This window comes from Prunus avium, chromosome 7 (genome assembly GCF_965620075.1).
Source record: "Prunus avium chromosome 7, drPruAviu1.hap1.1, whole genome shotgun sequence".
NCBI classification, from domain to species: Eukaryota; Viridiplantae; Streptophyta; class Magnoliopsida; order Rosales; family Rosaceae; genus Prunus; species Prunus avium.
Window position 1 is genome coordinate 30,831,009 of NC_142290.1, and position 69,076 is coordinate 30,900,084.

Below are 69,076 nucleotides of genomic sequence, written 5' to 3' on the forward strand. Positions count from 1 at the left end.
CTCTTTGGAGCTTCATTCAAGATTTCAGACCAATTCAGAGGATCAAGGTAAAGTTTTAAGATGGTTTGATTTCTTGACATTTGTTTTCGAGTTGTTGGCCGAAGCCGGTTCTAAAGTGGGAGGACCAAAAGGCAATTTAAAATCAATATAAGCACCAAAGTGAAATTATTGAAATGTATGAGGACTGAAATGTAATTTGGACAAAGTATAAGAGCCAAAGTGAAAATATAGGAAAGTATAAGAACAAACATGAAGTTATTGACAAGTGTGAGGACTAATGTGCAATTAAAGATAGTTATAAGGACTAAATTGCAAATAAAGATTTTTAGTAAGATTTTGAAATGTTGGACTAGAAATCAGTTGCCCAAGCAAGGAAAATTTGTGTTTGAAAGTGCAGAAGGCAAGTCAGGCATCAGCTTTGGATTCTAAGTAAAGGGACTCATTTTCATACTTGTATTTTGTGTATGTATGACATAGTAAATATTGTTGTGCGGAAAAGCTGCATTGTTTATAATTGTCATATATGCTTGGTTTTGGATTTTCCAAAATTTGGAGGGCACTTGCCTGCGGGCAGTTTCATCGATGACCTGAGGGTGAAAGGGGCATATCGTCTTTTTTGGGTTTCGATCCCCTAAACCTTTGGAGGGGTTACATAGACAGACTTTACCTTGCGCATGAGGTTTAGTTGAGGCAGTTTAGTCGTTGATTGGACACTCTCGCTACCATAACAGATGAGTTGGATTTCATTATTATTTCTTGTAAGGGTAGTTGGTTTTGAATCCACCATAAATGGATACAGTTTGTGTTGTGCATATTTTTTCACTGTTTTCTATATCAAATCGAGATCTCATTATATTATTATTACTATATTCGTTATTTATTTTCAAACCTGGCATGGAGCCCTCTTGCTGGGCAAATGAACATATGTGATACTCACTCCTATTTTTGTTGTAGATTGCATTCGTGGGTGACATCTTGGTGTGACTTCGTCACTTTTTAGCATCTGAATCGTGTCTCACGTAATTTGACAAGTTGTGAACTCTATTCCTCACAACTGATCACATTATTACTTATTTTGTATAACTACGAATTTTGGATGGGTTGGTAAAGTTTTATTATTTGGTTTGCAAAATAATTTCTAAGGTTGTTGGTACTATACCATGACCTCTGGGGTTGGTTTAACTTTCAAATATATTTTGTATAATATTATACTTATTTTTCTATTGTAGTTAAAAACTCTTATTCAACCCGTTTTAATTTAAATAGAAGGACTCAACGTATTTTGGGAATGTATTTTGGGAATTCTTGGAGTATAACCTTGGAATCTAAGTGCTATATTTTTTAAATCCTCAAGGTACGTGCCGCTGTCACAACCAGATTTCAGGGCCTGAAAAAAGCAGTGATTGCACAAACGCTATACATATAAGTACGTACCATCTTGCACATAACCAGGGCCGGCCCTGGGGGTAGGCAAGAAGGGCCTTGGCCATGGGCCTCCAATTAAGGGGGCCCCAAAATATTTTTTTTGGTGAAAACCAAGGTATCCCCAGCGCGATTGCGGGGACTAACCCTCGAGGTACTGTCGGGCGCAAAGCAGGGACCTCTCCCAACAAAGTCTGCTCTATTCGCAAGCGCCTGGGAATTTTTTATATTATATATATATATATATATATATATATATATTTTATTGTCCAACTAAAAATTAAAAAAACAAAAACAAAAAGTCAGCGTTGTAATTGAACGAGGAAGGCTCTTCCTCTTCCCATTCAGAAACTCTTTGTTTCCTACGCCACACAGCCAGCCAAGAGCAACAGCCCCTTTCCTAATTATTTCTCCATGGAGCTCTATTTAATCCATCGATCTCTTAATAATCCACCATTATATTTTTCTCTGTTATTCCCATCTCCCTTCAATCCATTATCCATATCCTTTATTTTCAGTTTCTATCATCTTTCTCATATCAAATTCATATTATAACCCTAAGTTTCAATCTCACCCAAAAAGCTCACAAATTGTCTTTGAGATTGATGGTGACCAAGAGGGGAGGAGCATGAGAAACTGAAAAGGTAATCAAATTTATAATTTTTTCTTTATATTTGTTCCTACCCAGCAAACTATTGTTTCAATTCAATTTCCAATAGGAACAAAACACAGAGAGATACAGAGTGGTAATCAGATTATTGTTCAGATTTTATTCTTGTCTAACTTGTTTTTTGTCTCTACGAAACTCCGCAAAGGATAATTATAGATTCATACTGGCACTCTAATTTGACTTTTCTAGATATCAAGCCGCTAACTTACAGCATACAGCTAGCTCACTTAATTTGGATTTGTTTCTAAGGCTAAACATCCTCTGCCTGGTGGAGATAATCTCCCAAGTCTCCTTATATAAGTCGCTATAAAACTGCACAATGACATCTACTAAACTTATCTTAACAAAAGCTTGCATATATCTTATCATTGCAGATGTACATGAATCAGGTGGAGGTACGGAGTGGAGTTTCTCAAAGTGCTAGAAGATCAAGGATTTTTCAGTGTTTGATTGTACTTTTAATGTTACAGTTTTTACTTTTTTGATTGTAAATGGTGGAGAGGAAATCAAGCAGCTATTTGATAAAGGGAAAGCTTCAGATATTTGCACATTGTAATGGGATGGATCTCTTATTGGTTGCCTGTTTGGGAGGAAGAAGGCTACAGGAAGATTTTGTACCCATCCAAATTTGCTGCAACCATTTCATATGTTGTTTTTAAAGCTGATTTTGCTAATCTCATGTGATGAAGCTTGAAGCCAGAAGCTAATCTTAAGGGAAAGGGTTTAGTATTTTGTACAACACTTAGTTTTAATGTATCTTGACATGTTCCCATTATTGGTTGTTGGAATGTTGGTTTGTAAATTTTTAATTTCCTTCATGATATTAAATACGTAATCAGAATTTTTTTGTTTTATATGGAGATATGGCTACACTCTACATAAAATCATTTTATTTGTTGTTTTTTTTGCAATTTTATATATACTAAGGGAAGGGGCCTCATTTAGTTTATTGCCTAGGGCCACCGAAAAGTCAGGGCCGGCCCTGCACATAACCATCCATTTTAAAGAAGAATGTTATATTACTACCACCCACCATGGGCTCGGGACCACATTTCTCTCTTCTCTTGCCAAAGTTCCTTGATTTGTCCGACTCATCATATATTCTTATACAATTATATCACCTATATATATGTATACATTTTTTTTTTCTCATTACCTATATATACTTGTGTTTCTATATATGCATGGCCCAATTGCTCCAGTCAAAGCCAACATTAAAAGCTGGCCTTTTGTACCTTACACAATTGTCTTTGCTCATATTCCTATAGCTAGCTAGCTAGCTCTTCCTTCCTCTCCAACTTCTACAAACTTATCCAATAACTTTAGTGCATAGAGAGGGAAAGTTATGGAGGATGATGCTAGGAAGTTGGAAGAAGGTCGTTCTTATAACAAGGATCATTTCATCAGTGAGAAAGTAAATACAACATCTGATCACCATGGTGGTGGAAATGCCATTGACCATGATCATGAGGAGAAGAACAAAGCGGCGGTGGCAGCCACACCTCTGGAGGCGGAGCAAATCAAGGGGAGCGAGCAACTACTAGTGGTTAAGCAGAAGAGCAAGAGGGTTGCTACTTTGGATGCATTCAGAGGCCTCACCATAGTGGTATATATTCATCACCGACCGTTCCGTTTTTACAATCTAACAACGTAACATATTATACACAGTGCCTTTTCTTATGGTGTACGATTGCATTGATCTTGCTAATTTGTACATGCATGCATATTGTGACAAGTAAGAGATCATGTGTATATATGTGCATACAGGTGATGATATTGGTAGATGATGCTGGAGGATCATATGCACGTATTGACCATTCACCATGGAACGGATGTACATTGGCCGATTTTGTGATGCCCTTCTTCCTCTTCATTGTGGGGGTCGCCATAGCCCTTGCTCTCAAGGTTTATAATATATTAATCTACCACTTCTCCTATCAATGTTTCAATGTTTTTATCTGTTTGGGTTATGTAACGCACGACCTCTTAATCGGTTTATCCATAATTTAACAAAATTTTGTGTGTTGTTTTCTAAAATTTTGTGCCAATTTGATCACTGACTAAGCTTTTATGACCATTTTGATGTTGCAGAAAATTCCCAAGATCAATGATGCAATCAAGAAGATTATTTTAAGGACATTGAAGCTTATGTTTTGGGTAATCATTTTGCAAGGTGATAGTCCTGTGTTAAGGAAAATTATTTGCTTAAACAACAATACATTGACTTTGCTTAGCTAAAGAGAATTAATGTGCCAAATTCAAATCTTCTTCCCATTATATATGTTTTGCTCTGGTGCATGACCTCTCACTCTCCCATGATTTACTGCAGGAGGATACTCCCACGCGCCAGATGATCTCTCTTATGGAGTTGAGATGAAGCAAATTCGATGGTTTGGCATCCTTCAGGTGTTTCCCCAAACCCATGATTTTTTTAAAAATAAAATTATAATTTTATGTTCTTTCAAATTGATGAAACTCACAAGGACTCATCTGACATTGTTTTCTTTCTTGGTTTGTATGTGTTGGTAAATGGTAAACAGAGAATAGCATTGGTTTACTTTGTTGTTGCTCTAATAGAGACATTCACCTATCTATTTTCACTGTATATAAGTGGCAGTGGAAAGTAAAGAGTCTATGATCTTAAATTTCACTATCAAATAATGCAAACTTTAGCAAATTTATCCCAGTTTGAATCTTATAACTTTGTTCACATTATCTAATTGATTTTATTCTAATTTCCCATTCTTCAGGATTGGAGGGTTCGTCGCGTTCCTCGTCTACATGATTACAACCTTTTCATTGTATGTTCCGGATTGGAGTTTTGTGGTACACAACAAAGATCACGGATCGAAAGAATACTGGGTAGGTATATTTGTTTAATGACTAAGTGTAGGAAGTTTTCACTTTTCACCATGCCTTAAATTTGTTTTCTGCTTTTTTCAGGTTAAGTGTGGGATGAGAGGACATCTAGGACCTGCTTGCAATGCAGTTGGATATGTGGATCGACAGGTCTGGGGCATAAACCATATCTACACACAACCTGTTTGGAGACGCTTGAAGGTTTTAGCTCTTAATAGCTTAGCTATATAAATTTGATGCAGTTGTATAATCAGAAAAACTATTTGTACCCATCTCTGCACTACATTAGCTTTACTCATATTTCAATTGTCATGCATCTAATAAGCAAAAACAGACAAAAACACAGAGGAAGAATAATTTTTAAGTTTTTGTTGTGATTTTTGTGACAATTTTGTAGGCCTGCACCCTTAGCTCTCCTAGTGACGGTCCTCTTCGAGAGGGAACTCCAAGTTGGTGCACAGGACCATTTGAACCTGAAGGCTTGTTGAGGTATGTTAATTGAGTAACACAAGTGAATTACATGCTTACTTCATGAAGAACAAAGGTGGAACTTAATTACTTTTGGCTGCTCTTCTTTCTCAGTTCCATTTCAGCTATCCTTAGCGGCACCATTGGCATCCATTATGGGCACGTTTTGATCCATTTCAAGGTTACCCATTTCTCGAAACTCACAGATTAGTGCACTTTTTAGTTATATTTTTAAATTCATTTAGGATGGTGAAGTTGGATTCTCATGCATGCAGGGTCACTCTGAGAGGCTCAAACAATGGGTTTCAATGGGGTTTGTCTTGATTGTCATAGCCATCATTCTGCATTTTACAGATGGTGAGCTTCCTTCACCTTTTTGTGCCTAGTTCTTGGCTCTACTTTCTCTGCCTCAAACAATTCAACATGAAACAATCCATGTTCCAAAGTTAAACTTCTTAATTTGTCAACTTGCTTGCAGCTATTCCCATCAATAAGCAACTCTACAGCTTCAGCTACGTTTGTTTCACAGCTGGTGCAGCTGGACTGGTTTTTTCTGGATTTTATTTACTGGTAAACAAGTTGAAACCTATTCGAGCTATCGCTTCTAGTCCAATTGAAGATTAATCCAGGGACAACTAATGACTATCTTCTACATAAACAGATTGATGTTTGGGGCTACCGGACGCCCTTTTTGTTCCTAGAATGGATAGGAATGGATAGGAATGAATGCAATGCTAGTGTTTTGTTAGTTAAGACAAAGACAAGACATAGACAAGACCCTAAACCAAGGAAAGCTTGTCTACCATCTCTCATACTTTTCCATGTTTACATATCCATGTTTTAGGGATGTTTACATATCCATGTTTTAGGGATACCTTTCCAGGATTTGTGGTATTAGATGTAACTAATAATTAACCATGTACAATTGCATATAACTCTCCATGTGAGTAATACAATTTCAGATTAGCATTCTCTGCAAATCTTCTTCTCCATTTTCATCTCTATTCTCTCAATTACACTATTTTTGGCATGGTATCAGAGCAATCGATTTTGGTTGCCTCTGCATAACCTTGTTCTTGCCTAATCTCTACCTATCCTTGCCCATAATTTGCTGTTATATCATTCCTATCTCATACTTTGCCTTACCTTAAAATTGGTTGTGATCACAATCCTAATTTGTGCTCTTGTTTGCTGAAGTTCTAAGCTTGTTTGCTTAAACCCTCTACTTGACCTTGTCCCTGCATAATTCAAACTTGTGTTCCCCTAAACTTGTGTTCCTTTGATTACTTGGTTCTGTTGTACCCCTGTTGTGTTCTTGAAATCTTCCGCTGCATTTACGTATCCATACTTTCACACAAGACCCACAACATGGCACCCAAGACTGCTTATGTCATGACTACCGGTGAGTCTCCATCTCCTACCTTACTCTCCGACTCCAATCCCGACTCAGGTACACGCTCTACTACATGGATAATTGATACTGGTGCCACTGATCATATGACTTTTGACTCCACTATTTTTTCCACCTTATCTCCTAAATCTCATTATCCTTACATCACTAGTGCCAATGGGGCTCCTTCTAATGTTGCTCGAGAAGGGACTATATCACTTTTCCCTAAATTGTCCTTACCTCATACACTACTTGTCCCCTCTATTAAATGCAATTTGCTGTCTGTTGGGAAATTCCTTGACTCACATAATTGTTATGCCACATTCTATCCTTCTCATTGTAAGTTTCAGGACCTTACGACTCACGAGACGATTGGGCATGGTAAACGGAGAGGGGGGTTGTATACCTTGACGGTCTCATCACCACCACGAGCTGTCCATGTTCAAAACTCACGTGCTCAACAACAGATTTGGCTATGGCATCGTCGCTTAGGACATCCATCGTTTGGCTACCTTCGACGGTTGTTTCCATCTTTATTCCAAGGCTTAGTTGATTCTCAGTTTAAGTGTGAAACATGCGTGTTGGCCAAGAGCCATCGCACTGTATTTCCCTCAAGTGATAGTAAAACAGAATTTCCTTTTGAGTTGATTCACTCCGATGTTTGGGGCCCTGCTAAAGTCTCTTCTACTGGCAAGAGGTGGTTTGTTACATTTATAGATGACTGTACCCGCATGACATGAGTATATTTGCTCACCCATAAAAGTGATGTTACCACCACAATCCGCGAATTTCATGCTATGATCACCACTCAGTTCCAAGCATCCATCAAAGTGTTTCGGTCTGACAATGGTGGGGAGTATGTGAATGGTGCCTTGGCTCAATTCTTCAAGGACCAAGGTATCATCCATCAAACCTCCACACCCTTCACTCCACAACAAAATGGTGTCGCCGAACGAAAGAATCGCCAATTACTTGAAGTTGCCCGTGCCTATATGCTTGATAAATCTGTTCCTCATCACTTATGGGGTCATGCTCTTCTCTCTGCAGTCTATGTGATTAATCGGGTGCCTAGTAGCGTTCTAAATTTCCAAACTCCACTAGATACCTTGGCTCATCACATCTCTCTTCCTACCATTCTCAAGTTGCCTCCTCGTGTGTTCGGTTGCGTTGTTTATGCTCATGTTCCTTCTCATCTACGGAGTAAGCTGGATCCGTGTGCCCTCCGATGTGTGTTTATTGGATACGGCTTGAATCAAAAAGGATACAAGTGTTACCATCCTCCTACTCAAAAAATCTTTGTCACTATGGATACTATTTTTCATGAAGATTTGGCCTACTTTATGGTTTCCAAGACCCCTTCTCTTCAGGGGGAGAGGGGGAGTGAAGAGAAGGACTTGTCATTTGAAGAGAATATCGAAAAAAATGTTGAAGAAAACGGAGAAGTACCCCAGGCGACCGGTCGCCACCCTACTTGCGACCGGTCGTTTTTACACAGAGTTGAAGATTCTCATGAAGTGCCCCAGGCGACCGGTCGCGATCCATTGACGACCAGTCGCGAAGTGCCCCATGCGACCGGTCGAGACACATTTACGACCGGTCGTTTTTACACAGAGACGAATGCAACTCAAATTCCCCAGACGACCGGTCGTGAAGAACCAAGCGACCGGTCGCTTTTTCACAGAGTTGAAAATTCTGAAGAAAATTATGATCTGTCCAGTCCTGACCTCAGTGAAGACCTTGAGACTATGGAACCAGAAGGTGATCCAGATGCCCCTGATGATCAACTACAAAATACAACCCCTCCTGCCCTGCCATCGCATCATTCGTCTAGTGATGAAGAAGTACTTGAGGTAACCACTGAACCACCTAATGTTGCACCATATACACTTCCACCTAGATCCACTAGGGGAAAACCTAAACCTCAATATTGCCCTGACCTTAATGCTAAATCTAAATACCCCATCAATAACCATGTGTCCACTCATAGATTGTCAAAGTCATATGCATCATTTGTCAATCAATTATCTACTGTATGTGTTCCAAGTAAATGGCAGGATGCATTGACAGATTCTAGATGGACTGAAGCAATGGCAATTGAAATGGAAGCTTTGAAAAAGAATTCTACATGGGAAATGGTTCCTTTACCACATGGGAAGAAACCAGTTGGATGTCGATGGATATACACTGTTAAATACAAAGCTGATGGATCCATAGACCGATACAAAGCTCGATTAGTGGCCAAGGGATATACACAAACATATGGAATTGACTACCAGGAGACATTTGCACCAGTTGCCAAAATCAACACTGTACGTGTTCTCATATCCTTGGCTGCAAATCTTGACTGGCCACTACTGCAATATGATGTAAAAAATGCTTTTCTTCATGGGGACTTACAAGAAGAAATATATATGGATCCACCACCAGGGATTCCTATGACATCCGGTCCTAATACCGTATGCAAGCTGAGAAAATCTCTGTATGGGCTAAAGCAATCACCCCGAGCCTGGTTTGGGAGATTTACTGATTCCATGAAACGATTTGGGTACACTCCGAGTAGCTCAGATCACACATTGTTCTTAAAGCGTCGTGGTGGAAAGCTTACGGCCCTGATCATCTATGTAGATGATATGGTGGTTACCGGTAATGACAATGAAGAAATGCAGAATCTACAGAAGCTCCTTGGAAGTGAATTTGAGATGAAGGAACTGGGTGAGTTACAATATTTTCTTAGCATTGAAGTTGCTAGATCTAAACATGGCATATTTTTATCCCAAAGAAAGTATGTGTTAGATTTGTTGACAGAAACAGGAATGCTGGATTGCAAGCCAGCTGACACACCTATTGAACAAAATCACAAATTGGGAATGTATCCAGATCAAGCTCCTACTGATAAAGAAAGGTATCAAAGGTTAGTTGGGCGATTGATTTATCTATCCCACACACGCCCTGACATAGCTTATGCTGTGAGTGTGGTAAGCCAATTCATGCATCAACCGAGTGAAGCACACATGAATGGAGTAATACGGATAATGCGATACTTGAAGACTGCCCTTGGAAAAGGATTGATGTTCTCCAAACATACATGATCGGTTCATAATTGTATATTATTTCTTACCCTTCTAGCTTATGATTTGGTTATGTTTTTGAGTTAAACTTGTGCTTTTAATCCTTTTTGTGTTTATCTTTCAGTTAATTGAGCTTTAGGTAACAATGATGGCTTTGGAGAACATAATTCATGCAATTCAAGCATGTTAAGGCCTAATTTGGATGAATTGATGAAGAGCTTAAAGACAAATTCATTATGGCTACAGCCCCCTGCCAGTCCAGTTCCGTTGGTCATATTGCAAGCTTTGTTTCAGCAACCTACATAGCTCGGATGAGGCCACATTCTTCATGAAAGTTGCTCCAATTGGTGTGTACTATAACATATCCAAAATTCAGCCCCATTGGATAAATCTGGAGTCCGTTACCTAGCAAACACAGAACCATGCTCAGGATGGATCTTATCAGCGCGGAAAATGAGTTAGCAATTTGTTTCGGCCTTAACTTCTTCCTCCGACCTTGGATTGGCCCAAATAACATATGGCTGGAAAGAAGACATTCTGAACTTCAATTTAGAGTGCTTAAAGTCCTAATTTGATTAAGAGAAGCCCAAGTTGTAAGCCCTTGAAGTTGCTGGTCATGCTGACCTCAGCATGTGCTGGTTGGATGCTTGGTCATGGTGAGCTAGGTATGAGCTATCATTTCTGGTTGGAAGCTTGGTCATGGTGACATGAAGATGAGCTAGGGCTGCTGGTGGGATTTAGTGGTGAAGTGCATCAACCAATTCAAGATTTTCTAATACAAGTGCATCACCCATTTCAGATTTTCTAATACAAGTGCATCAACCATTTCAGATTTTATAATTCAAGTGTTGTATGCATTAGTCTTATTGAATTCTGATTTTCACTTCCCCTAGGCCTATAAATAGGGATGTTCTCTAAGCTTGTAATAACACCCCAAGGGGGGGAGCTCTCAAGCACTTCTCTAGAGCTCCCTTCCCTTCTCTCCCTCAAATTCTCTTAGTTTCCCTTTGTAGTTCTCAATTGTTGTAATAAGATCATTCTATTAAAATTTCTTTGTACTAAATATCAAACACTTTTCCTTTCTCTTCTTCTAAATTCTTCAAATACTCTCTTCTCCAAACACTTCCCAAACACTTCTCCCATTTCCTTCATCAAATTCTCTAAAGCTTTCAAACACATGTTCTTCCAAAATCCTCAAAGTTCTCAAACATCTCTCTACTTCCCTTCTCTTCCAAAAGTCTCCATGTCTCAAACACTTCACAAACACATTTCTCTTCCTTCCCTAAGTTCTCAAATTCTCCAAGTTCACAAACATCCTCCAAGTTCTCAACCACTCTCTTCCAAATTCTCAAAGTTCCTAAACACTCTCTTCCAAATTCCCCATGTCTTAAACACATTCCCTTCCAAAATCCTCAAAGCTCTCAAACACATGTTCTTCCAAAATTCTCTAAAGTTCCCAAACACTTTCTTCTCCCTCCTCAAAGTTCTCAAACACTTCCTTTCTTCCTCAAAGTTCTCTTAGTTTCCTTAATGTTTTCTTAGTTGTAATTTATTTTTCTTTGTTATGTAAATTCTTTTCTTAAGTTTTCAAGTTGAATTAGTTTCCAAGTTTCAATTATGGTTTTTGTTCTTATTCATTATGCTTATAAGTTAATATGCTAGTTTGAAAGATTGATCACCATTTAGGCTTGCATGTTAGCTATCTTGGTTTGAATTAAGAGTATACACCATGCTTTAATTCGAATTGAACTATGAATAGGAAGAGTATGTATGGACATTCGACAACAGGGATTAGATACATACTTGGTTGTTTAAAATGTTCTTCTATGCTTAATGGGTTCCTAATGCTTAATTTTAGGTTAGACAACAAATGATCAAATTAGGGAATTAGGAACACAAGGTTATGACCACACACCATGGCTTAATCATACTTTAGCTAGAATCAATCCATTAATCTAAATTGAACTTGGGAACTTATTTGCTTGAGTTACTTATTTCTTTCTTCCTTGTTTTATGTTCTTTGTTTTTGTTTCTATTTTGTGTAGGGAAACTAAATTTGATCATTCAATCACCAATCCCTGTGGAATCGACCTCGCACTTACATATGCTATACTACCAACGGTTCGTGCACTTGCGAGTATCACAAGTTGAGGATGCAGCTTAATCCATTTTGGTGGAGCTAAATCTACGCAACAATACACCTATGGATCTTGAAGGATACACTGATGCTGATTGGGCAGGGTGTATCACGGATAGACGCTCAACTTCTGGATATTTTACATTTGTGGGTGGCAATTTAGTTACTTGGAGGAGTAAGAAACAAAGAGTTGTAGCAAGATCCAGTGCTGAAGCTGAGTTTAGAGGAATGGCTCAAGGAGTATGTGAATTGCTTTGGTTGCGAAGATTGCTAAAGAATCTTGACATTAAACAAGTGAATGCCACAAACCTATATTGTGACAATAAAGCTGCCATCGAGATAGCACATAATCCAGTACAACACGACCGTACCAAACATGTGGAAGTCGACCGACACTTCATCAAAGAGAAACTAGAAAGTGGTATAATTAAGTTTCCGTTTGTAAACTCGGAAAACCAACTTGCCGACATTCTGACAAAGGCCGTATCAAGTAAAGTCTTTCATGACTCAGTTGACAAGTTGGGCATGCGTGATATCTTTGCACCAACTTGAGGGGGAGTGTTAGTTAAGACAAAGACAAGACATAGACAAGACCCTAAACCAAGGAAAGCTTGTCTACCATCTCTCATACTTTTCCATGTTTACATATCCATGTTTTAGGGATGTTTACATATCCATGTTTTAGGGATACCTTTCCAGGATTTGTGGTATTAGATGTAACTAATAATTAACCATGTACAATTGCATATAACTCTCCATGTGAGTAATACAATTTCAGATTAGCATTCTCTGCAAATCTTCTTCTCCATTTTCATCTCTATTCTCTCAATTACACTATCTTTGGCATGTTTGTGATGGCAGTTCAGGGCATCTTTGCAGCATTCGTAAATGGATGGTATTATAAATCTTCAGACAATTCACTTGTAAGTATAATCAATCCCCTTTGTCAAAATCATACTAAATTTTCTTGCTTTGATACAATTTGTCTGGAAATGTAATCTAATTTAATGAGGGAACCAAACTGTTAACAGGTGCATTGGATCCAGAAACATGTTTTCATCAATGTATGGCACTCAAAGAGGCTAGGAACCCTCTTATATGTCATATTTGCTGAGATCTTATTCTGGGTAGTAGTTGCTGGCATCTTGCACAAATTCAGAATATACTGGAAGCTGTGGAAGCAGAAAAACAGAAGGCAACAAAGTTTAAAAGAGGACCCAGAAATTGCTGTATTTGTGACATATCTACTATTGCCCTTCATGGGTTCTTTTCGCTGTGGATTTCTTTTGCTGTTTTTAAATTTTCTAGTGAATAGATTTTTCATGGGTTCTTTTGTTTTATTTGCTTATTATACAGAAAATAGTGTATATGTACACAATTAGTGTTTCAATCTTTCAAGCTGAACCTATCTGCACCAGTGAAAGTTGGGGAAACTTTGTGACCTTAGAGCCACCTTCTTTACCAGCAAAGACTTTTTACCTTTTCATAAAGAGCATGAGAAAAAAATACTAGTAAATTGAAAGAAACAGCCACAATAATAATGGCCACAACAAGACAACATGCATGAAATAAAACTTATAAGATCCAATGGTACTAGGAACCCTACCCTGTCTGTCCTGACCAAGATGTTCCAAATTTGATGGTGAAATATTTGAGTAAAAAGGGGTTAAAATCAGCCTAGAAAGGGACAAGTAAGCAATAGGGCAACCATGAAATATTGGAGCTATAAAAAAAAGCATCTAAAGGTAAAAAATCATAAATAAATAAAAGGCAATCTCAAAGTTCATGACAGAGACCTAATGTTACCAGCATTAACCTAATTAAGAAAGAACAATGATGATCTGGATTCTGGACCGTTGATATTTGTAGCAACAAGAAAATTACCTGTGTGATGATTGAAAGTCATTTTCAATCAGTACAGATTATTTGGAATGTTGGCTTCACCTTTGATTGACTTAAAGACCATGTAGAGAATATGTTTCCTGTGATGGAATACAATCTGCCGACAAAATAAATCTACTTATAATTTGATGCAAGCTGATTTTTTTATATATGCTGAGGCTAAAGGCTTTCTCAGCTCTGCATTAAAAAGGATGAGGACAGGACAGCTAAGAAAACTCATTCAATTCTTTTGAATAAAAATAAAGAACAATATTCTTGGGCACTCAAACTTGATCCAACTTGGGGTGCATCAAAAGAATCTGCTTTGAATCTCATTTTTTTTTATATCTGATCAAACTTGTGAGCACTCAAACTTGATCCAACTTGGGGTGCATCAAAAGAATCTGCTTTGAATCTCATTTTTTTTATATCTGATCAAACTTGAGAGAGTGAGTGCGAGAGAGAGAGAGAGAGAGAGAGAGAGAGAGAGAGAGAGAGAGAGAGAGAGTTTTGGCAATGACAAATAGTTATTCTTTATTTTCTATTATAATTCAACGTTCAGCCTACAGAGGTATGTACAACAAAAATATAAAAGATAGAGCCGCCTGGAAATGTTGAACTGCACAATTTGATCCAACTGACCAACCACATCCATCCATCACAAGAACGAACTTCTTCAACTATAATAGCACATGAAAGAAATGGCACCATATCTACCTTTTTACAACAATGAGCAAGTGCCATGAGAGCTGCACTCTCCGTTTCCATCTCCTCACTACTGATTTCTTCTCATTCTTACTATATAGAGTTAGTATGGACAAGCTGTAATATAGGATATGCAACCTGCTTCTCCTTTTAACGGCATATATCCCGTCAATTACATTTAGTGATGTGGTAATGGGGAGAATTCTGATGTACAGAACAACACAGGCATCCAAGAGGAACGGCATTTGCATTTGTTATCACTCCCAACCCATCAACATCTTCCAAACTTGTTCTTCAATCTTGTTCCTGGGAACTGACAAGCCATCCCCTTCATCAATCAAGACTCTATAAACTTCCCATTCCCTATCTCCAATTAGATGCCGTCCAATCTTAGCCTGAAAAAAACAATCAGGAGAGCAGAAGTTACTTAGCCAGCTAGAGAAAGGTAAACAAAGAAACAATTGATCAAGACAATAAATTCCATTAAGACGGTTCAAGATAGGAAAGCCTGTTTAGTAAGAACCATAAACCTTAGTTCCATTTGCTTATACATGTAACACATGAAGAAAACCAAATTGTAATAGAGCATACAATTTTGTCTCAAATATTAATGTCCTTGGATCATACAAGGGAAAGCCAAAATATGCCTGTTTGGAAGTACAAAGTGAAGATCAGGAAGTACCGAAAATACGCCAGTGTTCAGCATCTTGAAAGCAAGGGTGATATCATAAAAAACAAGAGGCCGGCCCTTGCCAGATAATTCCACAGGGTTTGCAACCAGCAGCTCTGTGTCTGGACCTCGATTAACAATAGCTACTCTGAGAGGACGAAGCAGTTCCAGCTGCAAGCGGGATCTCAATGCATTCTGCTTGCTAGGGTCAACTATCTTCTTTCCATCAGCTTGCACGATGAACAAGTCAATCTCACAGTGTCTTCTTTGTTTTATAGAGAAGCGCCCATAAGAGATCTGGTTCATCATAGCATTCAGATATCATCAGAAAATTAGATATTGTAACCCCAGAAGATTCTGTTAACCCTCTTAAAATTTGATCAAAATTTTCCATTACCAAATGTATGCATGCCAACCAAGCATGAAATGCTACAAACAATGAGCAAATATGTCCCTTGGCTACTGGTAACGCAAGAACTAACAACTCAGCCACACGGATACATAAACTAATCTTAACCCTCAAAAAAACCAAAGCAAGACTGAAACTTATTCTTTGTAATGGGCTTCCATGTCAAGAATGGAAAAGCATTCTAGAGAAAATTATAACTAAAAATCTTTTGAATGCATTTTAAATCTTCCGGAAAGAATGATGAGATCAGCAATTTTTCTTGAAAAAGAAAACAGCTCATTTTCCTATGATGTATAGAGTACATGACATCCACTGACCACTCTTGCTTTCTTAGAATATTTATTTGATGCAAATGTCACATTACTTATATATCTACCTGAATATTGTAATCCTTTAAAGTTCTCATTATATCATAAAGAAGACCCTTGTGGTCTTTGCAAATGATTTGGACCAGCGTGTGACCAGGACTCAGCGTGTTGTCCATAGTCACAGAAACACTTCTGGAGGTGAGTGATCCACTTGGGAGTTCAGCGGGCATTTCCAAATCAAACATGTCTTCGGTAATTGCAGATGGAAGAAACGAAGACCCCTGCGAACATGCAGTAATCTCAGGACCAACCATTTCAATTTCACAACTTATCATGGCATCTCCCGTGACTGCTTTTAAGTAGTCAGACACCTCCTCCTTTCTCTTATTTGTATGCAGAAGTTCCCTGATAAAGAAACAAATTCAGAGATTAAGTCACGTATAAAGAAGAATAAGTTTCCTAATAGAGCAACATGAGATGGTGCTGCTCCAATCTGCAAGTGCTGAAAGCATTGGAATGTTTGAATCATTCAATATTTTGTATTTTGTGTGTGCAAAATATGTCTATCAAACTTGTACTCATATATCGTTTTGCAGTCAATTGACTTGAAATTCAAATTGGGATTGTTTACAGCCGTAAGGACGCCATAGAAATTACAAGGAAAAAGAAAACAGGAAACCAGAAAATCACCCCATATTATGTTTAGGAGAATATATCAAGAAAATAGAACCTGGTGTCTGTGATGAAAAACAGGTCCATCACTTTCTCATCTGGCGTGGTGGATACCTTAACTTTCTTGATGGTCAGCTCGAGTTCACAGAGAACCCCTGTCACATCTGCACAAAAACCAAAAGTACGTAAGGCACCAATTAATAACCTTCAATTTGATGATCTTTTAGAAAGATTAGCAATAAAATGAAGAACAAAGCTCCTCATTCATATCAATTCCCAACAACTTAGAACATTTAAGAAACATGCAGATACAAAAACAGAAATTTACCATGTAAGAGCCCTCTTCGATCATAACAACAGAACTTGAGAAGGAACACATCAGGAGGCTTTGGTGGCTGCAAGTCAGACCGGTAAAAAGAAATCCCAGAAGCCGAGGAACAAGAAGGACAGGTCCCCACTAGCCTCTTCTTCAACAAACCCCATCTTGTCTCTGGATTCCCAATGACCCAAAACACTATGTAGCACCATTTCCCATCCGTTGATACATCTTCAAAACACAAACAGAAAACAAGCAAACACTTTCAGCTTCAAGTACACATTTTTCTGTTGGGTTCACAAAATCTTATCAAAACCCAAAACACCCGTAATTTGTTTCACAAATTCACTGGAAAATCTCATTTACCCATGTCTGGTTTAGCAAAATATAAGGCAATTCTCACATACCCATCAGTTGGTTTTAAGAAAATCTAAATAAATTTAAAACAAATTTGAGAAAGAGCCTAATCAAAACGGTTTGGTTGCTGAGGAAAGCAGAGGAAAGGAAAAAGGGACAAAAATTGAAACTTTTAGCTCAACCAAAGCATTCAAATTTCTCATCCTTTCTCTCTCTGCATATTCTCAGCAACAAAACAGAAGATGAATTAATTGTAATAAGCATGCAAAAGCAGTAACATCCCATTTTAGCTTACCTCCTCTGACAATGCTAAGACCAAAGAAGAGAATGATGCGGCACAAGTCACAACCCAAGCCAGTCTTGTCAGGACAATTTATTGTAATCACACTTGGGTCTCCCTCTTTCTCTGCCTGCGTTATGATCACTACATCATCATGTAGAATACCCATGTCTTCTTCTTCTTCTAGCTCTTCTTCCTGCTTTAGTTGTTGAATAAGAAGGAGATGTTTAATTTTTTGGAGCAATATTCTTTGCTTTTGTGAGAGGAGTTCACTTGTTTGTGAGCCTGTTGGTTTGAGCAAGGAGCACAGTGGAGACGCATAAAAAGTAGAAGATGAAGAGAGAGAGAGAGAGAGAGAGAGAGAGTTGAGGCTTTTCCTCTCACTTCTCACCTTCTGCTTCACTTGTTCTTCTTGTTGTCGTTGCTTTTTTGTCTTTGATTTTTTTTTTTTTTTTCTCTCATGTTTTTGTAGGTCTTGTGAATCTCACCACGAGATATACTGGTTTCCGGAGGAGGGTACTCATGGACGGGTTGGCGGGTTAGAAGCTCCACCCGTTGAGTTCATCTTTAACCTAATTTTTTTTATTTAAAAATATGCTCATATTTGTTTACATTTTTTTTTTTCTATTCAGTCTAAAATTAATTACTTTGGTTATTTGGGCTCTTTATATTGCCCGAAAATTATTGTTATTATTATTATTTTAGATATATAAGAGGGCTAAAGGTCCAAATAATTTAAAAAAAAATATTGCTAGGACAACTTCTAAGGTAAGTAGTACCATAACTATCTTTAACAATAAGAATATAGGAAAGCCCAACACAATCAAACTCAAATTCATTTTCACTTTACATCATTATAAAACACATTAATCAAAGATTTACTCAATACAACTTTAAGTCACATTAGTCTAATGATATTTAATTTTTATTTTATTTAAAGAGATATTAAATTTCAAATCTTATAAACTACGATCGCTTCTTTACTTGTTGTATGAAACTTATACACACTAACAAAATATATGTAACTCAAAAGAAATTTGAGAATAATAAAGAAAACAAAAATAATAGGGCCACTTAAGAATATAGCATGACTTTTGTAACATTTGGACAAGTAATTTCCAAGGAACAAAATTTTTGAATAATTGGAATACACTCAAATTTGCATGCCAACTCAAAAGATGAGGAATTGTTTCTTTTTCTTTTTTCCAACATTTAAAAAAATTGGAATTGCATTGCCAACTTGGTGCCACTGCAGCTTATCTGAAACGTAAGCAATCAACAGCAACATGACGTGTCATCGACACGGTTCAGTATCATTGGACCTTGTTAGACTGAAAAATGGTCGGCCTAGCCAACCTCAAACTCCATCAACTCATTTACGGAGAACGTGGAACAAATATCATCTCGCGTGGCGATAAATTGGCATGCAAGTAACAGTGTAACACCACCCACCGCTCGTGACATGTCTCGGGTAAAGTGCCGGTGCCACACGCGCACATACGGAGCGTAACCCGCCATCACGTGCCTTATTTTTAGTTGATGCGGTCCCCTCACGTGCTTATCTTAGCGGATGCTTCAAGAAAACTTCCTTTGTCAATTCTCGCTATCTTTCCCCACTTGCTAATTTTAATCAGTTCCACCTAATCACCTTCGTTTCTTAAAAAAAAGTGCTCTTTATCCGCCTCCAAGAATAAGGAGTTCATGTTTTTTGAGATGAGAAAATTGACTCCTAGTGTTTCTCTGTAATTAAATACTGCTTTTTTTGAAGTTTATTTTAAACTTTTAATTAATGTTAACTAATTTTTTTTAATTTTTTTATAATAGTGATGGACCAATTATATTAAGTTTTAAAAAATTCTAGTATTTATGACTCGCTAAACTAGAGAGTATGATTGGAGTTCAAATTTTATAGACAGTTCCTAAAATAATTTTTTTGTGTTTTTAACTAAAAAATAAATACCATTGTAAAATATTTAACAATAAAATGACTATTATATAGGGAGTTATTTACCCTAACATCCTCTGAGGTTTTCGAATTTTTCATAAAACTTCTTGAGGTTTTAGAAATTACACGAATACTCCCTAAAGTTTTAAATTATTTTAACAAAACTCCTCTTCATTGATTTTTATCCAAAGAATGATGATTTTATACCAAAAAAAAATTACAAATGACAAAGTTGGCCTTCAAGATTAGATTGCATATACTTCATTGTGGTTAATTTTGTCATTTGCTTAAGTTTTTTTTCAATAAAATCATCAATTTTTGGATAAACAATCAACAAAATGGAGTTTTGTGAAAACAAACTAAAACCTCAAGGGATATTCGTGTAATTGTTGAGACCTAAGAGAATTTTGTTAAAAACACAAAAAATCTCATGGAGTATTAGTGTAAATAAATCTTATATATGGACCACATCACTAGGCACCTTGTAGTTATTTAAGTAAGAAAATATATAAAAGTTTGAATTTTTTTTAATAATGAAAAGAGAAAAAATATTTTAATACTTTTTAAATAAAAAGTGAACTTTACATAGAAATGCTTTGAACTTGGAAAAGAAAATGGTGACTCCTCCTGAGGAAAGGAGTGATGTCAGGTGCACCATGTCATCAATCTTGGTAGATAATAATAATTTGATTAGTAAATAAATGGACGGCCAAGATGGGCTTGAATCTTTCTGAAGTGCTTGCACATTCAAAAATACCAAAAGAGCATTGTGAGGAATATCATACTATAACTATTGAGTTGCACAGAAATTGCATTGATATTGTAGTGCGCATATGGTAGGTATCGGAATCTTATTGCCATAGATGATTAATCTTATTCTAATTATTTTTTCCCCTTGGTAGGTAGAGTAATTTTATTAAGCCAACCCAACTCAAGATAACGCATCATCTACAAGGGCGGAACCAAGAATTTATCAACGAGTGGACTATCTAAATTTATTAGCTTAAAAATCTAATAATGATTTTCTTTTATACTTACAATTTTTATTGTCTTTCTAGAGATAAAAGTATAACCGTCAACCGTAACTAAATCTCCCCTCTAACTAAATCTCACATAAGTGAATAGCCGTCAACCGTAAATAATATGAATTTGCTTGCAAATATGTTGGAATGGTAGGAGATGAGAAGAGAGTTAGTTTAGCTATCATTACCAACACAACACACTAAATCCTGAAAAGATGGTTTTCTTACCCCACAATCCATTGAATTAAGCTTTGATGAACTATATCTTATCTATATATATATATATCTATATATATATCCACGTGAACATGGTTGAAAAGACTCCCTAACTTATACTCCCATGGAGATAGAGGTCTCTTCTAATACTCCAAAAACAGGCCTGTGTGTCGCAGATAGAGGCAACAAAGGGGACGGTGGCCAAATATCCCACGTTACATGCCTCAAACTGGACTATCTTGCATCGTACGTGGTCAATACAACCATCATTAGAATAATGTTTTCTTACAATAATTAACTAGCGCAGGAGATAAAGACTTAAAAGTCTTTAATCACGTGAAAGAGACTAGTAGTTTTTCCCTTGGCCTTGGTTTTTGGTTTTACGGTAAAGTCATTGTTGGTGTTGTTGATATCTAATTGGCACGTGTCCTCCTTAGGGGAGGAGATGGAGACAACCCAACCAGTGGTTCTGTGGGAGGTTGCTTTCTTCTGAGCAGTGAGCACTCACTTTTGGCTCAGTGATTCATAGGCTGCGTCATGATATTTTCCTATGTTGGCTAAGCATATCTAGGATCTTGAACTTCAGATATCTCCCCCACCCAATGTGTTTATGGCTAATTGGATCACAATCAAGTGATATGATTGCATCAGTGACTAGTTTCCATAACCCAGCGGCCGTTAAACGTAGTTGAAACTGTGAAAAATTATAGGTGATTTTCAGTTGTTAATGCATGAGTCGTTTATGGTTAATTTACAGTTGATTCACGAGTTCTCTATGCTAGCGTGGACGATTGCTCCAAACAATAAAAATCATTAAAGAGTTGCAATACGAATCAAACACTCGCGTGTGTGTCTCTCAACCATTGATGTATGAGTTGTTCACAATCACTCACTCAATAGTTGATGCATGAGTCACCTGTGTATGCGTTGATAATTTATACAAGTTGTAATATAGAATTAGTAGTGGGGCTTTGTTGTTGTGGTATGAACACACTTCACTTTCGGCAATTTAAGTGGGGTATTGCTTAAATTTGGAAAATTGAGGAAGTTATGTTTTATTCGAATATTAGGGTTTTATATTGATGATGGGGAAGATCCTGGTTGAAAAAATTGTCCAGTAGCCGGTTGCGTTGTCGGGCGGCATGTGTGGGTCCTGACCTAACCATATAGGTCATAGATAATGACTTGACAAGTTTGTATGCTCGGTGGCTAGCTTTAGCCTTTGGCAATCTAGTTTAGCCATCCAATTTTATTAATAGTATGAGGAAGCAGTTTCTATCAAAGTAAAGAGACCATAGGCGGATCTAGGATTTGGAAGTGGAGTAGGCAGAAAGTTGCATAGATACTGATACGGAAATTTTTTAAAAGCTAGGATATGTATATAGCACTGATACGATGTGTGCTCTAGTGTACAAGAAATTAGGCTTGGGTGAACAAAAAAATTGGGTGTCCAAATAATTTTACATAGTTCAAAATAATTATAAAGTTCAACACCACTCATATTTAATTACCTGACTCCCTACCACTTTTATCCTTCTCTCCTCTCTCTCTACCTATTTTTATTTTCTGACAATTTTGGAGTAGGCAGCTGCCTACCCAAAACATGGCTAGATCCAACCAGTGGTAAAGACATTAAATAAATTAAATAAAAAAAGGCATTCTAGATCACATATTTATTATAAATAAATCCATGTCCATTTTTGTTAGAGATCATATTTGATTGAAACTGCTATATAAGGAAGCATTTCTGCATACAAGTGATTTTGCTAGAACAGTTGGAAAACGCAATATTGAAGTTCTTATTAAAAATTCAAGTGCTATCTGACAAAGTATTTGGAAGTGTTTCCTGAAAACATTGTTATGACTCATAAGCACTTGTAAGTTTTTATGTCAAACCTTTTCAAAAAAGTTTTTCGTTATCAAAAGCTTTTAGCTCTTTTAAAAGCCATTCCAAATTTTTCCTAGTGTGTTTCTCAATGTAACACAAATTAAGCACAAACATATCATTTGTGTATAATTAGTGGTGTGGGAAAATAATGAAAAGCAAGTCGAGAAAGTTGAGTCAAATTGTGGATGTGAAGAGGTTAAGGCCTGACGTAATCAAAAGGGTAGAAAACTAGAAATAGGAGAACCTTAGAGATAGTGGGTGGAGGAGGATTCCTTAACAAGAAGATGCAATGAGATGCTGTAGGAGAGAAGAGAATAAAAGATTGGCGCTGCTGAGCCTGAGAGTATATGGCTTTTTATAATTGACATAATACTCTCCTTCCTTTTTTCTTTTTCTTTTTTTATAAAGAGAGAGGTTCATATTAGCTTGAAAAGCTATGCTTTACTTCCTTACTGTTACTACCTTATTGGACTTATTGGCTATAAATAATTATGAATCCGTTTGTTTCTTTTTTCCTTTTGTAGCCAGGGTAGTGCGTTCGCTCCCTTGAACCTAAGTTCGAGTTTCCCTCCCTATAGATTAAATCAACTTAGTCTAAACCGGCCAACTTGAGCTCAACTTGAGGTTGTTAATTATTTGGGATCAGAAACCGAACTTAATCGAATCAAGTTAAAAGATGCCCAACCGAAACCTGACATGTGATTTTTTAATTCAGATTAACATGCATGCTCAACATATTAGCACAAATAATTTAACATTTGTTTTTTGGTACAAACGAGAGCCATGTGGGAGATAATATAACTGTTTATGCATTTCCTTGCTGAACACATCCTATAAGGTCCATATCATGAACAGCACTTTGCCGTGGTTAAGTTTCTTTGCACATTGCTATAACATGTATCTTTCATATGACGCATCATTACCTGCTAATTCTCCACACATGGCTTTCTTCTTCCCTCTATTTCTTCTGGTCAAAGCTCTTCAATAAGTAAATGACATTCTTTTCCCTTCCCACAAGTAACCAAGTCAAGATTGACCTACTGAATAAAATAAACCCTCCCCACATTCAAAATTCACCATCAATACTGGGCCATAAATCTTTGGTTTTCCTTGTCAGGCAAGCAAGTAAGAAAGAATCACACCAAACCCAAGCAAAACCCTCAAGAATTTTTAACAGCTGTGGTTTGGGGCACACCCAGTGAACACCTAGGCTTCAACTGAACCATCCATGGATGCCATTGGCCAATGCTTGACTGTCCCTTAAACTACTTCACAGCAAAGTCATCTCCATTTTCTAACACACTCAGCTGCCCAGCTGCCCACCTACCCACCTACCCACTTAAATAAAAATATATTCCCAATTTCTCAATATTTTTTTATTTAATTTTATTTAATTTTTACAACAATGAAGCATGACCCATGAACCCCAACGGTGTTCCATGTCTGCTGGATCAAATCAAGAAGCTTATATAAGTTATTGTAATTAATCATTGTAAATGTCCATGTCGTTTTCAATCGGACGGTGGTCCTGATTCCTGCTGATCTGTCGTGCACCGGCTCTAAGGATCTCTGTAGATTCGTTGCTATAGATTCCTCAAGTCAATGGAGGGGAAAACAGGCACTTAAATTCGATGAAAAGTCCGCAAAATTTTTTATGTGATTAAAATGGGGGCAGAGCAGATAATATATGTTACTGAGTTTAATTAATTAGAATGCCCAAAGGTCGTGAATTTTCCTGTGTCTTTCAGCGACTATTCATATACTATTTTTAAGGTTGGAGAAGATTTTGGAGTTTATAATATTACATCGCTATCTCCAGTTTTCATTTGTTAATGCCATTTTGTCCAATATTTCTAAGTCGTACCAATAAAATACTGCATGAGCCCCAAAGCCCAAATAGGAGCCCAAGGCCCAAAATCCTAAATACAGTCGAGTCATTCCATAGTGAGCATTCTATAGTGAGCGCTTTATATATGGCCCTTAGGTAAGACTATCTCTTAACCGTTAGGTCATACTAACCAATTTAATTCATCGACTAACTATTTTGATCAAACGGTTAAGAGATAGGGCCTTTCATTAGGGTCATATATAAGGCCCTAACTATAGAATTCTTGAAATATGGTCCACGATTGAGAGATATGGCCTTTTTTTGGGCTATATAAGCATCCAAGAACAAAAAGGATTGAAAACAAATTCAGACAATTTATGAGTACTTCACCATTTCTCATTGTATAATCAAACTGAGGACAACAATTGCCAATGTATTTTTGACGGAAGTAAAGGTTCAAACAAGAAAGCTTCCACCTAGATTTTTAAGGACGTGGTTGAAACCAACTACATATTTTACAGCATCATATCTGTGTCACCCCAGCTGACGAAGGAAAATGTTTTTTGAATAAAAAGAAAATAGAGAGAGAGAGAGTGCGAGAGAGCCTTAAGCTTATGCATGTGTAAGGTTCATGCCTACAACGCCAGAAAAGTCGAGGGTCATTCTTGCTTCAAACCTACAGCTCCAACAAATTCGGGAACAGAGTCTGGTTGCGCAGGTTCAGCCTTTTCATTTACCTGAAATAAACGGAAATGAAAATTTAGCAACACTCAAAGCAGCCTTGAAAATATTAAAGCAATCATAGCAGCCAATGATGCAAGAAAAATATCAGCAGCAGCAGTACAGGGTCAATAATGGATGGTGTGCCTGTAATGAGGCCAGCTCCGCTGAACATAGTACACGTAATGATTGTACCAGCCAGCAATGAGCGGTTTCGGAGCAACAATTACATTTCAAAATGTTTAGTTTTCTTTTCTGTAAATTCCATAACTAAGAAGGAATCAAGCACAAAGAATAACCAGAAAAGAATAATGCATTCACAGATTAATAATGCAAGCAATCAAATCAAAATTAGTTAGATAATATGAGCTCTCATTAGGTTACATATATTCTAACACAGCTGGAAACAAGTAACTCCCTCTCAAAACGAAGAAGGCAAATGAATGTCTATAAATCAACATGCAACTGATTGAGATTTCAACAACTATATTCATTTCAGTGGTAAATGAGCAACTTCAAATTTCTTTTTCTGTTTAGCTGAGGGAGGGAATTTCTTTTCTTGAAATGTTAATTTTACCCATTATCCATCCCTCCCTTCACTCCCACTAACTCGCATTAAATTATAGCTCTTTTCTTTCAACTCGATAAAGATCTCACCATTACCTCAAATCCCCAAAAAACACATAGAAAACAAATACGAACTAAGATCTTAGTTCCTGAAGAGCTAGATACCATTTTCCTGCACAACTCATATACCAACCATCGATATATATATACTTAGTCTGACTAGAAGGGACAATAGGCAAAGTCAATTAATTATTGAATTCCTTGTCACAGAGAAACATAACCCAGCAGGTATAAATCCGATGTAATTAACACCCTAAATAATCTCAAAATTAAGCAAACTTCATTGTCACCAGTTCTCCACTACTTTTCCTGGTGCAACATTTATCCATAAAAAGATTAAGTTATTCATCACATATGGAGCTACCATTATCACGGTCCTTGTATTTATATGAGATGGCATTATGTGCTGAGTGATTGACTTACACAAACCAAGAAAAGGGTCAAAACAATGGATGAATAGGACCAAACCCAGTTTCAATCCACCTGAACTAATATAGTGGACTGCAACCAACGCAGCAGTTATGTTTGATATGGCATTTTATTTCTGTTTGTTTTTTCAAGTATAGGATGAAAGGCTGCTACAAGTGGATATCTCAAAATGTAAAAAATCACCATTAAACCATTCTACACAACAAAACAATAACATAAATTGCATATAACTAGAGTTCTAGAAATCCTGCATCCCATTCAGTACCACATCAATCCATTGAAGAAAACCCAACAAACATCCCAATTGAACAGATTATAACTGTGGGACAATCAAAGCAGATAAAAAGAATATAAACAGTTATACTTTTTCAACAACAAAAAAAAAAAAAGAGAATTGAAAATTCGTCTCACTTTGCTGTCCTGTTTAGCTACAGGCTTGTAAGGACATGCCGGAGGAGCTATTTCTGGCTTTCTGTACTCCCACCCGAGAAGCCTATAAATTTTTCCCTGAAAACGAACACAAAATTCAACTTCTGATTAAAAATCACCATAATTTGGACAATTCGATAGTGACCCAAATCAATTTCAATCCTGTTCGGTGACCTAAATTTCTCGGCAACCAAACAGGGCCTGATGAAATTACCACGATGTAGTAGAAGAGAAGGGGCAAAAAATTGACTATTGGGACGAGGAAAAGTGGTAAGAGACACGCCACGCAAACCTAATGAAAGAGGAAAACAGAATTAGAAGTGAAAAGTAATGGAATTTGGATGAGCATTTGAGAGAAATTTTACCATCTTCAAACGCGATTTTGATAGAACGGGTTCTTCTTCTTCTTGTGATTGATGTTCGTCGTTGTTTACAGAGTTGAAGGGGATTTCCAGCCAGCTATCGTTTAGTAATTTAGTAAATGAAATTTAAAAATTATTTTTTATTTGTTTTCTAAAATAAAAAAAGAAAATTTGGCCCATGCAGGTCTCGAACCTGCGACCTTCGCGTTATTAGCACGACGCTCTAACCAGCTGAGCTAATAGGCCTTGTTGTTTATTTTGGAGCGAATTTACTTATTTATACATCTAAGCCCAAAATAATTTCCTTCATTCCATCACTTTCACAGCACAAGTGAAGATTCACCCTCAAAATTTAGTAACCCTATTATACGTTCATTGAAATCTACTTAATCCACACAATGTTCAACCGATTGATTGCTCTCACTGGTTTAACTATGATGGCAAAGAGACATTGACATTCCATGTTTAACCATACGTATATTTTCCCTCGTTTTTGAGCCTGGCCTGGATAGCAGTGAATGCAATTTAAATTGAGAGATTTCATACAAGAAATTCATGTGGAAACAGGGAAACTAAGCAGGAGATAGGCCACACCCCTTTACTTGAACCGGATGCAACAGATGTCCATGCATCAATTTCAGAAAATCCCAACCACCATATGATCCATGAGGAGGACAAGAAGTGCATATAAGCTCAAGAATGAGTGTGTCTAACTCCAACCAACATCTCCAGCCATAGTCAAATCTAGTTAAGGTTAGGGCCATCTTTCTCTGTTACCATTTCCCGCCCGCCTTTCGACAAACTACATCTTAACAATTAAGCTTGCAATTAAGTGGTCAAATATGCTGTCCATTAATGGGTTTCCTTGTTCATCTTCAAAAACATTATGTAATAAAAGGGAGACTGAACAGAGCTGAAGCAGCAATGACAGCCGCATATCTTAATATATTAAGTCAATACAGTTGTCTATGTATGCTTTTTATAAGCAGATTGCCTGTAGCAATGGGGCAATGGGCAAACAACATGCTTCCTCCCCGACAGGTATGTCCTTTGATCAAGCATTACGCACTCCCAGTCTCACCCTTACAGGGGACGCTGGTGCAGTGACAAACAGGCCTGCCAGAAGATTCCCAGCCACTGAAGCCACGCTCCAAAATCAAAATGTCTTTGATTCCAGTGTCTTCCTTCACCTCCTCAAGATAATTGGCAAACTTTCGTGCACAAGATGGGCCACGGACCTACAAAACAATCACAACACTTGCAGCATTACATATATCTTTCTTCTTTTTTTGGTCGAAATTACATATATCTTTCAAGAACACCTTCAAGCATGATAGAGTGAGCATGAGAGAGAAATCAGTATCAAGAAAGCCCTTAACTCATTTCCTTAACCCAATAACAGAAAAGGGAAGTAGAAGCAGTCAAGACCTTCAATAAACTAAGTCTAAAGGGCAGACTTTAATTGTATGAAAGCAGTTCAGTCTTCTGAGGCTCTGTGGTATAAAAGGGAATCACACTGGCTTTTCTTAAATTCAAGAAACAGTCCTGATTCAGTAATTTATGAGATATATAGAATTAGAAAAATCTCAAACTTGGAAAAGACTAAATCTTTCTACTAGAACAATTAGCTGACTCCTCATCCAAGTACATACAGAGTTACAGGTACAAAATATATCAAACAAGGTTTCCACTTTCAAGAGCATAGCAAGTTGATCAGCAAGTTTCATATAGGACTTGCACTTTGCTGGTTTGAAGCGAAAATAGAATTGACCCAACAAATCCTTTTTCAAGATGCTTGGCTTCACTTTCAAAACAAGCCAAGAAATGCATGTTAAAAAGCATATTAGAGCTTGCTTTATGCCTTTAACACTCTGATCATGCAATTAAGAAATCAAAACTCCACAACATATATCAAATCAGTCTGTTTCTGGACAACCCAAGTGTACAATCTTCAGCATAAAATCAAAAGAAAAAAAAATTACAGAAACTTCAATTGGGTTATGCAATAATCTCACAGATGAAAAGTACAGATGAGATGAGATCAAAGAACCTGGCTAAGAACGCAGTGGAAAACGAGGGTGTCTTTGCCTTTGACATCTTGAACGAGATTGGAGATCTTGTCATAGAAATTGCCACTGGCGTAGTGCAAAGACCCTGCTATGTGCCCATCGTAACTCCTTTCGTCATCCCTTCAACAAATAAAACCAGAAAAAGAAAACCCATTAGCAATTTCAGCATACGACTTTCAAATAAACTCCATGGAAGAAGCACAGAGAGAGAACCAGAGAGAGCAAGTGAAAGACTTGTAAACCTGACATCTATGATGGCGATGTTTGGGCGGCGTTTGAGAGAGAGAAGCTGAGAGCCTGTTATGTAGGAGATACTCCGAGCCATGGATAAGCTAATTCTCTCTAAAGACGAATCTCTCTGCCCCCCTCTTCTTTCTTCCTTAATCTTGTAGATTACAAGATTTGAGTTAAAATTTCCGAGCTTTTGCACAGTGATTACCACGCTGAGTGACTTTGCCCTAACACCTGCTACCAAATTATTTATTGAATTACTAATTTACTCTAATATAAAATGACCAAAAAGGATATATTAAATTGTGAAACAAAGGAAAGTGAAAAACTCTAGTTCTTATTGCCCATCATGGTTTGATTTCGACATATGCTTTGGAGACTTTGGTGAAGTTACAAATGTTTAAATACCTTGTCAATGTGTGAATGGACCACATGAAAACGGTGTGAAGGTGGCATCCCCACCAATGTTCTTGGAAGATGACAATTCCCCAAATGGAATTGCTATTTTAGAATACCGTCTTATGGGAATGCAAAAGATCTTGCTATACCTCAAGATTTCAAGGTCTTGCAATTTCACATGATGCTCAAAATCTTCCTCTTCCAATGGCGAAGTGAGTATAGAACCTTTAGGTAAAGCCCATCATGCACCTCATATGTATTTCTCTTACTCATCAACTGGAAACGGGGACATTAGAAATGAAAATCAAGATCAGCAACTACAAGAAAGCTTTGGTTCGACTGATAATTGGGTTGGTAACTAGGATGGGAATCAGTTGGGTTGTAATCATGAGGTTTTGTCTTCTGTTGGATATAAGCACCATCTTTCACAGCTGATTTCTATTGTGGGTTCCTCTGAAGACTTCCATCCTCGTTATTCTGGTTATCTAATGTCAAGTAGTATTGCTAGAAGTTCGAAACCTTCCAACTCTTGGACAGATCTCGGTGGGGATCATGATAGTCACTTATATAGTCTAACTTATGGCTGTTGGTGCTACGACTATGAGCTAAATGCAGCAATTCCTCCCATGGTGGCACCTCCAGTGCATTCACAGTTTCAAAGCAAGAAGCCATGGGATGTAATTCGACAAATTTGGTGGTGTGATGTATTAGGGTGTATCAGGGGTGTATTAGGGGTATTTTGGTAGTTAAATAGGGTGTACTTAGTTAATTCTACATTTTAATTTAAATATTATGGTATACTTAGGCCTAGTTTGGGATTGCTGTCACTTTTAAAAAAAGTTGCTTCTGCTGTGCTTTGAAAATAATTAGCTGTAAAGTAAAGCAGCTTCATGTTTGGTAAACAATATTTTTAAAGTGCTGTTAGTACAAAAAGCAGTGTAAAAGCGTTTGGTAAATTTTAATATAAAATTGTTGTAACTGTGAATAATGACTAAAATAGACATGATGTTAAAAGTGTTATGTATTAATCATGTGGTGGTAGTTGTAGTGATGGAGTGGAGGTGGTGGTGGTGATGAAGGTGGAGTTGGTGGTGGTGGGGATGGCGGTTGTGGAGGTGGTGGTGGTGGTGGCAGTGGCAGCATGGTGGTAGTTGTAGTGATGGAGTGGAGGTGGTGGTGGTAATGAAGGTGGAGTTGGTGGTGGATGGGATGGTGGTTGTGGAGGTGGTGGAGGAGGAGGAGGAGGTGGTGGTGGCGGAGGATGAGGAGGAGGATGTGGTGGTGGTGGTGATGTTGGTTGTGGAGGTGGTGGTTGTGGAGGTGGAGGTGGAGGTGGAGGTGGAGGTGGAGGTGAAGGAGGAGGTGGTGGTGGAGGTTGTGGAGGTAGTGAATGTGGTGGTGCAAGTGGTGGAGTTGGATGTGAAAGTGGGGGTGGTGTCATTTTTTAAAATGAATGATGGTATTTTGGGAATTAAAAAAATTCATTAAATGTTCATATCTGCTTCTTTTGAAAGCAGCTTTGAAAAGCAACCCAGAGTCTGCTTTTAAAAGCTGCTGTCAAAAGGCCATTGCTTTTAAAATAATTGGGATATTTTCTTTTTACCAAACACCTTAAACTGCTTAACTTTAAAGTGAAGCAGGTTTTTGGCCAAAAAAAGCAATCCCAAACGGGGCCTTAGATCATAGGGTGTACTCAGTTAATTTTTGGGTTCGTTTAGTAACACTCTTTGGCAATTGATGGGAATCAATTTAATGGGTATCAATTGAGTGTGTGCTGACTTAAGTTTTTATATTCTTGTCACTTTTGCTCCTTTTTGTTAAAAAATAAAAAAGGTATCGATTTGACAATTGATGTGTATCGACTTGACAATTAATGTGTATCAACTTCTTGGCAATTGAACTTTAACATATTTTAATATTTAATAAACCTTTCTACCCCCAATACCGAGAAAAACTTCCCTGGCACGGGGATGCCAGGTCAGCCATCCACGTCAGTATCCCCGGCCAATTAACTCATGACAGCTGTCAAACACTTTTTACACTTCTAATTTTTTTTTTTCACGCCTACTCCATCGTTCTTGTTCCCCTCTGCAACTCAAAGACCTCTTCTTCTCTCTCATCTCTCCCTCTCTCTCTTCTAACCGAGTTTCCCTTTCATCTCAACCTCTCTTCCCTACAACTAAAATTACCTCTCTCTCTCTCTCTCTCACTCAAAATGTTTTTTTTTTTCACGCCTGCGCTCCATCCGTATTCCCTTTTGAACTTAAACCCCCTGCTTTTCTCTCATATGATCATATCTCTCTTTTCTTTATCTTTCCCAACTCTCTTTATCAGTATCACTCCCTATCTTTTTTTCTTGGTCGAATCTCTCCTTTGATTTCCAATACAAATTAAAAAATATATCAATTTTTATCAAGAATAATGCAAACCACCGATATATACAACCATAACCAAATTTTCGAGAAAGATATCACTTACCCATATATCACAGAAGAAATTCAAAGAATAATTTAACCAATTATCAGAAACCCATAATGCAATTCTAAGAATGAAGTGAAAGAAATTTTTTAACCCTCTTCAAAGAAAACAGTATTACACATGTAGCGAAATAAATATTTGAGGTGTGGCTCCAATATTGACGACGCGAAAAGAGAAAGAGAGAGCGTCAGTGAGATGAGAGAGAGAAATGGGATTTGAGTTCCAGGGGAATAGAGAAAGAGATGAAAAGAAAACGGATTTGAGTTCCAGGGGAAGAGAGGAAGAGATGAAAGGGAGACTCGCTAAGAACAGAGAGAAAGAAGGGGATTTGAGTTTCAGGGGAAGATAGGGAGAGATGAAAGGGAGGATCGGTTAGAAGAGAGAGAAAGAAAGGGAGAGATGAGAGAGAAAAGAGGGCTTTGAGTTGCAGAGGGGAACAGGGACGATGGTGCAGGCGTGAAAGAAAAATTTAGAAGTCTCAAAAGTATTTGACAGCTGTCAAGAGTTAATTGGCAGGGGATACTGACGTGGATGGCTGACGCTGGCATCCCCGTGCCAGGGAAGTTTTTCTCCCCAATACCAGGTTTCCCGGTTTTCCATACCAAGAGTGTAGATTAGTCCAAATCCCACTAATCTCAATCTAAGGGCCCATATCCTTTGGTGTACCCATTCACCAAAGGACTCAATTTCTTCCATATGTAAATTTCACATCACTCATGGTCTGAGTGGCTGGTCAATATCACTACCCTTGTGACACAATAGATCTCTATGATTGTCAAGTTACTGGCCCTATTCCAAAAATGGAATGGGGAAATCTTTACAGCTTGCAGAGTTTAGATATATCAAGCAATTCTGTGAGTGGGGAGATAAAGCAACTTCTTGATTCTTTGTCTAAGTGCGGTAATAGCAGCTTACATGGATTTAAGCGTGAAGGGAAGACAATACAAATATAGTGATCAATTAAATATGCTTAAACATGAACGGATTTGAGAGGAAATCACTTCACATGTTATTTTCCAATAGATGAGAAATGGAGATTCATTTCCCATTTTATTTCATTTCACATGTTTAGTTTGTGTAGGAATGTAAAACAAAATTTGTTTAATTTTTCAATTATACCCATATGAAATCAAATTAAAAAAAGAATGCATTTAATGCTATATTGTAATTCTAAATTTTTAATGGGGACAATATGATCATGAAAAATGTGCATTTAATGTTGGCTTATTTTCCAAAACTTTCCCAAAAGGAGGAAAACAAAACCCAATGGGGGAGAAGGGCTTCACTTTCCTCTCTATTTTCCCATATGCAAGGCAACGATTTCCCATGCTTGGACTTACCAAACATGGGAAAACAATTGATTTCTCATCCCCAAGCTTCCTTTCCTATGAACCAAACGAGGCCTATAGATGCTTCGAGCAATAATTTATGGGGAGAAATTCCGAAAGAGATAACAAATCTATCAAACTTGTTTGCCTTAAACCTGTCCCGGAACCAACTGATAGGAAGAATACCAGAGAGTATTGGAAGCTTGCAACGATTGGAATCTCTTGACCTATCAAGTAACCATCTTTCAGGTCCAATTCCTTTAAGCATGACCTCTATGACTTTGCTCAGCCAACCAATCCCACACCTTCCATGACCCGACCATATTTAAAGGAAACTCATAACTCTGCGGGCCTCCATTGCCAATCGAGTTTTAAACTTCCAATGACGGGGATGCACAAGTTAAACAAGACGGATTTGAAGATGACTATGGTTTTGACAAGATATGGTTCAATGTAAGCATGGGACTGGGATTCGTTATTGGATTTTGGGCTGTTTTTGGCAGTTTGGTGATAAAAAGGTCTTGGAGAAATGCCTATTTCCGGTTTCTTAACAAGATGAAAGAAAGGCTCATTCTCGTAATCACACTTGTTAACGGGTGTTTTAGCACGGGTAAAGGATATCCGGACAATCACACACATTACACAGATTTATAGTGGTTCACCCATGAATAGGGCTACGTCCACTGTAGAGCTTGGTATTTATTATAGATGAGTATTACAATATACATGGAGAGGCTTGAGAGCCGAAATACAGGAGGAAGAGAGGGAGAGCTTGGGCATCTCTGAATATGCTCATGGAGAGGAGGAATTCGAGAGTCCTTGCTGGAGAGGGGTCTCTTCCTTTATATAGGCAGGAGAGGAGGGCCACTTGCCGTTGTTTAATGGGCAAGTGGCAAAGGCATAGGTCAGCCTCAATGGAGAATGAGCTGGGCACGTGGGGAAGGCATGGGTCATCCTCAGTGGAGTATGGGCTGAGCACGTGGGGAAGGCATGGGCTGTCAGGAGACGGGGTAGTGGCCTGGTGAAATGTCAGGAGGCACGTGGTGATCTGTTATCAAAGGTGTGCGTGGTGGTCTGCACATGGCTGAGGCAGTAGGAGTTGGCTAGCACATATTGCTCGGGTATGACATATTGTTCGGGTATGACATTTCGGCTAGGCCATCTTGGTTTAGGCAATATTGAAACGGGTAGGACATTTCGGGTAAGCCATATTGGCTAGGCAATATTGAAATGGGTAAGACATTTCTGGTAGGCCATATTGGCTAGGCAATATCTGGTAAGCCATTCTTGGTGGGCTATTTCTGGTAGGACAGTTCTGGTAGGACATTTCTAGTACCAACCAGATATATATAACAACAAGCCCCCAAGTTCTTAGTTGAGAACGAGTTCTTGACTGGGAACTTTCAAGTAATCATGTAAGCCATATTGGCTAGGAAATATCTGGTAAGCCACTCCTGGTGGGCTATTTCTGGTAGGACAGTTCTGGTAGGACATTTCTAGTACCAACCAGATATGTATAACAACAAGCCCCCAAGTTCTTAGTTGAGAACTAGTTCTTGACTGGGAACTTTCAAGTCAATCTTTGTTTGGCTGAGTCGATGAGTCTGTTGTGAGTAATGAGCCTTAGCTGCAAATGGTTGGAGTTTAGGCAAGCTGTACACCTTTCGATGGCGAGTTCGTATAGGCCTTATGGCGAGGTAAATCATGGAGGATCAAGCCTTGGTAGGTCTTGGTGGCGAGGCGAGCCGTAATGGAGTTCACACATACAATTTTGCATTTATGACATAATGGAGATGTATGTAATGATGACGTGATGAGGATGTATGTGATGATGACGTGATGAGGATGTATGTGATGATGATATGATGTATGTGATGATCATGTGAAAATGATATATGTTACGTGACACGCTACATACTAATTTACGGATGATATACCCTTTTTCGTCTCACTTTAACCATGGCGGGACCTCGTCGTCTCTCTTTAAACCATGGTGGGACAAGTTGGCGGTGGTGGTGAGGCGAGCTGACATACAAGATGTCTCCCCAGCCCCCAAGTTCCTAGTAGAGAACTAGTTCGACTGGGACCTTTATGTAAGTTCCTTGTTGGCGGAGGCAATCAACCGGTATTTTGGAGAGGGGAAGCTTTTGTTCCTTGGAGAATTAACCTCGCAAGGTGATCCATATGCGACGTGGAGATTGAGCATACGAGGTGCTCGGGTCGGCTACGACATGGAGATTGACTATGAGGTGCTCGAGTTGGCTACGACGTGGAGATTTGAGCATGCATGGTGCTCGGGTAGACCATGCAACGTTGAGATTTGACATGCAACGTAGAGATTTGCCGTGGAAGCTACTCGGGTAGGTCATGCGACGTGTGTTCGACCCACCATGCGACTTGGAGATTGAGCATGCAACGTGCTCAGGTCGGCTACGTCGTGGAGATTGAGCATGCGAGGCTCTCGGGTCGGCTACGCCGTGGAGACTTGAGCATTCAAGGCTCTCGGGTCGGCTACGCCATGGAGACTTGAGCATGCAAGGCGCTCGGGTCGGCTACGCCGTGTAGACTTGAGCATGCAAGGCTCTCGGGTCGGCTACGCCGTGAAGACTTAAGCATGCAAGGTGCGCCGGCTACGCCGTGGAGACTTGAGCATGCAAGGCGCTCGGGTCGGCTACGCCGTGTAGACTTGAGCATGCAAGGCTCTCAGGTCGGCTACGCCGTGGAGACTTGAGCATGCAAGGCTCTCGGGTCGGCTACGCCGTGGAGACTTGAGCATGCAAGGTGCGTCGGCTACGCCGTGGAGACTTGAGCATGCAAGGCTCTCGGGTCGGCTACGCCATGTAGACTTGAGCATGCAAGGCTCTCGGGTCGGCTACGCCGTGGAGACTTGAGCATGCAAGGTGCGCCGGCTACGCCGTGGAGAATTGAGCATGCAAGGCGCTCGGGTCGGCTACGCCGTGGAGACTTGAGCATGCAAGGCTCTCGGGTCGGCTACGCCGTGGAGACTTGAGCATGCAAGGCTCTCGGGTCGGCTACGCCGTGGAGACTTGAGCATGCAAGGTGCGTCGGCTACGCCGTGGAGACTTGAGCATGCAAGGCTCTCGGGTCGGCTACGCCATGTAGACTTGAGCATGCAAGGCTCTCGGGTCGGCTACGCCGTGGAGACTATGCAAGGCTCTCGGGTCGGCTACGCCGTGGAGACTTGAGCATGCAAGGTGCGCCGGCTACGCCGTGGAGAATTGAGCATGCAAGGCGCTCGGGTCGGCTACGACGTGGAGATTGATTATGCGAGGTGCTCGAGTCGGCTACGACGTGGAGATTTGAGCATGCAAGGTGCTCGGGTAGACCATGCAACGTTGAGATTTGACATGCAACGTAGAGATTTGTCATGCAAATTGCTCGAGTAAGCCATGCAACGTAGAGATTTGCCATGGAAGCTACTCGGGTAGGTCTTGCGACGTGTGTTCGACCCATCATGCGACTTGGAGATTGAGCATGCAACGTGCTTGGGTCGGCTACGATGTGGAGATTTGAGCATGCAAGGTGCTCGGCTAGGCATGTGATGTACGGTCAAGCATGCGAGTTGGTCAGCTGGGTCGTCCTTGCAAGTAACACACCGTGTATGCAAGGTGGTCGGGTTGGTCATTTTCTCCAAGGTGGTCATCTGGCTCATCCTTGGGAGTAACACACCACACATGCAAGGTAAGCAGGTCGGTCATGCATGCAAGGTGGTCAGCTGGGTCGTCCTTGCAAGTAACACACCACGTATGCAAGGTAAGTAGGTCGGCCATGCATGCAAGGTGGTCAGACATGCAAGGTGGTAAGGTGGTGCCTTTCTATCCACATATGCGTAATACCGAGCCGATTTGCGAGCACATTGGAGTTGTGGTACCGAGCTGGTTTGGGCACACTGGAGGTGTGGTGTTGAGCTAATCACATAATAATATTGTGTAAGTGGGTCGGTCATTTTCGAACATGTAAAAATATATATTTTGTGCCTTCACGTGGTAGGCCTTAAAAAGGGTCTCCTGATGGCAACGACCACAAGGCCTCTTAATACTAGTGTTTGCATAACAGGGAGGAAGATAGTACATAATATTTTAATGTAAAATATCATGGCAGTAGGAAAAGATTTATTCTCTCTTTAGTGGGCAAGCATGATTGGAGCAGGAAATTGAGTAGGAGGGCACATGGGTATCCTGGTCCGACATAGGGGATGGGAATATTTATAAAAAGACATCAAATGCTCTTGGAGATATGACCCACATTATAATATGGTTCATGAAATGGGTGCCGTGGAGATGCTATATGTGACCAATTTAATAATAATTAATCATTAAAGCAAGAGATTTCTTATCTGTTTATGCACTTCAACAGAGAGCGACGCCTGGGAGGAGGAATTGCGTAATGGCACGGGGTGGCAAGGATGGAGTCGACGCAACTGGAGCTCCGACAACCCCTGATTTCTGATAGGTCCATAAGGACCAGGTCGGCACATCTAGACGGCTCGGTCCGCACCTGGTCGACCTAGACGATACCGGGTCGGCTTGTACACAGTTCGGTCCTTAGTAGCCAAGAATTTTAGTGGGATGCTTTGGGACCGAGTCGAGCTGTTTCTCCATTTCTTGTCTCGCTTGCTACCCTTGATTTTCGTAGGTTGAGAGGCCTAGGTGTCTTGAGCAGATTTCGCAGCTGAGCAGCAACCTGCTCTGCTCGTCACAGTCGGCCAGAAGTAGCTGGACCATGAATATGGTCTTCGGTGGAGATGGATTTCGAGGTGGAGAAGGATGAGAACGACATAAACCTTTCGTGTCGATTCCCACAGACGGCGCCAACTGTTAACGGGTGTTTTAGCACGGGTAAAGGATATCCGGACAATCACACACATTACACAGATTTATAGTGGTTCACCCATGAATAGGGCTACGTCCACTGTAGAGCTTGGTATTTATTATAGATGAGTATTACAATATACATGGAGAGGCTTGAGAGCCGAAATACAGGAGGAAGAGAGGGAGAGCTTGGGCATCTCTGAATATGCTCATGGAGAGGAGGAATTCGAGAGTCCTTGCTGGAGAGGGGTCTCTTCCTTTATATAGGCAGGAGAGGAGGGCCACTTGCCGTTGTTTAATGGGCAAGTGGCAAAGGCATAGGTCAGCCTCAATGGAGAATGAGCTGGGCACGTGGGGAAGGCATGGGTCATCCTCAGTGGAGTATGGGCTGAGCACGTGGGGAAGGCATGGGCTGTCAGGAGACGGGGTAGTGGCCTGGTGAAATGTCAGGAGGCACGTGGTGATCTGTTATCAAAGGTGTGCGTGGTGGTCTGCACATGGCTGAGGCAGTAGGAGTTGGCTAGCACATATTGCTCGGGTATGACATATTGTTCGGGTATGACATTTCGGCTAGGCCATCTTGGTTTAGGAAATATTGAAACGGGTAGGACATTTCGGGTAAGCCATATTGGCTAGGCAATATTGAAATGGGTAAGACATTTCAGGTAGGCCATATTGGCTAGGCAATATCTGGTAAGCCATTCTTGGTGGGCTATTTCTGGTAGGACAGTTCTGGTAGGACATTTCTAGTACCAACCAGATATATATAACAACAACACTGAATATGGCTCGTCTAAATAGAAGGATTGAACTGGGAAGACAACACTAATCAGTTGCTGGTTATAAAGGAGAAGTATCACCCAGTTTGTACCTCATTCTGTCTGTTATGATTGGTATCAACTTGAATTAATGTTCAAAGACTCGAAGATGGTTTATTTTTAATCTGTACTTGTATCTTTTTTGTTAATTTTCATTGACAGTGAAGCTTCTTTGATCTCTGTTTTCAATTTTCTTTTCTTTTTTCTAAATAGTAAAATTTCACTGAATCTTAGCAAACAATAAACAGTGCTTCATAGGTTTAAGAATGTGTCTTCTTGAAGCACAAGACTGAGGAGGAAAACCCAGTAAAATTTAACTCTCTAAATTAAGGAGATTGATGATGAGTATGAACATTCAAGTAGTATCAAATTGAAATGTGTGTAGAGATTTTTCTTTTCGTGTTTTTGATAAATTATTTTTGCATACGTGTCAAATTGTGATGTGTTCGAATCCGTCCATGAAAGGAGGATAGAGATAGTTAATGGGTATAATCACATTGGTTATTTATTTAATTTGGGTGTTATATGGTTAAAACGATAAAGAGAATTCGGATCCCATGACAACAAACAAAATGTGAGCTCAAATCAAATACAATTATGAAGATCCCAACAACAACAAAATACAGTTATGAAGAGTTTTATTTTACCGATTAAAACTAATTAGATGAATCTAATTAGCAAGGCGCCGATAGAGTTTTTTTGAATACGTATACCGACGCTAAGGCGCGGATCCATCGGTCACAGTAGGCTCTAAACTAGCTCATGGCAAACCCTAATCCTTCGTACATCGAAATCAGCGAAGACGAGGAACTTCAACAGGATCAAGACGCAGAGATGCAAAACAATGGCGATCGAGACGACGAAAATCACTATGATGAAGACGAAGAAGTAGAAGAATTCGAAGAAGAAGAAGAGGAAGACGAAGAAGAAGAAGAAGAAGACGAAGAGGAAGACTTGATTGATGCGGATTATGCTGTGTACCTTTCAGAAATATTACCCTCTAGTTTTGGTCACCTCGCTGGCGGGATTGCTGGTGAAACAGAAGCGAGAAATGGGCCAGAGGAAGGTAGAGAGAAGCGGAGAAGAATAGGAGGAGCGGGAACGTCGTCGTTGGGTGGAATTGGAAGCGCAGAAGGCTCCCAAGGCAATGAATGGAATCGGAGTGTAATCGATGGCCTATTTTGCCCTATCTGCTTGGACGCTTGGACCAATGACGGCGATCATCGCATCTGGTTCGAATTGAACCCTCAATTCCTTGTGATCTCGTCAAAATTTCCAATTATTTATGATTTAATTTTGGTTTAACGATTTCAGCTGTCTTCCCTGCGGCCACATATACGGCATGTCTTGCATAACAAAATGGCTACAGCGTAGAAATTCGAGAAAGGTAGTGGCTTATCTAGCAATCCCATGATTTTCAAACCATTTGAAAAAATTTTATTTTTTTATTTTGACATTCATGGTTGTACATTTCCCTTCTTCCCAGTGTCCTCAATGCAACCAGAAATGCAAGTTGAAGGATGTTAGGAAACTTTTCGTATCACAGGTTCTTTCTGTTGATGAAGAATCACAGAAGGTATTATTAGACCTCATGAGCGTCAATTAAAATTTTGGTTCAGTTAATTTATTTGGAATGATGGGTTCTTCTTGTTTGTAGAGGATTCGGGTACTTGAGGATAAGTGTGCTTCTCTTGAGGAGAAGGTAAGGATATTTTGTGACTGAAGTGATTTGGATGTCTTATAATTTGTTTTGTTCCCTTCACATTTTGTATAGTACAGTTTACTTAAGTGGTTCGTCTTGCTGATTTAGTTAATTATAGATATAGAAGCAGGGTACATGCATGTCAGATATCATATATCATATATGTACACAAACGTATGCACATGATGAATGTATATGTTACATTATTCATTGGTTAGCTTTTTCAGCAAGTATACGGTCTTTCATGTATGTATAGGTTGCTGATCTTTCTAAGAAAGAAGCTGAATGGCTAAAGCGAGAGGGTGAACTGCATCAAAAAGTTCAACAGTGTACAGAGGTATGTTTAATTTGCTACATTTTGATTGTATGTAACCTTCGTATGCACGTCGAAAGGTAACATTCTTCTGATTGTGTTTAACTGTATTTATTGAATCTGTCATTTACACTGTATTTGATTTATTTTGTTTCTGGTCATATATATCCCTCTGGCCTCATGCTTTTGCAAAAAATATCAGCAGTCATGTTTTCTCTCAGCCCCTGAAAATATTCTTCGTTTCACATTACATTTTAATGTCTCTATAGTTTTAGGTGATCCACCTCTTTGCTCACTTTTATCATGGGAAGTAGTTATTGCCCTTTGGGTGTCTTAGTACTCGTATAGTTTCTGAGGTCAGTGTTGTTTTCCTCTCAGCCATCGATGGACTCTGCTAAGATTATGCAGTCAATCACAGCTCAGTGCAATGACATACTGAAGTGTTTGGATGAGCATTTTACTGGATTAGCGCACCGAATTGATGGAATGGGAGCGAATTTGGAGCACAGAATTGATGGTATTGAAGCAACTTTGGAGCGATTGGAGCACCAAAGTCCAGAGGATGATGATCCTCACACTTGAGTTGATTTTGTTCTCTGGATATTTAGCTTAGGGCTTCTTATCGCTTGTAGTGACTGTAGACTCTATGGTAGTTTGTCATTTTGGATCTTGGGTTTGTATTTTGAGAGATATTGCTACTCTTCTGATGAATTTGGTACTCCTTGATCTTGTGAATTAGGCTCATGCTTATGTTGGTTTATCCTTGTGGATGTTTTGAATGACAACTTCGTTGTTCTGTTAATCTGTTGCTTATGGATGGTTTCTAGTCACTTTCTTATTGGCTCAGTTTATCCTTAGCCATTTGCTTATGACCTTCACGGTATGCACGTTTCCTTATCGGGTTGCTACAGCTACACTTTTGAGTTTTGTTATATCACATATTATATACATCTGTAAATTAATTTCTAATTGAAATACGTTTAAGTTTATTTTATATTTAAAGGATGAGATGCTCACCAACAAGAATGACTATCGTGCAGGATTGGGGAAGGAGCATATCATGACGTCGGCATTAGGTCTTAATTCCGGGCAACAGATTCTTGAGTTGGGATCTAGGTGGGTTTGTGACCTCGAGGCGCCTTCTTCTCAGGCATCAGCATCCATCATGTGGCAATTGGAGGAGGAGTTGACGGCAGAGGCTGAGCGCATGTTGGAGCCTTTTCAGCTGTCTTGGAATCAGGCTATGCAACAGATGCATATTTTTATCCCTGCATTCACCACACCTCCTGGCCCATTTGTACTAACACTAGCGACACAGCCCGCCTTGTAACACCACCAGTCACACAGCTTGCCCGTTTCTACCTCCACCAGTGGTGCAGCCCGATCAACATGCTGGCAAGGATGAGGGACATACCTCTTTGGGTTAATTCATTTGTCTTTTCATTTATCGTATGAGCGCCCCTTTTTGTGTTACTGTGGCATTAATTTGAATAAAACTTATTAAGACTTAGATTACAATATAAATAAAATAAAATATTCATTAAAAACAAACTAAGCTCTAAGGCCCCGTTTGGTTCACAGAATGGATTTGAGGGGAAATCAATTCCCATGTCATTTCCCAAGGAATGGGAATGAAAGATTCCTCCTTTCCCACGTTTGGTAATGTTGGGAAAGTAACCGGGAGATTTCACTTTGTTTCCTTTCCCATGTTTGTTTTGAGTAGGAATGGAAAACAAAGTCTGTATAATTTTTCAATTATACCCATATTAAATCAAATAAAAAAAGAATGCATTTAATGATACGTTGTAATTATAAATTGTTCATAGGGACAAAATAGTCATGAAAATTGTGCATTGAATGTTGGCTCATTTTCCCAAACTTTCCCATGAGGAGGGAAAACAAAACCCAAGTTAAGAGGAGGGTTTCACTTTCCTCCCTACTTTCTCATGTGCTAGGAAACCATTTCCTTTCTTAGACTTACCAAACATGGGAAAGCAATTGAATTCCCATTCCCAAGCCTCCTTTCCCATGAACCAAACGGGATGTAACAGTCGTGAAAGAAGCTTGTTCACCGGCAGAGCACCTGGCTGGACACAATTGCTCTGGAAATATTTCACCGAGGAATCCATTTCGTCAAAATCTATCTTGACGAGCTTTGCCGGACAAACATGCCAATTCAGTTTACTAATTAGAAAATGTAGGCAGACATTTCAATGTCTCCCAGTTGTTAATTAACCTTAAAAAGTTCTACATTACCAATTACATGCATTTTAACAAGAGATATTTAGTCATATTCCCATTCTTAGCACTAATAATATAGTCAAATTTTACACCATTTAATTTCTATAAACAAACCAAAAAAAAAAAAAACACAAAAATGACAGTTGGTAATATTGAATTTAATATTGATTATTAAATTACTTTGATACCCTATTAAGAGCATCCACAATGGGCTCCCTAAATTACATTCTTAGACAAATTTTAGGGAGGAATTGTAAAAATACAACTTCAACCATGCTCCCTATCCACCTCCTAAAATAAGGAGACCTCTAGGAGCTCCTAAATCTGAGGAGAGAGAAAGGACTCTTAGTGGCTCCTTATAATTTAATACTGCTTTATTTAATGAGTATTTCAAACCTTTATTTAATGCTAACTATTTTTTATTTTATTTTATAATAGAGATGGACCAATCAAAAAAGAGTTATAGCATTTATGACTCCCCAAATTAGAGAGCATGATTGAAGTTTAAATTTTATAGAGAGCTCCTAAAATAACTTTTATATGTTTTTAGCTAAAATTTAATTAAAAAATAGAAAGCATGATTGTGGATGCTCTAAGTGTTTTGGATTTGTTTTAAAAAATCAATGATAGTTTTGTAATTTAAAAAAAGTTAAATTTTTTTTATTATATTATAAATGGGCTTTAAATATGTTTCCAAAGTCCATTATATTTTATAATTTGGGCTTTCTCTTAGCCTCCAAAACTATTATTGGTTTCACATTACATTTTAATGCCTTTATAGTAATTAGTTTTACATCTTTTTTGCGTGCATTTATCCTGTGAAGCAGTTATGCCTTATATTGACAACTGAAGTGCAAATGTTTATAAATTCTAGGCTTTTTATCACAAATGGTCCTTCACGTTTACGAAATTATCACGAATGGTCCTTGAGGTTTTTTTGTGACACTAATAGTGCTTCACGTTTGGACTTTTTATCACAAATGGTCCCTGCCGTCAGAAATTCTGTTAAGTGTATAATGTGGAAAATAAGTGGAGCCCACATGTCCAATCACATTGTGACATGTGGATTAAATAAATAAAAAAAATATTTTTTAATAATAAAAATCCCTGGCCTGCAACCCACGTTTTTTTTTTTTTTTCTGGTCCAAAACCTCAACACTCCCCTCCCTTTCTAATCTCAATTCTTAAGTCTCTCTTCCACTCACAGGGCTGATAAACTGTAAAATTTCAATGGTAGGTGAACTCTCAGCTAATTGAGAATGGGGACAAAAGCCACAAAAACAAAACCAATTTCAAGAGTGAATCATTACCCATCAAACTGAACCAAAAAAAATACAGACATAAGAAATATGAGGAGAGAACTATTTGGGGGAAGGGATACTTTTTTTTAAATTTATACGAAAAGAAGAAATTACAAACAAAAGCCCCAAAAACAGGGATGGCCAACACAATCAAAACGCAGGAGCAACAGTTTGACAGATAGTATTTTGTATTTTACTTTTAAGCTTGGGGTTTTTGTTTTTGGGCTACAAAATGCTTTGGGTTTTACAACCCAAATTTGTATTCCATAAAAAAAGAGAAGAGTGGCAGAGGTATTGCTGAGGAGGGAGAAGAGCTTGGTCTGGACGGAGGAGAGAGAGAATTTAAAGGGGGAGGAGGTTGAAAGTTCAGACGAGAACAAAGGGAACAAAAACAATCAAGGATGAGGATTGTGCGACAGGGAGAGGGGAAGAGGGGAGGGAAAGGAAATAAAAAATTATTGACAGCTGGCAGCATTTTATTGGCTAGAGATTGTGATTGGACATGTGGGCTCCACTTATCTTCCACCTCATACACTTAACAGAGTTTCTGACGGCAGGGATCATTTGTGATAAAAAGTCCAAACGTGAAGGACTATTAGTGTCACAAAAAAACCTCAAGGACCATTCGTGATAATTTCATAAACGTGAAGTACCATTTTTGATAAAAAGCCTAAATTCTATAGTGAATTATATTGGGGCAGGAGGTATGGTGAATGCAGGGAGATTTGCATCCATGACTTGTACAAATATCTCCAAATGTGTAAAGAGTTTGAAAAGAATATCCCTGCAGCATTTTTGAATGACTGTTAGGGAAAAATGTTTGTGTACTTTAATATGATTGGAATGTTTTCTGTAGAAAAATAAAATGTTCTATATATATATATTATTTTAGGAAGATTTGCTCATGGGGCTGTCAAAGGAAGATTTGCATCTGGTAACACAATCTTAGACGAAAAATCTGATGGTTAGTTTATTTATGTTCGTATTTTAGTATCTTTAAACTTTATATTAGTAACACAATCTCAGATCTTGATCATTACAAATTTACAGTCAAGTATTATAAATTGATAATTGTATTAAATGCCAAGTATATATGTGTGTATGTATATAATTAGAAAGTATGTATTGTATGTGATCAGTGCTCTACATGGAGATGGAGGAAGGGGCTGCCAAGTACAAGCGGACCAAAACGCAGGTATGTTTCCAATTCCAATGTGGACATTATAAGATGCAATCTCAACACCAAGTAGAAGATTCTTAAGTCAAAATGAGGGTGCAAAATCAAATCTTCTACATCAATTGAAATTAAAACAGGCAACTAAGTAATATTATTACAAACATAGAAAATATGATTATTAAACTCATTTCATTCGCACGTTATTCCTCTCGCATGCTATTGACTTCTCAGCCATCGTCATTCTCTCAGTTTCATTAATATGAATATTGTCTGAGAAAACTCGGACTTGAATCCTGTGGCAAAAGGAGGTCGCGAAATCGGGACTGGGAGTTATCATGTCGCTCAAGTGCGCCATATACCTATAAGAAAGCGAAAGCTTAAGCCCGAACCTGAGCGACAGAGCTGTGATGTTGTCATTAAAGATTTCTTTTGACAAATCATCGCCTATGTAAGCGCTGAGCATGGGGAGTTTGAAACTCACACTTGTCTGGTTTGACGATGTTAAAAACAAGGGAGGCAACGACGTTGCTGCGAACACCGCGAGTTTGTATATCTGCCACTGCTCCGTAAGATGTTGGTACCCTGGACCGTAGAAGAGCGAGGCATGGATGGTGTGGCAATAGATGTCCCACTTGTCGTTGGGGTTTGTGGCGAGGAGGGTCAGATCCCACGTAGCCGTTAAGTCGGAGGAGCGAGTCGCATTGTGCGGGTACCACAGCACCGCTGAGTGGACTCCAAACTCAGGGTCCAACGCTTGCGGCACGCTCATCATCGTGATGAATAAATACACTGCGAGACAAATTGCAAATTTGCTGGAAAAACACAATGCGGCAAGACATGTATCCCTATTACAATTGGGGATTAAGATCTTGTTGTCGTCTTGTTGGGCTCCGGATGCAGCAAGCAGATCATTTTGGTCGAGAAGAGACGGTTCATTTGAATCGGGGATTAAGATCTTGGTGTCTTCTTGTTGGGCTCCGGATGCATCAAGCGGATGAACCGTAGAACTCCTGCTACCCATAGCCTTATTTGATTCACTATTGTTTATGATTTTTCTAATATGCATGCATGCGCGTAACTGCACCAGAAATGAAAGGAACTCTCCTCTCCTTTGGACTCGGCTGGCTTTCAGAATAATATTGTAATCCAAATCCGAAACTATTTCAAAATCGGTTATTAACACAGGTGGCTGCCTTCTGGCTCTTCTTAAAGCCACATCATAAAGTTTGATTTGATCTTTTCAAGGAGGTCTTAAAGTTAAACTTGGATTCTACCTTCGCTTATATAAAAATATCATTTTGCTCTTGCATTTAACATAAAAGTTAACAAAATTAATAGCAGGATTATTTGTCCTAACAAAACTAAAGTTAAAGTTCAATGGAACCATTTTGGAAATTTAAGTACTCAAATGCAAATCGGATTAACCCAACTTTAATAAGATTCAATCTAACTAAATTTAAAAAATGAAAGTGAAAAGTGAAAGAAAATAAAACCCCACTATTGTTGAGATTCCGAGATTTCTTCAATTTGATATTTTTGACTCACTAAAAATAATGTGAATTCACAAAGAATAAATGTTCTTGTGAGGGATTGAGGGAATGTTGTTCTTGTTGTGTGAGGAAATGTAATTTTTCACACCCAAACTAACAAAATTTTAAAATTTTCAAACAAAAGTTTCAAGTGTAATAATAAATTCCAATACATGATTTGAGTCATCTATATATATAAAGCAAAAGGCAGAGAATAGTGAAACATTCAAAATACTATAAAATGCCCTTGGTTAATGCAAACATTAAGAATTGAAATTATTAATTAAATGAGGATAATATGATAAATTCATATTTTTTCATATTTAAAAAAATTAAAATTTTAAAAAAAATTAATGGCCTATTTTTATAGGGACTTAAGTGGTGTATAGATTAATATATTTGAATCAGGGTAGACAATGAATAGATTAATTTTTTTCAGCCATACGACGTCGTCTAATGAAGGTTTAAAAGAATAATAAAATAAAAAGGTCAGAAGAGAGAAGTACAACGAGTTAAAAAACGAACAACGTAGTAAGAAGTGAAAAACTGCAAGTACAGATAAACCGCGGAACATGATTGGGTCGAAGCGTTGCCCTAGCAACTCCTTTCTTCAAACCCCCCCTCCCAAACCCAATCAATCAATCCTCCTCAACTACATCTCTCTCTCTCTCTCTCTCTCTCTCTCTCTCTCTCTCTCTCTCTCCATCCATCCAAATCCATCTTACAGATCTCTATCAAAATGGCCGCAGGGCCTCCCTCTCCTCCCTCGCCTTCAAAACCCCCCAATCGAAATCCATCCGCTTACAATCTCTCTCTCTCTCTCTCTCTCTCTCTCTCTCTCTCACACACACACACACACACACACACACACTCACACACGCGATGGCCGCTGGGCCTCCCTCTCTTTCAAACCCCCAATTAGGGATCATCATTTGGCCCGCGGGCTCGGGTGCCCATGGGGCCCCGCCCGGCCCATCGAGAAAAAGCCCAGCCCGGCCCGTTATGGGCCATGGGCCAACCCGGCCCATCAAAGTGTGGGCTAGGCTTGGGCTAAGGGGTCTAAAGCCTAGCCCGGCCCATAGGCCCGGCCCAGAGAAGCCCATAAAAACCCGGCCCGTTTGGCCCATCAAAGCCCAGCCCGCTTGGCCCATGATTATAATGTATAATTATAATTATAATTTATTATAGTGGACTATGGGTGTACTAATTTCTAAAAAAAAATACTTCTTGATTTTGTTTTTTTCCTTTTGGTAGGAACTTAAACTCTCTCTAGACGTGGTTTTTATTTATGGAATTTACTCACAAAACCAACATGAGTATTGAACAAATAAATACCATATTCGTAAATTGTTTTATAAAAGTCACAACACAACACTAGCCCATTTTTTAACCACTGACCGACACCTTTAATCAAAGAGAACCATGAAAGGAAAAAATAAAAGAAAAACACCCAAGATTTGTTTAATTTTATTTCTCTTTTCGGGAATGAGAAAATTCTCTAGAATTAAGAGGGAACGGGTAAAAACATAAAACACCAGAAAACGCAGAGCCACCTGAGGCATCATGCTAATTGCCTCTATTTTCTCTTATTTGTAGAATCTGCAATAGCTCCGCATGATCATTGTTTCTCTTCCACAGTGCTTCTACATGCTGGTTGGCACAATAGAGCTGCCTTTGCAAATCCGCCACCTGAGCCTTCAAGGAGGCTACTTCCTCGGTCAGAGCTCCACACTCTCGCGTCCTCGCCAGTAATCTTATGCCCAAATTTGTAGCGGAGACTGCTTGGAGAACAGTTAAATCATGAGACTCCTCCACCGCGGCCTTGTCTGACCTCTGTGCCACGTGCAGATGATCTGCCGGTGTGAGTCTACTAACAGTCATGCCTCCTGGCAGCACTACTCTTTTCGACATTACCTCAGCAAAGTTTGAGGCCGAGCCATGATGATAGGAGGAGTTTGGGAAGATAGGGTTTGGAGGAGCGCCTACTTGAACATTCGGTGGTGCAAGTGATAACTCAATGTTGAGATTATCAATGAGCTTAGATGAGGATGCCATTGTTTTGTTTCTGGATTTTTTTTATGGTTTTCCTTGAGTTTTCAAGAAGAAATGCGGGGTAATCCTACACTTCACCGATGAATGGTTTAAATAAACATCTACTGATGAGGGAGCCGACATCCACTTCGGTTTTCTGGATTTACCTCCGCGTTTTCTGGTGTTTTATGCTTTTACCCTTTAAGAAGTTAGTATCCCCAGACTCCTCCACCACGACTCTCTCTGCCTCCTCAGGTATAAAGGAAATGACTTTCTCTTTCCAATGGTTTTTTTTAAGTCTTTTGCTTGATGGATGGGGACCATTCTTAGCTTGTTGTTTATGAGATCCAAAGCACAAAAGTGCTCTTCATGATGTTTATTTATAAAGGAAATAATTAGATTCTTTTAATTTTTAATTTTTATTTATTTTATAAAAAAACTGTTTATTTATTTATATTGTTAGCCCATTTGGCCCGGCCCATTTTGGCCCATTTGGCCTAGCCCGATGAGGCCCGTAAAAGCCTAGCCCATGGGGCGGGCTCGGGCTTTGATTTTGTAGAAAAAGCCTAGCCCGGCCCAGCCCGTATATTTTAATTAATCTAATAAACCCGGCCCGGCCTAGCCCAAACCCATTAGGCTTGGGCCGGGCTAGCCCAGCCCGGCCCATTGCCGATCCCTACCCCCAATCAATATCTATGGCCTCCCAATCAATATTTGGTATCATCTATTTGAGAGATCTACCATTTGAGTCTGGGATGAAAAATAAAGGCTGGCAGGCTGGCTGGCTTTCCGTAGCGGCGGCGGCGAGATCCCATCCACCGGTCCTCCTTGCGGGAAATTTGATTCCGCCCTCACGAAGAACAAAAGACGCCATGCCTACCTGCCTGGGAGAGGGCTCTTTGCTTGTCCTCTTAATATGATAGATCTGGTTCTATCACATAGATGATACCAGAGGGTAGATCTGGGAGAATAGACAACGAAGAATCAGTCTCGCGATGCAAGGAACGCAGAAACCTGATGAAGGAGGCTGTCGTGGCTCGAAACGCCTCTGCTTCGTGCCATTCCAGCTACGCCATGGCCTTGAAGAACGCCGGAGCTGCGTTAACCGACTACGGCCACGGTGAAACCCAGGTGACCCAAGAGCTCGAAATCCTCTAAAGCCACAATCGGCCACTGGACCCCGCCACTGAGCCGCCTCCTCCGCCGCCGCCTCACCTCGAGAATATCAACCTTCCACCGCCTCTACCCACTTTCAAGATCTACCATTTTAGTTTGTGATCAAAAATAAAGGCAGGCAGCCTGGCTGCCCTGATTTTCAGGCCAAAGAGGACCGGTTGATGGGATCTCACCGCCCGCGCTATGTGGGCTGCGTCTGCCGCCTGGGCCTACTTTTGGTAAGTGTGCTGCGTTGGCGGGCTGGGCCTGCTTTTGGTAGGTGTGTTGTGCAGTCGGGCTGGGTCTGTTTGAATTGATTTTTCAGAAGTTTATTCAACCTGAAAATTGTATAAATGTAACGTATCCATTTTTTCCCTGAAAATGTATCGTATCCAGCTTTGAAAAAATAAAAAATTGGGCCTCTTTGGGGATTTAGGGTTTTACTATCTCAGCCTTTTAGGGTTCTCCCACCCCAGCTCATTGCTGCCTCATTGTAAAATTAGTCTTTTGGGTGATTCAGACGGCAACCAATTAAGAAGGAAGAAGAACTCACCAGCTCAAGCTAAGGAAGAAGGAAGAAGAACTCACCAGCTCAAGGTCGGTCTTTTTATTCTTTTAATAAAAACATGTTGATTGCAGGAAAGAAACATGTTTCCCAAGCATTATATGAGCTCCCTTCATTTTGGTTTTACTAACTCTGTGATGCATGTCATGTTGAAGAAAAACAAATCTGCTTATAAATATTTGGATGATAAAACAATTCTAAGGTTCGTATTTTTGGTTGGTTTAGAATATAGATGCAGGTCATGTCATTTTTTGTTAGCATATCATGTCAAATTTTGTGGAAATTAAATCAAACCACTAATCTCTGACACATCTGGTGCAAGACAATTCCGCATGCTGCTGCTGCAATGCTCTTTCTGCTTTTTACATCTCACTCTGAATTCCCCTGGTTTTTAATTTGCAATTATACTTGTTCACTCTCTGCCATTATTTCAAGTGGCCTTCTGATGCAGGGCAGCGGCTATAAGCTGCTGTCCAGCGACGCAAACATACCCAAAATATAGAGAATAGAAGGATAAAGCAATAGAATCGAAGTTGGAACGCAGATAATTGAGTTCTAGGGCAAAATCCCAATAGAAACTCTATAGACTAAAGTCTGAAATTATATTCATCAACAAAAACTAAATACAAGAGTCTCTTAATAGCCTATTTATACTAGAATATAGAAAACCTAATTGAAATAGGAATTAAAAACCTAAACAGGAAATTAAACCAAATCCTAGTAAGAATAGGAAAACAAGTAATAAAATAACCTATTAATTTAATATAACTAAAACTTAGCCTTATTGGCTGATGCCCGCTTAGATTAGGAAAGTCTAATAGATGCTCCCGCATCAACTCCACCGGGTTGGGAAGAATTCTTCCTCGAATTCCAATCGTTTGGTGAAAACCGCCTAGACATAACCTCCTCTTAGTTAAGTTGTCCGTAGAACTTTGGCCTTGATATTGAACCTTCCCACTCCAAAGAAATAGATATTTAGAATATTTGATCCTTCTGGAACAGTACCAGGTATCTTCTGCAGCCAAGCTCTCAGCCCAAAAACTCTTTACGCCAAAAACTAGTAGTCTGACAAGGTCAATGACGTTCTTGGTAGTTTGCAAATTAAAAGAATCAACCCCAAGAAAATCAGCATACTCATAAGTATCACCTTTGAAGGAATTCATCTCTTCTCCAACAATTCCCTCAAGAATTTCTTCAATCACCTTTCCTTCAAACGTGGGTTGATTGTGTTGCTTCAAAAGTTCAAACCCAACTTCTTCGTGATTCACTGCCTTCAAGTTTACCCTAGATTTAGCTTGTTTACTATCACCAAATACCTTGTCAAAAGCTTGCTCAATTCCCAAACAAACTTCACAGTCTTCTTCCAAACAACAGTCAAACACGGGAGGGTTTTCTAAATTTAGGATATTGTCATCTTCTAATTTATTCGAAGCTCCCTCAACATCCTTCTTAGTAACAAGTGGATACACAGACGCCACCTCCTTGCTCTCAATGTCAAACTCATGGCAGAATCCTTCTTCAAGCGGTTGCAAAGTCCACTTTCTCCCATCCTTATAGAATGAATAGGTGTTGGCTTTAGTGGAATGCATCATGTCTTTGTCAAACAACCATGGTCTTCCCAATAAGATATGACATGCGTCATTGGGAACAACATCACACCAAGCTTCATCCTCAATGGTATTACCAATAGTAAATTTAACCAAACACCTTGTAGGGATTAGGATGCTTCTCAATTGGTAACTTCAATTTTTCTACCGCCTCCTTTGAGATAATGTTTTCACTACTTCCTCCATCAAGAATCACGTTGCACACCCTTCCCCCACAAAGGACTCGTGTTCGGAATATATTATGTCGGCGCCAGTCTTCTTCCTCAATTTTAGGAGTTGTCATCACTCCCCTTACCAACAAACATTCTCCTTCAACTGGTAAGAGATCAATAACTTCCTCTTCGTTGCCATAAACATCATACGCTGGTTCTGGAAAGTTGATCTTAGTACCTACCAAATTTATTCTTCTTTGTGGACAAGCGTAAGATTTATGCCCCGCCTCTCCGCAATTGAAACATCGAGCTTGTGAAGGACTTCCAGCCGTGGAATTCCTGACATTACCCCTGTTTGGAGGATGAAATTGTTTTATTTCCTCCCTATTTTCACTCTTATCAACCCCCAAGTTCCTACCACCTATTTGGGTACTTGGATTGGCTTCTTCATCACTTTGGATGCCGTGAACAGCAACAGTATCTCTTTGCCAACCCGTGTCTGGGCAGCTAGAAACTGCTCTCTTTCCACCATGACGCAATAGTTTTCGCTCTGCCAATAAAGCATATTGTCGAGCATCTTCAAGGTTGAACAAACGGACCACCCCCATCTCATCTCGAATTGTCTGATTCAAACCAGAAAGATAACGAGATGTCATCTGTTCATTAGTCTCATTCAAACCAACTCGAATTGAGAGATTATTAAACTCTGACGTATATTCTTCAACAGACATGTCTTGTTGCTTTAAGTTATGAAACCGCTCATATAACTCCATGGTATAATCAGCTGGTAAAAACTGCTTTCGTAACTTGGATTTCATACGATCCCATGTGTTGATCTTCTGCTTCCCTTGCCGAGCACGCTGCTCTTCAACTCTCTTCCACCATTGAAGCGCGGTACTCTTCAATTTAAGCTTTACAAACAACACCTTGCGATCTTCTGCCATAGGCTTCCATTCAAAATAATTCTCTAGACTTGCCTCCCAATCCAAATAATCTTCGACATGCATCTTTCCATAGAAATCAACAACTTCAATTTTAATTCCTCCACCATTCAAATCCAACGCACGAACTAACCGTTCTTCCAATCCACCTCGATGACCATCAGCATGGTTTCTAGCTTCATGAAAAGGGTTGTCGACATCCGTCTCGTCTTCATATTCATCCTCACCACCACCTTCCGGTATGTGTAAGGGTCCGCGGTTGCGTTCCGGAATCTCCATATAGGCATCCGCTCGTTCCTGTCGTTGGAGGGCTTGCACCGCTCTCGACAAGTCTTCCATCATACGCCGCATCTCAGCCATCTCTGTGTTTTGGGCTTGGTTCCCTCGTCCACGACCTCTAGCACGTCCAACCATGCTGTGGAACAAGGATTAACCTAGGCTCTAATACCAATTTGATGCAGGGCAGCGGCTATAAGCTGCTGTCCAGCGACGCAAACATACCCAAAATATAGAGAATAGAAGGATAAAGCAATAGAATCGAAGTTGGAACGCAGATAATTGAGTTCTAGGGCAAAATCCCAATAGAAACTCTATAGACTAAAGTCTGAAATTATATTCATCAACAAAAACTAAATACAAGAGTCTCTTAATAGCCTATTTATACTAGAATATAGAAAACCTAATTGAAATAGGAATTAAAAACCTAAACAGGAAATTAAACCAAATCCTAGTAAGAATAGGAAAACAAGTAATAAAATAACCTATTAATTTAATATAACTAAAACTTAGCCTTATTGGCTGATGCCCGCTTAGATTAGGAAAGTCTAATAGATGCTCCCGCATCACCTTCACATGCAACAAGACTTATAATGGCCTTCCTCTTTCTTTCTGTTTTTTTCTGAGAACAATTTATACTGGCCTTCATATGAGAATACATGATCCACCACACAATTGGAAAATTGGTCTTGGGAAATGTGCTCACTACACTGACTATTGTTGCTTGCCATTCTCTCTATTTGATTTAATTTAAATCACACTGCTGGAGCTTCAAATTCAAATATAGGTTCTATAACATAGAATATTGCATACATACATACATCAAATTTTTTGTTTATGTTTATTTTACAGATATGCCAAAGGGTCGTAAAAACCAGCGTAATCGTAATGCTGAAATCCAACTGGCTGTTGGTGGGGATGGTGCTGTTATAGGAGCGGCTGGTGAGAATGCAGTTGTTGATGGAAATGCAGTTAACCAACATAGATCGGTAACTCAGATTATAGGAAGTTTGATAATGCATATTGCGGGTCTTGGAATTATTTTGGGTTTAATGGTATGCATGTTTCAAAAATTTAAGGGATTTGATAGGGTAGATGCATTTTATGCAGCAATTGTCACCATAACCACTGTTGGTTATGGTGACAAAACTCCAAGTTCTGAAGAAAATGGTATACTGATAGATGAGATGCTTCAAACGTGCTTTCTAATTGCTCTTAGGTATTTGGTTTTTCATACAACTTTGGGAGGAATGGTAGATGATGTATGTGATCTAGCTTGTCATTGGAATTGGGTAGAAACACACAAGAGTACTATTGGAATTGTTTTATCAGTTGGGTCATTCTTAATTTTTATTGGTGGAGGAGCTTTTGTCATTAGCAGTCTTGAAGGTAAGAGTTGGAAGAGTAGTTTATATCACTCGATGGCCTCCATTAGCACAGTGGGTTATGGTGATGAAGTTTTCTCTTCAAACAAAGGGAAAATTTTTGCAATTATATGGCTGCTTTTGGGTGTTCCAATATGTGAAAAGAGCGTGGGATTCTTGCACCAATTGTTGGTGAAATGGAGGTAAAAAAGTCAACCTAGAGTTTGATTTGTTTTTCTTTAGATTATAAAGTCTAACTGATTTTGTGTTTACATGTATTCAGGACTGTATTGTCATCTTTCATTGGAGGTGTAGTTTGCACACTGGTAACTTTTGTTGCCAATGCCTTTTGCATAGTTCTACAGCTAGTTGTTAATCAATTTTTCACAGTGCTGGACATGGTGGGGGCCAAACTTTGGGATTGGTATGCTAACTCTCCGGAATGAGCAAATTGCTCCAGATGCAGCAAGGGGAGGAGCATCAAGCAGATCATTTTGGTTGAGAATTGATGGTATTGAAGCGACTTTGGAGCGATTTGGAGCACAGAATTGATGGTATTGAAGCAACTTTAGAGCGATTGGATCACCAAAGTTCCTCACACTTGAGTTGATTTCGTTCACTGGATATTTAGCTTAGGGCTTCTTATCGCTTGTAGTGACTGTAGACTCTATGGTAGTTTGTCATTTTGGATCTTGGGTTTGTAGCTTGAGAGATATTGCTACTCTTCTGATGAATTTGGTACTCCTTGATCTTGTGAATTAGGTTCATGCTTATGTTGGTCTATCTTTGTGGATGTTTTGAATGACAACTTCGTTGTTCTGTTAATCTGTTGCTTATGGATGGTTTCCAGTCACTTTTTTATTGGCTCAGTTTATCCTTAGCCATTTGCTTATGACCTTCACGGTATGCACGTTTCTTTATCGGGTTGCTACAGCTACACTTTTGACTCTTGTTATATCACATATTATATACATCTGTAAATTAATTTCTAATTGAAATACGTTTAAGTTTATTTTATATTTTAATTGAAATACGTTTAAGCTTATAACCTTCACGGTATGCACGTTTCTCTATCCAAAAAAATAATTTTTTTTAAATTCTGATATTTTAAAGGCTAAAATTATTACAAACAATGAAAAGTATATACTTTGAAAATAATAATGTATAATTAAAATAAATAAATAAAATTCTAATTATAGAAAAACCTAGATAATAAAATAATATAATGAAATTGAACGATAAAACTGAAAATTGAAAAGGTCAAAAAAAGGAGAAAATTAAAAAAATTAAAGAAAGAATGGGAAAAAAAAAATCAAACCATCCAAAAAAAAGAAAAAACGAAAGAAATCAGACATACATTGGGTAAAAAATGAAAACGATAATTTAATGTTTTCTGTTTTTTTACATGAGTTTGAGTTTGTTTTCAGAAAAACAATTCCAATTCAATTTTTTTTTATAGAAAATGAAAACGGAAAGTTACCCAACCGCCTAAGTGTTTTGATTTCCCACCAAAAATTAATCTTCAAGAAACCGACAATTCAACAGTTCTCTCTCCCTCACTCACTGTAAAGCCCTAGCAACAGTTCCCCAATTCTCACTCACTCATGGCAAACCCTCACCCCCCTTCCCCCATCTTACTTCTTGACGACGAGGAACTCCAAGAGGACCAAATCGCAGCACCGGGATTCAATGATGATGGAGAAGATGAAGACGATGAAGACGAAGAAGAAGAAGAAGAAGAAGAAGAAGAAGACGAAGACTTAATTGACACGGATTATGCTGTGTACATTGCATCACTACAGCATTCTGGTGTTTCTCATAACGGTGCCGGAAATTCTCGTGAAACAGTGGCGAGCAATGGGGCTGAGGAATGGGGGCGTAAGCGGAGAAGAGCTGGAGAAGGCAAAAGCGATGGAATTGGCAGTGCAGAGAGTTCCCAAGGCAGCCACTGGACTCGGAATGAAATCGATGGGCTATTTTGCCCTATTTGCTTGGAGGCTTGGACCAACGACGGTGATCATCACATCTGGTTCGAATTCAAACCTCAATTCTTTGTGATTTTATGTAACTTTTTCTTCAGTCTAAAGTGTTGCAGATGATTTATTTCTGTAATTTTGGTTTTCGGATTGCAGTTGCCTTTCTTGTGGACACATATATGGTATGTCCTGCATAAGAAAATGGCTACAGCAGCGTAAAAATTCAGGGAAGGTAATGATTTGTCTAACAATCCCCTGGTTTTCAATTTCTTTGAAATTTGAAGTTAGTTTGGTTTTTCTTTTTTGTTGTTGACATTCCTGGCTGTGCATTCTCCTTTTTTTTAGTGCCCTCAATGCAACAAGAAATGCGCGTTGAAGGATGTTAGGAAACTTTTTGCTTCACGAATTGTTTCTCTTGACGAAGAATCGCAAAAGGTCCTATCCAATCTCACAAGGCTGATACTTTCCGCTAAAACTTATGCAAAGTTAACTTATTTTGAATGATAGGTTCTTCTTGTTTGTAGATGATTCGGTCACTTGAGGCTAAATGTGATTCTCTTGAGAAGAAGGTAGGGATATCTTCGGACTGAATTAATATATATCTCTCATAATTTGTTTTGTTCCAATCATATTTTGTCCAGTATATAATATAGTAAATTCTTTGTTTCTTCCATATACATGCCTTCATTTTTCTGGTTTAGTAAATTATAGATAGAGGCATGCGGATACGCACTCAGACTATTCAACTTATATTATATTGTGAGGGGCTACCTTCCCTTATTCATTTGTTAGTTTGTTTATCAAGTCAATGGTTTTTCCTTGTATTTGTAGAGAGCTGGTTGGTGTAAGAAAGAAGCTCAATGGCGAAAGTTAGAGGCTGAACTGCAGCTTAAAGTTCAGAAGCTTACAGAGGTATGCTTATTTGCAATGCATTTGATCTTCTGATTCTACATAATCTATGGTTTTTAATGGCTTTTTATTTATTTTTTTATTTTCTGGTCATATAGCCCTCTGTATCAGCAGTAGTTCTTTCTCTCAGCCTCCAAAACTGTTACTGGTTTCGCATTACATTTTAATGCCTTTATAGTATTTAGTTTTACATATCTTTGTTTGCATTTATCCTGTGAAGCAGTTATGCCTTATATTGACAATTGAAGTGCAAATGTTTATATATTCTCTAGTGCTTTATATTGGGCTGGTTCCTGCTTTAGAGCATCTCTAAGCATCCATGACTTGTGCAGATATCTCCAAATGTGTAAAGAGTATGCAAAGAAAAGCCCTGCAGCATTTTCGAATGACTGTTAGGAAAAAAAATGTCTTTATACATTAAATATGATTGGATTGTTTTCTGTAGAAAAATAAAATGTTCTATATATTATTTTAGGAGTGTCTTTCTCTATTACGTCTGGTTTTTAAATTTTTGCCGTTGTAGAGGACAACATATTTGGAGTGTTTATTAGGAGACGCGCATAGCAGAACATCTGGACAAGTCAATGCTCATGGGGCCGTTGAAGGAAGATTTGCATCTGGTAACACAATTTTAGACGAAAAATCTTATGGTTAGTGTATTCATGTTCATATTTTAGCATCTTTAAAGCTTAAGATATTCATTTTCAATGGCAGTTAAGTTTATCATAATGGTATGAAACCATGCTTTCTTTGTCTCCTAGGGTGGAACTTTGACTCAAAGCTCTGTGGACAAGCGTATTCTTGCAATTTCATATTAGAGGTATGGCATGGTTCCTTTCTCTTATGCTTTGTTCTTTCATCATATTCCTTTCCTCTTCTCTTTCACATTTACATGGAGATGGAGGTAAATACACAAACATACACATCATTGTGTGTGAACTGGACCTACAGATATCATCTCTATATCAGCAAAAAGACATATATGGTGGTCTTGATACGTAGGGCACTATGTCTAGATTTTGTGTGATATTCGCTGGAAATCCACTCTAGTAATTGGTGAAAAGGAAGAAGTTATATTATTTTATTGTTCCACATAATGTTAACCTCATGATAGTGAACTTTGCAGAAGGAGTTGCAGGTAGATGGTGCTCGTTTATTTGATGTTGATGCATCTAACCAAATTGTGTTAATTTCACGAAGGCTTGCTGGGATAGGTGGGACACAAGCTCTTACCAAAGTAAAGTTTCTGGGGTTGGATAAAGTTTGTGCTTCTGTTGCATTATATTTGTATATATTTATAACACAGGAACTGCTCTTGATCTTTCTTAAATATGGTTCTGCAGTTGAGTTTGATACCTCCGTATGACAGAGATGATATTTTCCTTCCTAGATCTATAAAAGTCATTAGGGACCTACGCATTTGCCCTACGAACAGTGACCTTGCACTGTTTGCTTGCCTAGGGAAGAAGTTGTCAGTTCTCAGGTTGCATTGCGGTTAACTTCCTCAACTGTTATTTTAGTACGTTCTTCATATATTTCTCCTGGTTGACACTTGTGTTATTTGTTACAGTATGGAAAGCAACAATGTCATCCTTGCCTATGATCTACCGGTAAAATCTTGATCTGTTGTTTATATTGTTTTGTACTAACTTCAAAAACTCTTGTGTTTCCTGTATTATGCAGTATTAAAGAACTTTTTCACATGATTATCTACCCGCGTTCAGGTTATGTATGGGAGTGGTTAAAGCCACTCAGCATGACATACTGTTAAAGTTATATGCTTGGCATAATATGTGTTTATCTGTCTGCTTTACTCTTCTATTGTTTGTTCTTCATGTTGACAATTTTGCTTGCAGGCAGCTGCTTGGACATGTTCCTGGGATCTCAATGACTCGAATTATGTATATGCTGGATTACAGGTCTGACCCTACTTTCCATTTTAAGTATTTTGGAAGATGTTACTTGTATATCCTCTGCTTTAATTTCATTTTTTTTAATCTTGCAGAATGGCTCTCTTTTGGTGTTTGACATGCGCCGAACTGCAGGGCCTGTTGCAACGATGAAGGGGCTGACAAACAACCCAATTCATACAGTACATTCCCTTCCAAATAATTCAGCTCTTCCTTCTGGTGCTAGAACAGTGCTGTCCGCTTCTTCAATTGGCTTATGTCTGTGGAACGTTGATAATGCTGAAGAAGGGTGAGTTCAAATGTGTGTCCTGTTCTTTCATGTTCAGCTAAGAAATCATATGGATCTCAAAATATTCTTGATTACCCCGTCTGATTTTATCGATATTGTTTTTAAAGAAAGAAAAAAGAAGAATTCAATTTGTACCTTGAGTGATGCCATTTAACATGTTAATCTGGTTTGTTTGCTTGCTTTTGATAAATCAATGGTCTGTTTGCATGTTTGCAATGACCTTTTAGAGCAAGTTACAACTAAAAGGCCAGAATACACAAGAATGTTTTTGTCCCTGGTTCATTTTCTCCTATCTAAGTTGATTATTGCACTCTTATCAAGAAAGAAAAAGAATACTCTTTGCTCTGAAATTCTCTTGCTTTTTCTTTTTAAATATGTTCCAAATAGTTGGTCAACTACTGCATGGCTCTGTTCTAACAAAATTTAAACTTTATGAAGGCCGATATTGGTTCCTCAAACGGAGAATCAAGGAGTTTGCATATCTCTTGCTTATTGTCCTAGCAGTGACGACATTGTCGCTTCCTATCGTCCCAAAGTGGAAATGTCTAATGAGACAATCTTCTCTCAGCCGCCGCTTACTCCTTCCCGTGGTGGCATTGGACAAGGAACAGTGGGTTCCCTTGTTTTACTAAAGAGAGCAGACAGCAGCAACTGTTTTAAAAGGTTGGGATCTGCATGCACCAATGTCTGTGATATCGGACTGCCAAAATCTGCGATCATCGACGTAGGAAATCATAGCACATTGTTTGCATCAGAGGATAAGTTTAGTTCCAAATTGGTTTTAGAAGAGTTGCCATCTTTTACAACCTTCCAGAGCCTTAAGTTGCATAAAGATCCTGTTCGCGATCTCAAGTACACTCCTGCTTTGAAGAAAGGTCTGCTTAGTTGTTTAAGTGGTGATATACTGCAACTCTTCAGTACCAGGCTTTCATGAAATAGATCATTTTCAGTTATGTAATTGCTCAATTTATGTATGTTTTTTTTAGTACCGATGCTGTAATTGTATTGTATAATATATTCTAATGCCTTCATAGTATTTAGTTTTACATATCTTTGCGTGCATTTATCCTGTGAAGCAGTTATGCCCTTATATTGACAATTGAAGTGCAAATGTTTATATAATCTACATAGTGCTTTATATTGGGCTGGCTCTAAGCAGTCATGAGTCATGACAATTGAAGTGCCCAGGTTTATAGATAGGTTCTATAGTGTTTTGTATTGATGATATCAGTACAACTATATCATCAATTCATTATCCACTTCCATTATTATTATTAATATTAATATTAATATTCTTTTGGAATTTTAGAATGACTTTTTAACATTGAGAAGATAAATACTACTAAATTTATCAGTTGAATTTGTTTTTATCCCACAAGCTTTGGGCCTAAAAAATAATAAACACGTAGCCATTTAAACTGGCTTGTTTTTGGTGAGCTTTAGTCATTTAAACCACAGACCTGGCCAAAATAACTAAGGAATTGGCCCATGCTAATTTTGGTCCAAACAATATCCAACTTCATCTAAATATAATTCCTTCCCTCAGGGGAAAAAGTAAAATAAAAAATAAGCATTCACAACCGGAAATAGAGAGGGGAAGAAAAACTGAAATAAATTTGAAAAGGCCCACATTTCTGGGCTTTTTATTTATAGAAAATTGCCGTACACTCCTTTCTCTAGGACTCAAATTAAATTTAACCTTCAGATTCCGAAAAAAAAAAAGGAGAAAAAAAAAAAACCAAATTCCGACCTGCCGGATTCGAACCAGCGACCTAAGGATAACCGATGGATGCTCCAACTACAGTCCTCCGCTCTACCAACTGAGCTAAGGTCGGCTTGTGAGATTAATGCGTACAAAATATATTTATCACCATCTAAACTGCCACCTATTAAAATTGAGCACAAAAAACCTCTTTTGTATAAAGAGGAAATTTTAAAAAAAAAAAAAAAAGTGTTTCAAAAATTCAAGTTACTGCTGACATATCCAAAAAAAAACATAATAATAATAATCCCATAGTTTCTGAATGGAAAATGCCATATCAATCAGAAACGATGGGATAATAGTGATTTTTCTTGTCCCACTATAGCAAATTAGCAATCAACATGAATATATCAGCTGATTAATTACAACCCCATAGGTGGCAATTATCATAGCATTATTAGGGGTCACAATCATATCATAGCAAAACCAAAACTCACTATTTATATTGTATGCTTTCTCATGGACCCCACAAAACGTCTTCCAATGTTTGTTTAATAATAGTTAAAAGAATAAATAATTAATAATAATAATAATGTTAATCATTTTCTGTGCCCAATAATATTTCTAAAAAATAATTTAATTGAAGTTGCAATAAATTGTTTAATCAAGAAAACTCATCACAATGAATTATGGTGTTGGGTGGACATCATCTTTGTAGCTGCTCTCAAACCAGACATGTTTTCATCATCAGATTGTTCATAAGATGCCAAGAGAAGAAAAGGGCTTGAGGTGAAGATGAGGATATTGACCTTTGCTTCAACCATATCTATTTGTTTTGTTTCTAACATTCTATCGTCTTCAGACCATTTTAAAAGCTTCAAAAGCTCCCCACCAACACCACCCCACCCCACCCCAATCTATTTCATTTGGGCATCTTTTGGGCCTCTTATGCCTTCTGCATTATTGCTGCTCAAATCATCTTAATCATTTTCAAAGATCATGTTGATTGCAGGAAAGAAACATGTTTTCTTTCTGTCCCAAATAAACTAAAAAAACAAACATGTTTCCCAAGCATTTTATGAGCTCCTTTCATTTTGGTTTTACTTACAACTGTGTGATGCAGGTCATGTTCAAGAAAAAAAAAATCTGCTTATAAGTATTTGGAAGATAAAACAATTTTTGGTTGGTTTAGAATTTAGATGGAGGTCATGTCATTTTCTGTTAGCATATCATGTCAAATTTCATGGAAATTAAATCAAACCACTAATCTCTGACACATCTGGTGCAAGACAATTCCACATGCAGCATGCTGCTGCTGCAATGCTCTTTCTGCTTTTTACATCTCTCTCTGAATTCCCCTGGTTTTTAATTTGCAATTATCCTTGTTCACTCTCTGCCATTATTTCAAGTGGCCTTCACATGCAACAAGACTTATAATGGCCTTCCCTCTTTCTTTCTTTCTTTCTTTTTTTTCTCTGTCATTTTTTTTCTGAGAACAATTTATACTGGCCTTCATATGAGAATACTTGATCCACCACACAATTGGAAAATTGGTCTTGGGGAATGTGCTCACTGACTATTGCTGCTTGCCATTCTCTCTATTTGATTTAATTTAAATCACACTGCTGGAGCTTCAGAGTTGAGGAGATGACCAATCATAAAGTGCCCCAGTTTCTGTGGCAGTCAGTCACTGGGACACATAGAACAATACCAAAAAAATAGAAAAACAGAAAGAAATTATTTTGCATTATTGAAAAATGACAAGTGCTTGGCTGCACACATACACTCGCTCAAAACCCATATCCTCCATTTTTTGGATTCATCACACAGGGCCATGAATCCATGGCCTTTTCCTTCTTTTCTTTTTTCGTAAATTGCCAATGTACACCAAACGCACCATCAAACAAATATGGAAAACATACAATGTACACCAAATGTTGCATAACAAAAATGGAGTGCACAAATTTTCTTTCTTCTTTTGGAGCCTTGGATGTTCAAATTTCCTTGCATTCTGTTTTTGGCAAAGTAATGACCCATCTCTTGGCAATCTCACACAGAAGCTTTTTCCTTTTTAAACAAAAAACCATCATAAAAAAGCATTTAAATGAAGTGAAAATTGAGGGGAACTTCCAATATGAAACATATGGCATGACACTTTCACTTTTATTAGCGCCAACACTCAGGTGTTAGGGAATGGTCCCTCTTGTAGTCCTTGCAATAGTCATATACCAAATGGTTGGTTTGAACCCACCTCATGACCCTGTACTGCTGTTGCGTCAGCCCGCCCGACCGGAACGGGGAGGCAGATACTGGGCGGCACCAGGCGGGGGAATAGGCGCTGCAGCCCCCGGCTTTGAAATTGGTATACTTTGCAACAAATGGTTGGTATCTGTAATCTGCTTTGTATTTCCCATCTTCAGTTGCCCATGATGAGGCATCCCATATTGAGCCATACACCCACATTGGCCTCAAGGGAAAGGTTGCTACACTTTTCCTAGGGTACCTCCTTATGGGCACATCATCCACCAAAAATCTGTAACAATAATGAATGTGGCATAAATTTTAACTATAAGACAATTAACCTAACAACAAGATAAACATGGCATATAATCAAAACAGAGATTAAACATTATATTATTGACTTAGTGGCCAGCAAGAGGAACCAATAGCTTTGTACTATTAGATTTGGATTTATTATCTTTTTTTTCCCTCTGTTTTTTTTTTGCGTTTTCTGTCAATCAATAGATAGAGACTTGTATAATGGAGACACCTTTTTCTTTCCCAAATGGCATCCCTTCATTGACAAAGGGTCTCAACTCAATGAGGATATATAGGCTTTTTACCATTCCAAATCTCAGCCCTTTACTCTCTTTCTCTCTCTCTCTTAATTTATAATTGCCAGTGTCATATCGCTTGGCTTTTCCTTAATTTCAGAGAAAGAATTATTTGGCATGATCAGGTTATTACTCAACTTTGAAAAATAGAAAATGGCAGAAATACCAGCATTTCAAAATATCAATCAATCATTAAAGCTCAGTAGACAATGGATGGATAGGTTTCTTTCCTGTAAAGTTTTTGCAAGTAAGAAATAATTACTCACATGAAAAGTTCTAAGTCAATCTTTGATTTCAAGCACAGCTCAAAACTATGATCACAAAATACTTACATGATCTCCTTTGGGCTCCACAATATAGCATAGTGATGAAACGCCTTAGTGGGATCAAACCACAAATGGAACTTCATCTCTCTGCCAATGATTTTTCCATCCCCACTTCCTCTGATGTAAACATTTGTTTGTAAAGTGTAAGGCTTCCCAAATGTAGTTCCCAGAAACTCAATGTCGACTTCGTCATGGTACCCCGGATGAGCTTCACTGTTTGAAAGCTGCAAGAAGAATAAATATAATACTGATCAGTTGATCAAGGCATTTAGCAGACACAATTATACATAGAATTTGAGAAAATAATTAAGCTAAAAATGTGGAGTTCATTAATTTCTCACATAGAAAGCTGTTATAACTCCTGCTGTGTAACCAGTTTGAAGTTTAATGGAGGCACCAAAGTAGCCGGATCTAAATGGACGAACTGACTTGAACCCACTTCCTGTATGGAGACAATTATGAAGAAATGTTAATTAACAGGTGCACTGGTAATTAATTAAGGAAGCATTAACATAAATATGTGAACTAGAAAGTGGGTGAGGTGAGGTGAGGGAGACCTGAGGTCCTGTCAAGCCAGATTGTTAATGCATGTTGGTCTAAGCTTTGATGCTGAGGACCCCAGAGAGTTCTAAACCCTTTGTAAAAGCTCATAGACTTGAATTTAGAACTTGGCCAGTAGCCAGGTGATGGTGGCCAATCAGCATTGCTTGCAGGGACCAAAAGAATTAGGAGGAAGAGCAAGAGAGCCATGAAATATGAATGGGAAGATGAGGAAAATGTATAGTGAAGATGTAATAATTGGCTCTGTATAAATGCAGAGCGCAGAGAGAGAGAGAGAGAGAGAGAGGTAGCTGAAGACCAAGTGTATATATAGGAAGAGTATGGTAGTACAGTTTGATATGTATATATATATTATATATATTATAAGAACGTTATTATTAGAATTAACCACCAAAACTTTGTATGATATAAACCATACTTACTATTTATATATATACTTAGATTTTTCTTCTCTCTCTCTCTCTCTCTCTCTCTCTGTCTCTCTCATCCCAATTCACGCAACTACTTTCTTTCCTACCCTTAATGAGGAAACATGTTTGCTTTGGTTGCAAGGTTGGAAAGCTAGGAAAAGAGGATGTGATGCAGAATGGGTAGATGTGTGTCTCTTAAATGTGCCCTTTTTTCTTTCCCCTTTCTCTGTGCTGTGCATATGTAGTTTTGTGATTCCACAGGAACTTGGGATGAAAATCGGAAAGCTACATGCAATTTCTGTCCCTGCCTTTAAAGCAAACCTTGTTTTTTTGGGTAGGATTCAACAAACCTTGTTGGATTACCCATATTGTGTCGTCTTTTTACCTTTCCACTTCTCTTGCCAGTGTGTCAGCTCCATGCAGTGGCCTGTGGAGTAGTGTCAAATGTTCGTTAGTGCCAATAATAGATCTTACCCAAAATTTATCCATAATCTTAAGTGTTTTTTTTAATCCAAATTCTATATATCGGAAGACAAGACTTCACTTTTTCGACGTGGATATACTCTCAACAATTTACTTAAATTTTTTTCAAAAATTATCGAAGTAAAATAAAATATTTTATTCTTCTCTCCCCCTCTTCATAATCAGAGCCAATCGTTGCTATGATCATTTAGATGATGAAGTTATAAGTTTTAAAAAAATAATGATATGGCACAGATAGAAGCATCCTGATCATTATTGGCCAGCTTGGGATATTATATATATATATATATATGCAGAGAGATGGGGTGTTTTTTTTCTTTTATTTTTTGGTGTCTGAATACAGAGATGGATTTGAACGTGTGAAGTTCATCAATGTAGTGGGGCAAGGGGCTGTGCAAGATGGGACCAATGCATGATTTGATTACAAGGCATTAGATCGATTGATTTTGACTCATTAAGTGAGCTATCGTACGGTTCTTCATATTTTATTCATATGTTGATTGATTGCCCAAACAACAAAATTTCTTCCATAAAAAGTTGCACAATTTTTTTTTAATACTTATTTTTTTTTATCATTTTGTTGAATTTTTTTTCCAATTTACTGTAACCCCTAAAACCAAAATGGTCCAGATGCAATATATCGTGCCCAATCAAATTTCATACTCCAATTTCTTCTGCAAAACGCGTAATTTGATTCTGTTTTTTTTTTGTTTTTTTTTTCGATCCTTGTAACAATTTGATTGATACAACATATTTGGTCTAGATAGCCTACTGTTTAGTCATGAAATTAGCATTGACTGAAGGGACGTTCAACTGTATTAACCTTTAATTAAATATCAGTCATCCGAGGAATAAACATGCACTTTAGGCAAATTGTTTATTGAATTAGGTTATTAAGTCTCCTTATACCCGAGTTCGAATCTCACTCTTTGTAAACTGTAGTGGTTTAGAATCCCTCATCACTGGGGAGGCCTGATGACAACAATATTATTAGTTGATAAGGTGAAGCAAACCAGTCTCGAGTCATTTAATATGTAGCTAAAAGGCATTCAAGTATATAGAATAATTTCCTTTCTTCCTTCGCTAATCGTACGTCCTGTTACATTTTGACAGTTTTATAATTTATAAGGCTGCTTTCATTTACTTTCCTAGACAGAAATGTTGGAACCTTTAATGGCTGGATTGGCCAGTAAGCTTAGGGATCCACCACCATTTAAAGACCCCAAGGAGCTCGATCCTTCCTGTACCATTTTGCTTCAAAGACGCTGACCAAAACCCTACACGTATCTTTCTTTGTCCTGCATAATAATACAATAACCCTAACCCTTCTCTATCAGAATCAAACATTTGATTCTGTGGACCATCTCAGAAAATACAGCCCTAACACAAACCAACCATGCATCTTAATCTTCTACATAAATATATACACATGTAACTTGAAGTCTAGATGGCCCCAGAAAATGGTACGGACGACCCAAAATCTTAGCGGGCAGCCACAAAATTTGAAACTTGAAAGACATGCATGCGGGGCTGAAAGGCACACTTCAATAAAACAACATGAATTTTAGGCTGCAATTTAACTTAAACCACATTAATTCTTCTCTGATTAATACACGTTTGATTTTGTGCTGCCTCTCTCTCTCTAATATTGTAGGTTTGCACTGTTTTGTCGGCCACAGATTAAGGTGGGGCCCATTTGACCGACAAATGAAGAAGCTCATGAAACTTGGACGTACGTATATGATCTGTATTCTGTACACACACGTACCTTTGCTTCGGGTAAAATTGAACATATGCTTCTTCCTTTCCAGAAATATAGGTCACGGGTCACGTCAATATCTCGATTAAAAAAGAATTTTAGTTAATTACTCCCATCGAGACTAGATCGTGATTTATCATGCCATCTCAAAATCTGGGCTCTACTTGCTTTCCATATACATACTGTTTCACAACCAAAAACAAACAAAAAAAATCCTCCGTTTTAGGCTGTCGACGTTATATATCCGAATCATTAGTCAAGTCTGCTTTTTGTTTCAACATTCAATTATGTACATGATAAGTTTTTTTCTTCACGCGAAGCGTAGCTAAA

General features: G+C 38.5%; 7 protein-coding genes, 1 long non-coding RNA gene, 2 other non-coding genes and 1 pseudogene across 14 annotated transcripts; 5 read left to right on the top strand and 6 right to left on the bottom strand.

The window, feature by feature from the left end:
* The first annotated feature begins 3,081 nt into the window (after positions 1 to 3,081).
* On the top strand, positions 3,082 to 7,461 carry LOC110744502 (uncharacterized; annotated as a pseudogene). The gene is made up of 13 exons (XR_015837172.1): positions 3,082 to 3,698; positions 3,860 to 3,997; positions 4,184 to 4,265; positions 4,422 to 4,498; positions 4,633 to 4,710; positions 4,842 to 4,954; positions 5,036 to 5,152; positions 5,349 to 5,440; positions 5,534 to 5,600; positions 5,695 to 5,776; positions 5,898 to 5,989; positions 6,081 to 6,869; positions 7,154 to 7,461. The product of XR_015837172.1 is annotated as an uncharacterized LOC110744502 (transcript).
* A 5,386-nt stretch (positions 7,462 to 12,847) lies between these two features.
* Positions 12,848 to 13,466, top strand: LOC148293320 (uncharacterized). The gene is made up of 2 exons (XR_015837173.1): positions 12,848 to 12,937; positions 13,046 to 13,466. It is a non-coding gene; the product is annotated as an uncharacterized LOC148293320 (long non-coding RNA).
* Positions 13,467 to 14,403: 937 nt separating this feature from the next.
* On the bottom strand, positions 14,404 to 18,066 carry ACR10 (ACT-like superfamily protein). The gene is made up of 6 exons (XM_021961467.2): positions 17,628 to 18,066; positions 16,988 to 17,206; positions 16,718 to 16,823; positions 16,056 to 16,392; positions 15,283 to 15,567; positions 14,404 to 14,995 (listed from the first exon to the last, which is right to left on the bottom strand). Exons 1-6 carry the CDS (start codon positions 17,779 to 17,781, stop codon positions 14,858 to 14,860), a joined length of 1,239 nt encoding a protein of 412 aa, XP_021817159.1. The 5' UTR covers positions 17,782 to 18,066; the 3' UTR covers positions 14,404 to 14,857.
* A 6,810-nt stretch (positions 18,067 to 24,876) lies between these two features.
* LOC110759402 (uncharacterized) lies at positions 24,877 to 27,238 on the bottom strand. The gene is made up of 4 exons (XM_021961450.2): positions 27,082 to 27,238; positions 26,931 to 27,008; positions 26,699 to 26,794; positions 24,877 to 25,248 (listed from the first exon to the last, which is right to left on the bottom strand). The coding sequence occupies exons 1-4, from the start codon at positions 27,082 to 27,084 to the stop codon at positions 25,171 to 25,173; spliced, it is 255 nt and encodes an 84-aa protein (XP_021817142.1). The 5' UTR covers positions 27,085 to 27,238; the 3' UTR covers positions 24,877 to 25,170.
* Positions 27,239 to 27,250: 12 nt separating this feature from the next.
* TRNAI-AAU (transfer RNA isoleucine (anticodon AAU)) lies at positions 27,251 to 27,324 on the bottom strand. Its single transcript has one exon. It is a non-coding gene; the product is annotated as a tRNA-Ile (tRNA).
* A 582-nt stretch (positions 27,325 to 27,906) lies between these two features.
* On the bottom strand, positions 27,907 to 29,548 carry CDC25 (Rhodanese/Cell cycle control phosphatase superfamily protein). The gene is made up of 3 exons (XM_021961449.2): positions 29,390 to 29,548; positions 29,129 to 29,267; positions 27,907 to 28,316 (listed from the first exon to the last, which is right to left on the bottom strand). The coding sequence occupies exons 1-3, from the start codon at positions 29,470 to 29,472 to the stop codon at positions 28,140 to 28,142; spliced, it is 399 nt and encodes a 132-aa protein (XP_021817141.1). The 5' UTR covers positions 29,473 to 29,548; the 3' UTR covers positions 27,907 to 28,139.
* Positions 29,549 to 39,773: 10,225 nt separating this feature from the next.
* Positions 39,774 to 42,695, top strand: LOC110759421 (uncharacterized). 2 transcript variants are annotated; one of them, XM_088244802.1, is made up of 6 exons: positions 39,774 to 40,465; positions 40,548 to 40,620; positions 40,720 to 40,809; positions 40,891 to 40,935; positions 41,192 to 41,272; positions 42,289 to 42,695. In XM_088244802.1, exons 1-6 carry the CDS (start codon positions 39,996 to 39,998, stop codon positions 42,310 to 42,312), a joined length of 783 nt encoding a protein of 260 aa, XP_088100928.1. In that variant the 5' UTR covers positions 39,774 to 39,995; the 3' UTR covers positions 42,313 to 42,695. The 2 variants fall into 2 exon arrangements, with proteins under 2 accessions (XP_088100928.1, XP_088100927.1); XM_088244801.1 differs by lacking the exon at positions 42,289 to 42,695 and adding an exon at positions 41,627 to 42,050 and having other exon boundaries at positions 39,775 to 40,465.
* Positions 42,696 to 50,208: 7,513 nt separating this feature from the next.
* LOC110759413 (two-pore potassium channel 4) lies at positions 50,209 to 56,412 on the top strand. Of its 2 annotated transcripts, XM_088244803.1 has the most exons (4): positions 50,209 to 50,921; positions 51,203 to 51,279; positions 55,076 to 55,790; positions 55,871 to 56,412. In XM_088244803.1, the coding sequence occupies exons 3-4, from the start codon at positions 55,078 to 55,080 to the stop codon at positions 56,031 to 56,033; spliced, it is 876 nt and encodes a 291-aa protein (XP_088100929.1). In that variant the 5' UTR covers positions 50,209 to 50,921; positions 51,203 to 51,279; positions 55,076 to 55,077; the 3' UTR covers positions 56,034 to 56,412. The 2 variants fall into 2 exon arrangements, with proteins under 2 accessions (XP_088100929.1, XP_021817153.1); XM_021961461.2 differs by having other exon boundaries at positions 50,209 to 51,279.
* A 678-nt stretch (positions 56,413 to 57,090) lies between these two features.
* Positions 57,091 to 61,719, top strand: LOC110759423 (uncharacterized). Of its 2 annotated transcripts, none has more exons than XM_021961468.2 (13): positions 57,091 to 57,616; positions 57,720 to 57,795; positions 57,909 to 57,998; positions 58,088 to 58,132; positions 58,395 to 58,475; positions 58,996 to 59,122; positions 59,234 to 59,292; positions 59,599 to 59,709; positions 59,816 to 59,955; positions 60,043 to 60,082; positions 60,329 to 60,391; positions 60,478 to 60,671; positions 61,110 to 61,719. In XM_021961468.2, exons 1-13 carry the CDS (start codon positions 57,192 to 57,194, stop codon positions 61,603 to 61,605), a joined length of 1,947 nt encoding a protein of 648 aa, XP_021817160.1. In that variant the 5' UTR covers positions 57,091 to 57,191; the 3' UTR covers positions 61,606 to 61,719. The 2 variants fall into 2 exon arrangements, with proteins under 2 accessions (XP_021817160.1, XP_021817161.1); XM_021961469.2 differs by having other exon boundaries at positions 58,996 to 59,092.
* A 696-nt stretch (positions 61,720 to 62,415) lies between these two features.
* Positions 62,416 to 62,506, bottom strand: TRNAY-GUA (transfer RNA tyrosine (anticodon GUA)). Its single transcript is given in 2 exon segments — positions 62,416 to 62,451; positions 62,470 to 62,506. It is a non-coding gene; the product is annotated as a tRNA-Tyr (tRNA).
* Positions 62,507 to 64,092: 1,586 nt separating this feature from the next.
* Positions 64,093 to 66,492, bottom strand: XTH32 (xyloglucan endotransglucosylase/hydrolase 32). The gene is made up of 4 exons (XM_021961454.2): positions 66,091 to 66,492; positions 65,875 to 65,975; positions 65,540 to 65,757; positions 64,093 to 64,906 (listed from the first exon to the last, which is right to left on the bottom strand). Exons 1-4 carry the CDS (start codon positions 66,281 to 66,283, stop codon positions 64,540 to 64,542), a joined length of 879 nt encoding a protein of 292 aa, XP_021817146.2. The 5' UTR covers positions 66,284 to 66,492; the 3' UTR covers positions 64,093 to 64,539.
* Between the last annotated feature and the right edge of the window lie 2,584 nt (positions 66,493 to 69,076).

Coding starts and splice junctions, on each gene's coding strand:
- ACR10 (XM_021961467.2), bottom strand. CDS start 17,781: ATGGGTATTCTACATGATGATGTAGTGATCATAACGCAGGCAGAGAAA. Junction 16,824..16,987: donor TCGAAGAGGGCTCTTACATG/GTAAATTTCTGT, acceptor GTTTTTGTGCAG/ATGTGACAGGGGTTCTCTGT. Junction 16,393..16,717: donor TTTTTCATCACAGACACCAG/GTTCTATTTTCT, acceptor TTTCTTTATCAG/GGAACTTCTGCATACAAATA.
- LOC110759402 (XM_021961450.2), bottom strand. Junction 26,795..26,930: donor TTCTCTTCTACTACATCGTG/GTAATTTCATCA, acceptor GTTCGTTTTCAG/GGAAAAATTTATAGGCTTCT. Junction 25,249..26,698: donor TAGCTAAACAGGACAGCAAA/GTGAGACGAATT, acceptor CGTTTATTTCAG/GTAAATGAAAAGGCTGAACC.
- CDC25 (XM_021961449.2), bottom strand. CDS start 29,472: ATGGCTCGGAGTATCTCCTACATAACAGGCTCTCAGCTTCTCTCTCTC. Junction 29,268..29,389: donor ATCGCCATCATAGATGTCAG/GTTTACAAGTCT, acceptor TATTTGTTGAAG/GGATGACGAAAGGAGTTACG. Junction 28,317..29,128: donor TCCACTGCGTTCTTAGCCAG/GTTCTTTGATCT, acceptor ATTGTTTTGTAG/GTCCGTGGCCCATCTTGTGC.
- LOC110759421 (XM_088244801.1), top strand. CDS start 39,996: ATGGCAAACCCTAATCCTTCGTACATCGAAATCAGCGAAGACGAGGAA. Junction 40,621..40,719: donor AGCGTAGAAATTCGAGAAAG/GTAGTGGCTTAT, acceptor CCTTCTTCCCAG/TGTCCTCAATGCAACCAGAA. Junction 40,936..41,191: donor GTGCTTCTCTTGAGGAGAAG/GTAAGGATATTT, acceptor ATGTATGTATAG/GTTGCTGATCTTTCTAAGAA.
- LOC110759413 (XM_021961461.2), top strand. CDS start 55,078: ATGCCAAAGGGTCGTAAAAACCAGCGTAATCGTAATGCTGAAATCCAA. Junction 55,791..55,870: donor CAATTGTTGGTGAAATGGAG/GTAAAAAAGTCA, acceptor ACATGTATTCAG/GACTGTATTGTCATCTTTCA.
- LOC110759423 (XM_021961468.2), top strand. CDS start 57,192: ATGGCAAACCCTCACCCCCCTTCCCCCATCTTACTTCTTGACGACGAG. Junction 58,476..58,995: donor AAGTTCAGAAGCTTACAGAG/GTATGCTTATTT, acceptor TTGCCGTTGTAG/AGGACAACATATTTGGAGTG. Junction 60,672..61,109: donor GTTGATAATGCTGAAGAAGG/GTGAGTTCAAAT, acceptor AACTTTATGAAG/GCCGATATTGGTTCCTCAAA.
- XTH32 (XM_021961454.2), bottom strand. CDS start 66,283: ATGGCTCTCTTGCTCTTCCTCCTAATTCTTTTGGTCCCTGCAAGCAAT. Junction 65,758..65,874: donor GAGTTATAACAGCTTTCTAT/GTGAGAAATTAA, acceptor TTCTTCTTGCAG/CTTTCAAACAGTGAAGCTCA. Junction 64,907..65,539: donor TGGAGCCCAAAGGAGATCAT/GTAAGTATTTTG, acceptor TTATTGTTACAG/ATTTTTGGTGGATGATGTGC.